Source organism: Mobula hypostoma, chromosome 2, assembly GCF_963921235.1.
Source record: "Mobula hypostoma chromosome 2, sMobHyp1.1, whole genome shotgun sequence".
NCBI lineage: Eukaryota > Metazoa > Chordata > Chondrichthyes > Myliobatiformes > Myliobatidae > Mobula > Mobula hypostoma.
In genome coordinates, this window is record NC_086098.1 from 150,963,746 (window position 1) to 151,035,834 (window position 72,089).

At 42.6% G+C, this 72,089-nt stretch overlaps 1 protein-coding gene across 1 annotated transcript; it reads right to left on the minus strand.

The window, feature by feature from the left end:
- Positions 1 to 17,612: 17,612 nt before the first annotated feature.
- prdm13 (PR domain containing 13) lies at positions 17,613 to 30,694 on the minus strand. The gene is made up of 4 exons (XM_063040875.1): positions 30,527 to 30,694; positions 28,037 to 28,168; positions 27,816 to 27,936; positions 17,613 to 19,078 (listed from the first exon to the last, which is right to left on the minus strand). Exons 1-4 carry the CDS (start codon positions 30,665 to 30,667, stop codon positions 17,613 to 17,615), a joined length of 1,860 nt encoding a protein of 619 aa, XP_062896945.1. The 5' UTR covers positions 30,668 to 30,694.
- Positions 30,695 to 72,089: the final 41,395 nt, after the last annotated feature.

Genomic DNA, 72,089 nt, shown 5'->3' on the forward strand with positions numbered 1-72,089 from the left:
TGCAAGCACATCAGCTTAAGTCTCAATGTAGACAAGAGTAAAGAGTTGATTTTGGACTTTAAAAAGGTGCTGGCTGACCGCTCTTCACTGCACATAAACTGCTTATCTGTGGACAGAACTAGGAGCACTAAGTTTCTGGGAGTGCACGTATCCGACGATCTCACCTGATCCCTCAACACCACCTCTTCAGTCAAGAAAGCACAGCAGGGCCTCCACCTCCTGAGGTGACTGAGGCAAGCAAGGCTCCTCCTCTTTTCACCCCTCCCCACCCACCCCCTATTCTAACCAATTTTTACTGGAGCACCATTGAGTGTATCCATCGCCATCTGGTCCAGGAATTGCAAGGCACCTGACCGCAAGATACAGTACCACAGAGGATTGTAGGGATTGCTGAGAGGATCATCAAGGTCCCGCGCAAGATACTCATCAGGAGCGCTGCATACGCGGGGCCCTTAGCATTGTCGATGATCCCTCCCATCCATAGAAAAGTCTCTTTGATGCCCTACCATCAGGCAGGGGGTATCAGAGCATTAGGACGAGAACTTTTAGAATGGAAAACAACTTCTTCACCAAGATGGTAAGTCTACTGAATTCCCTGCCACCACCCAGGTCTCAGCACATACAAAGCACCAGCAGTGTTATACTCTTTACTTTTTAACCTGTGATGGAAATGCGCCTTATTATTTGTTCGTTTATTTGTGGTAATATAACTTTATATTTTGGGGTTGTGAGTTATATGTACTGTGTTGTGCACCTTGATCCAGAGGAGCATTGTTTTGTATGGCGGTATATGTGTACACAATTGAAATGACAATAAACTTGTACTTGAACTTGGACCTGATAGTTGGCATGGACATGGTGCAGCAAAACTCTGCTTCTGTGTTGTATGACACTGTGGTTCTATGACTCTGACGTCTGTGACGTCTCACATATAATAAACGATATAATATAGTTTACACAGTGAATTTGAATGAATGGCAGAAAGTCGGATCTGTGAAGACAAAGGAACAATGTGGAAATTTAATCAAACACAGCATTCTTTGCGATTGCAGACTGAAAACAATGAGAGATTAATCTGTATGTTTGAAGTAGCAATGAATTCAAATGTAATTCCTATATGTACTTTAGATATTTTACTATTTGCTTCTGAGTTATATTTGTTTGCAACTTTCTCTCAATTAAGTTATAATTGATCGGAACAGCAGTGTAACAGTTAACACAACTACTTTACTGTGCCAACAGTAAGACTGGGGTTCGATTCCCACTGCTGTCCGTAAGGAGTTATTACACTCTCTCTGTGACGGTGTGAGGTTCCCTCCAGGTGTTCCTGTTTCCTCCCATATTCCAAAGACGTGCAGGTTACGGTTTGTAAGCTGTGGCATGCTACGTTGGCGCTGGAAGCATGGCAACACTTGCGAGCTGCTCAGCATCTTCCTCGCTGATTTGATTTGACACACACCATAAGACCGTAAGGCACGGGCAGAATTAAACTTTCACTGTATGTTCCTCTATATAGTTCACATGACAAATAAAGCTAATCTTATCTTGATCTTAATCTTAAATGAATCTCATACCTGTATGTGCTGACATATAAATATTTCGATAATAAAATTACTTTGAACCTTGAACTTTGAAAGTCCACTGACAATCTTCTGCTGGAGGATTGATGATTAGAGGAGTTTAAGGATTTTTATTAACTTTGCCAGCCATTCATGCTGCATACAAATAAGGTTCCTTTGGTGGTGATAGTTATACATCAGATCTGCAGAATTCTGGATGTTGTCTCACAATACAAATTAGAATTAATAGTTTAGCAGTCCTGATGAAGAATCTCAGTCCGAAACATCGACTGTTTATTCCTCTCTAAGGATGCTGCCTGACCTGATGAGTTCCTCCAGCACTTTGTGTGTGTATTGCTCTGGATTTCCAGCATCTGCAGAATCTCTCGAGTTTAGAACTTCCAAGTGACAGTATGTTGATAAAGAATGGAAAGGGGATGACATTTTGTGAGCCACAATTCTAGGGAGACATCAGAATGCATAGAGGGAGAAAGAGTTTTAAAAGAATCAAGCCGGGGAGGGGGTGGGGTTCAATCAGCATATTTGGCATGCCACAGTCCCTGAGGAAACAATGGATTGGGCATAATTTGGCACTTGGCAAGGACCAATGATAAGAAGTTAGGTTTCAGTGGCACAGCCATTGTGGGAGTGGCCATTGTGTGAGTGGGAGAGTGCTAGAGTGGGGAGTTGAGGCTTTGACTCATCGATACTTCACCGAGGAGAGGTGTAGGCCATAGGTAGATTTTCTTTCATTATTTATTCTTTCATTGGTGTTGCGTATTTAGAGCAGAGGGGATGCCAGACGGATAATGGAATGCTCCTCCTACAGGATAAAGGAAGACAGGGAGACCTCCAGTGTCCCTGACAACTACACATGCAAGAAATGCATAAAGCTGCAGCTTCTAACAGACTGCATTAAGGAGCTGGAGCTGGAACTGGATGAACACTGGATCATTTGGGAAGCTGAGGGGTTGATAAGCTGAACATGTATGGAGGCAGTTACACTTAAGGTGCAGGACATAGGTAACTGAGTGACCGTCAGGAGGGGAAAGGGGATAGGCAGCTGTTGCAGAGTACCTCTGTGGCTGTTCCCCTCAACAACAGCTTTGCATACTGTTGAGGGGGGTGGGGGATGACTTGGCAGAGGAAAGCCACAATGGTCAAGTCTCTGGCACTGGCTCAGAAAGGAAGAGGGAAGAAGAGGCAAGTTGTAGTAATAGAGGATCATTGGTTAGGGGGATTCTGTGGATGAGAATGAGATTCCCGGATGGTTTCTTGCCTCCCAGGTGCCGAGGTCAGTTACATCTCGAATCAAGTCCACGGCATTCTTAGTTGGGAGGGTAAGCAGCCAGAGGTCATGGTCCACGTTGGTACGAATGAGACAGGTAGGATGCGTGACATGGTTCTGCAAAGTGAGTTCACGGAGTTAGGTGCTAAGTTAAAGGACAGGACGTCCAGGGTTGTGATCTCAAGATTGTTACCATGCTGCGGGTGAGTGAGACCAGAAGTAGGAAGATCATACAGTTCAACATATGGCTAAGGAGATGGTGCAGGAGGGACAGCTTCAGATTTTTGGATCATCGGGCTATCTTCCAGGGAAGGTGGGAACTGTACAGAAGGGACAGTTTGCACCTGAACTGGAGGGGGACACATATCCCAGCGGGAAGGATTGCAAGTGCTATATGGGGTGGGGGGTGCGGCGGGTTTTATATAGTCTCAGGGGGTGGAAACCAGAGCACCAGAACAGGTAGTGGAGTGGTTGTGGAAAAAGTGGTTAAACTGTGCTGTGTTTATTTCAATGCAAGGTGTTGAAAAAGGAAAAAGATTTCAATGCAAGGCGTATTGTAGGAAAAAAGATGTTAAGTTGTGCTGTGTTTGTTTCAATGCAAGGTGTATTGTAGGAAAGGTTGGTGAACTTCGGGCATGGATCAGCACATGGAATTATGACACTGCAGCCATTTGTGAGAATTCATTGCAGGAGGGGCAGGACTGCCAGCTCAATGTTCTGGGCGTCCAGACGTGAAAGAGCAAGAGTGATCACAGGGTGGCATTACTAGTCTGGGAAAATGTCACAGCAGTAATCAGTTTGAACAGACTTGAGAGCTCGTCTAGTGAGACTTTACGAGCACAGCTGAGAAATAAGAAAAGTATGACGCCATTAACGGGATTATATTATAGACCACCCAACAGTCAAGATTTCCAAGTTCTAAGTAAAATGTATTATCAGAGTACATACACATCACCACATACAACCCTGAGATTCTTTTTCCTGCGGGCAGACTTAGCAAATCTATAGAAGAATAACTCTAAACAGGATCAATGACAACAAATGGTGCAAATGTAAATATAAATATATAGGAATAAATAACGAGTAGGAAATAACAAGATAAGTGAGACCATCGATTGTGGGAACATCAGAAATAGAATGAATGTTGTTATCCCCTTTTGTTCAAGAGCCCGATGGGTGAGGGATGGTAACTGTTCTTGAACCTGGTGGTGGGAGTCCTGAGACACCTGTACCTTCTACCTGATGGCAGCAGTGAGAAAAGAGCATGGCCTGGGTGGTGGGGACCTTTGATGATGGATGCTCCTTTTCTACGGCAATGTTTCATGTAGACGTGCTCAGTAGTTGGGAGGGCTTCACCCGTAATGCACTGGGCTGAATCCACTACCTTTCGCAGGAATTTCTGCTCCAAGGCATTGGTGTTCTCATGCCAGGCAGTAATGTCAGCCAGTCAGTACACTGCATGTCTATCAAAGTTTGCCAGAGTTTCTGATGACATGCCGAAACTCCACAAACTCCTGGGGAAGCAGAGGTGCTATCATAATAATAATTATGAGATGGGTCCAGGACAGGTCCTCTGAGATAGTGACGCCCAGGCATATAAAGTTACTGACCCTCTCCACCTCTGATCCTCCGATGATTACCGGCTCACGGACCTCTGGTTTCCCTCTCCTGAAGTCTACAATCAGTTCCTTGGCCTTGTTGACATTGAGTGAGAGAGTGTTGTTATTACACCACTCAGTCAAATTTTCAATCTCCCTCCTGTATGCTGATTTATCACCACCTTTGATACAGCCCACAACAGTGGTGTCATCAGCAAACTTGTATATAGTGTTGGAGCTGTACTTAGCCACACAGTCACAGGTGTAAAGTGGGTATAGTGGGGGCTAAGCACACATCTCTGTGGTGCTGCTATGCTGATGGAGATGTGGAGGAGAAATTTTTCTGAATCCAAACTGACTGGGGTCTGCAAGTGAGGAAATCCACAGGATTTAGAGGAGCAAATTTGTAGAGAGTTTGCAGACTGTAGCAAGAAATGTAAGGTTGTGATCATAGGTAATTGTAACTTTCCACATACTGATTGGTACTCTTACACTGTAAAAGGGCTGCATGAGATAGAAAACAACAGGAATTCTGCAGATGCTGGAAATTCAAGCAACACACATCAAAGTTGCTGGTGAATGTAGCAGGCCAGGCAGCATCTCTAGGAAGAGAGACAGTCGACGTTTCAGGCCGAGACCCTTCGTCACGACTAACTGAAGGAAGAGTTAGTAAGAGATTTGAAAGTGGGAGGGGGAGGGGGAGATCCAAAATGATAGGAGAAGACAGGAGGGGGAGGGATGGAGCCAAGAGCTGGACAGGTGATTGGCAAAAGGGATATGAGAGGATCATGGGACAGGAGGTCCGGGGAGAAAGACAAAGTGGGGGGGAACTCAGAGGATGGGCAAGGGGTATAGTCAGAGGGACAGAGGGAGAAAAAGGAGAGTGAGAGAAAGAATGTGTGTATAAAAATAAATAACGGATGGGGTACGAGGGGGAGGTGGGGCATTAGCGGAAGTTAGAGAAGTCGATGTTCATGCCATCAGGTTGGAGGCTACCCAGACGGAATATAAGGTGTTGTTCCTCCAACCTGAGTGTGGCTTCATCTTTACAGTAGAGGAGGCCGTGGATAGACATATCAGAATGGGAATGGGATGTGGAATTAAAATGTGTGGCCACTGGGAGATCCTGCTTTCTCTGGCGGACAGAGCGTACGTGTTCAGCAAAGCGGTCTCCCAGTCTGTGTCGGGTCTCGCCAATATATAGAAGGCCACATCAGGAGCACCGGACGCAGTATATCACCCCAACCGACTCACAGGTGAAGTGTCGCCTCACCTGGAAGGACTGTCTGGGGCCCTGAATGGTGGTAAGGGAGGAAGTGTAAGGGCATGTGTAGCACTTGTTCCGCTTACACGGATAAGTGCCAGGAGGGAGATCAGCGGGGAGGGATGGGAGGAACGAATGGACAAGGGAGTCGCGTAGGGAGCGATCCCTGCGGAAAGCAGAGAGACGGGGGGAGGGAAAGATGTGCTTAGTGGTGGGATCCCATTGGAGGTGGCGGAAGTTACGCAGAATAATATGCTGGACCCGGAGGCTGGTGGGGTGGTAGGTGAGGACCAGGGGAACCCTGTTCTTAGTGGGGTGGCGCTCTGTCCGCCAGAGAAAGCAGGATCTCCCAGTGGCCACACATTTTAATTCCACATCCCATTCCCATTCTGGCATGTCTATCCACGGCCTCCTCTACTGTAAAGATGAAGCCACACTCAGGTTGGAGGAACAACACCTTATATTCCGTCTGGGTAGCTTCCAACCTGATGGCATGAACATCGACTTCTCTAACTTCCGCTAATGCCCCACCTCCCCCTCGTACCCCATCCGTTATTTATTTTTATACACACATTCTTTCTCTCACTCTCCTTTTTCTCCCTCTGTCCCTCTGACTATACCCCTTGCCCATCCTCTGAGTTCCCCCCCACTTTGTCTTTCTCCCTGGGCCTCCTGTCCCATGATCCTCTCATATCCCCTTTGCCTATCACCTGTCCAGTTCTTGGCTCCATCCCTCCCCCTCCTGTCTTCTCCTATCATTTTAGATCTCCCCCTCCCCCTCCCACTTTCAAATCTCTTACTAGATCTTCTTTCAGTTAGTCCTGACGAAGGGTCTCGGCTTGAAACGTCGACTGTACCTCTTCCTAGAGATGCTGCCTGGCCTGCTGCGTTCACCAGCAACTTTGATGTGTGTTGCTTGAGATAGAGTTTGTCAAAAGTATTCAGGTAAGTTTCCTAGTCTGATTGTAGATCTTCTGTTAGGAAATGAGTCAAGGCAGGTGACAGAACTTTGTGTAGGGGAACACTTTGCATCTAGTGATCATAATGCCATCAGTTTCAAGGTAAATAAGGAAGAGGATAGGTCTGGTCCTCGGATTGAGATTTTAAACTGGAGAAAGGCCAGTTTTGATGGCATCAGAAAGGATTCAGGACAGGTTGTTTTCCGGGAAAGGTGTATTTGGTAAGTGAGAGACCTTCAAAGGTGAAATCTTGAGAGTACAGAGTTTGTATGTTCCTGTCAGAACTAAAGGCAAGGCAACAGGTTTATGGAACTTCAGTTTTTGAGAGATATTGAGGCTCTAATTAAGAAAAAGAAGGAGGTGTATAGCAGGTATAGGCAGGCAGGAACAAATGAAGTACTTGAGGAGTATAAGAAATGCAAGGGAACACTGAATCAGGACAGTTAAAAGAAGGCATGAGACTGCTCGAGCAGACAAGGTGAAGGAGAATTATAAGGGCTTCTATAGATATATCAGGAGCAAAAGGATAGCGGAGTCAAAACTGGTCCTCTAGGAGATCAGAATGGTCATTTATGTGTGGTGCTGTATGAGATGAGGGAGATCTTAACTGTATTTTCTGCATCTGTATTTACTCTGGAGACAGACTCAGAGTCTATAGAAGTGAGGCAATGCCACAGTGAGGTCCCACAATGGGACCCTATACAGATTACAGAGGAGGAGGTGTTTCCTGTCTTGAAGCAAATTAGGATGGATAAACCCCAGGGCCTGTCAAGATATGCCCTCGGACCCTGTGAGAGGCTAGTGCAGGAGCCCTAGCAGAGATATTCTAAACATCATTAGCCACGGGCGAAGAGCCAGAGGATTAGAGAATGCTCATGTTGTTCCGTTGTTTAAGAAAAGCCCTAAGGATAAATCAGGAAATTATATGTTGGTGAGCCTGATATCAGTAGAGGGAAAGGAATTCTAAGGAACCAGATATGTAAGCACTTGAATAGACATAGACTGATTAGGGACAGTCAACATGGCTTTCTGTGTGGTAAGTCATGTAGAACGAATCTTACAAAGTTTTTTAAGGAAGTTACGAAAAGTTGATGAAGGTAAGGCAATGGATGTTGTCTACACGGACTTCAGCAAAACCTGTGCCAAGGATACTAATGGGAGGTTGGTCAAGAAGGTTCAGTTGCTTAGTATCGAAGATAAGGTAGTAAATTGGATTAGACACTGGCTTTGCAGAAGAAGCCAGAGAGTGGAAGTATATGGTTACCTCTCTGACTGCAGGCCTGTGACTGTTGTTGTGCCACAAGGGACGGTGCTAGGTCCACAGGTCTTTGTCATCTATATCAGTGATCTGGATGATAATGTGGTAAACTGGATCATCAAATTTGCAGATGACACTGAGATTGGGGGTGTAGTAGACAGCAAGGAAGACTATCAATGGTTGCAACGGGACCTGGATCTGATGAAAATATGGGCTGAAAAATGGCAGGTGGAACTTAATATAGTCAGGTGTGAGGTGTTGTACTTTGGGAGGACCAACAAAGTTAGGTCTTATACAGTGAGTGGCAGGGCACTGAAAAGTGTAGAATACAGAGTGATCTGGGAATGCAGATCCATAATTCCTTGAAAGTGGCATCACAGGTAGATAGGGTCATAAAGAAAGCTTTTGGCCCATTGGCCTTCATAATTGGCCTTAATGGGTGTCACTATCTCAGAGGACCTGTTGTGGCCCACTGGCCTTCATGTATTGAGTATAGGAGCAGGGATGTTATGTTGAAATTATATAAGACATTGGAAAGGCCTAATATTGAGTATTGTGTCCAGTTTTGCTCACCTACAAACTACAAGAAAGATGTTAATAAGATTGAAAAAGGGCAGCGAAATTTTACAAGAATGTTACCAGGACTCAGAATACTCCAAGTGAGGCCTCACCAGTGCTCTATAAAGTTTCGACATTATATCCTTGCTTTTATATTCTCATCCTCTTGAAATGAATGCTAACATCACATTTTCCTTTCCTCACCACCGACTCAACCTGCAAATTAACTTTTAGGGAATCCTACACATGGACTCCCAAGTCCCTTTACATGTCAGATTTTTGTATTTTCTCTCCATTTAGGAAATAGTCAATCCTTTTGTTTCTTCTACTATGTGCATGACAATACACTTCCCAACACTGTATTCCATTTATCATTGCCCATTCTCCTAATCTGTCTAAATGCTTGTGTAGCCTCCTTACTTCCTCAAAACTACCTGGCCCTCAACCTATCTTTATATCATCTGCAAACTTTGCAACAAAGCCATCAATTCCATCATCCAAATCATTGACATATAACGTAAAAAGAATCAATCCCAGCACAGACCCCTGTGGAACACCACTAGTTACCAGCAGCTGACCAGAATAAGCTCTCTTTATTCCCACTCTTCGCCTCCTTCCAATCAGCCACTGCTTTATCCATGCTAGAATCTTTCCTGTAATACCACGGGCTCATAGCTTGTTAAGCAACCTCATGTGTGGCAACTTGTCAAAACCCCTTCTGAAAATCCAAGTACACAACATCAACCGATTCTCCTTTGTCTATCCTGCTTGATATTTCTTCAAAGAATTCCAGCAGATTTGCCAGACAAGATTTTCCCTTGAGGAAACCATGCTGACTACAGCCTATTTTATCATGTGCCTCCAAGAACCCTGAATCATCCTTATTAAATGACTGCCACACCTTCCCAGCCACTGAGGTCAGACTAATTGGCCTGGTTTCCTTTCTTCTGCCTCTCTCCCTTCTTGAGGAGTGGAGTGACATTTGCAATTTTCCAGTCTTCCAGGACCATTCTAGAATCCAGTGATTCTTGAAAGATCATTACTAATGTTTCCACAATCTCTTCAGTCACCTCTTTTAGAACTCTGGGGTGTACACCATCTGGTCCTGGTGACATCTACCTTCAAATCTTTCTGTTTCCCAAAACACCTTCCCTCCAGTTATGGCAACTTCATACACTTCGTGCCCCCTGACACCGGGAACTTCCACCATACTGCTAGCGTCTTCTGCAGTGAAGACTGATGCAAAATACTTATTCAGTTCATCCACCATTTTGTTGTCCCTCATTACTCTCTCTCCAGCATTGTTTTCCAGCAGTCTGATATCCACTCTCACCTCTCTTTAATTGAGGTATACAAAATTATGAGGGGTATATATAGGGTGTGTTGGCACGTGGCCAAGTGGCTAAGGCGTTCATCTAGTGATTTGAAGGTCACTAGTTTGACCCTTGGCTGAGGCAGCGTGTTGTGTCCTTGAGCAAGGCACTTAACCACACATTATTCTGCGACGACACCGGTGCCAAGCTGTATGGGTCCTAATGCCCTTCCCTTGGACAACATCGGTGGCATGGAGAGGGGAGATTTGTAGCATAGGCAACTGCTGATCTTCCATACAACCTTGCCCAGGCCTGCACCCTGGAAACCTTCCAAGGCGCAACTCCATGGTCTCATCAGACTAATGGATGCTATATATATATAGGGTAAATGCAAACAGGTGTTTTCCACTGAAGGTGAATGAGATACAACTAGAGGGCATAGGTGAACATGAGCAGCAACTTCCTTACTCAGAGGGTGGTGAGAGTGTGGAATGAGCTGTCAGCACAACTGGTGGATGTGGCATCAATTTCAACAGTTAAGAAAAATTTGGATAGTTACATGGATGAGGGGAGTATGGAGGGCTCTGGTCTGGGTGCCAGTCGATGGGATGGGGCAGATTACTGATTCAGCACAGACTAGATGGGTCAAAGGGTCTGCTTCTTTCCTGTGTAACAATGATCCTTGAGGAACCCCAATGGTGAAAGTCAGTAGCAGGAAGGGTCAAAGCTGCAGGTGGCTTTCAGACAATCATTAGATAATGGAGAATGGAGCCAGTTGAATCAGTATCAGGTTTAATATCGCTAATATACGTCATGAAATTAGTTGTTTTGCATTAGCAATACATAAAATATGCTATAAATTACATTTAGATATCGACAGCATATACACGGATGTATAATAAGTAGTGCAAAAATAGAGAGGTGGTGTTCATGGGTTCTAGGACCACTCAGAAATCCGACTGCAGAGGGAAAAGGTATTCCTAAAATTGTGTGAGTGTGTATCTTCAGGCTCTTGTACCTCCTCTCTGACTGTGGTAATGAGAAGAGAGCAGGTCCTGGAGGGTGGGTTTCCTTAATGGTGGATGCCGCCTTCCTGAGGCATGGCCTTTTGACGATGGGGAGGTCCGTGCCTATGATGCAGCTGGCTGAGTTTGCAGCTTCCTGCAGATGTTTCCAATCCTGTGCAGTCACCCTTTCACACCAGACATCGATGCAACCAGTTAGAACTCTCTCCGTGGTACTTCTGATGAAATCTGCTGGCATCTTTGGTGGCAGACCAAATATCCTCAGACTCTAGAGAAATATAACTAGTGACATGCCTTCTCCATTGTTGCGTTAGCATGTCAGACCCAGGGTAGATGTTGACACCCAAGAACTTAAAGCTGTAAATGCACTTCACTGCCACAGCTACAGATAGATTAAAGATGATTATATGGTTACTAGATGTCAAAGACTACAGAAAATGGCAATGATTGAAGAGGAGTAGATTATCTTTGTTCAGTCACCTGGAATACCAATCAGAACTTTGTCAAGAGGTAAAAATAATTGGTGGCACAGTTGTGTAGTGGTTAGCTTACAGCATCAGTGATCAATCGAAAGATCAGGTTTCAGTTACTGCAGTTGTCTCTGAGGAATTAGTGCGTGCTCAATGTTTCAGTGTGAGTTTCCTCCCACATTGCAAAGCCTTACGGGCTAGGGTTAGTAATGCTGTGGGCATGCGATGTTGGCACTGGAAACTTGGCAACACTTGCACGCTCCCTTCAACACATCCACAGGTTGTTGATTGTTGATGCAAACAATGCATTCCACTGCATGTTTCAATGTGCATGTGACAAATAAAGCTCATCTTTAAAAATACTTGGACTGGGAATTTTACATCTAAGCCACCCCTGTCACGCAAACTGATCCATCCATCAGTTCTTTGTCTAATCTACCAATATATTATTCTATTAATATTCTGTTATACCTAAGGTGCGGATATAAAAAAATGGATAAGACTTTTCCTGATTTATATTCTTTATTTTTAAAAAATACAACATATAAATCTGTTTGCAGATCTGTGTTATTATTAAAACCCCTCCTCCCATTTACAAAATAATGGGATCATATCAGAGCATTTTTTATTCGTGCTTTCTGGGTTTTGAGGTTTTACTAGTGAAAGTCTTCTTTAGGTCCCTGGCATTATTTGCCCCAGTTCCATTTACGTCGGGGGTGGGTTCCACACGAGGCCACAATGTAACACGGCCCTGACTTGTGAATATTCAGATCAAACAACTCACCGGTCCTGATGAAGGGTCCCAAAACATCAACAGTTTATTCCTCTGCATGGATGCTGCCTGACCTGCTGAGTTCCTCCAGCACTTTGTGCGCAACACTCGCCCCTTGTAGCAACATTTTTGGGTTGTTTTAATGAAAATTTTCCTTCAGAACCAGTATGAGGTTTATTAACACTGATAAATGTCGTGTAGTTCATTGTTTTGCGGCAGCAGTGCCGTTATTTACTTACTTACGGCCATCACTCCTACTGGGGCACAGTTTGCTGACAGCGGCTTGCTGGAGTCCTCTGTCTGGGGCCAGTTTTTAAAGCTGCTGTTTCCGTAGCTCTGGTTTTTAACGGGATTGGGGTTGCTAGCCCCATGCCTAAAACTTCTCCTTTCACAGCTAGGCTTGCGTCCGTCCATGGCGGTAATGGTGCTATCAGTACAGTGCCAGACGTAAAATTACTATAAACTACAATGAGAATATTTTTTTTTTAAAAAATGAACTTTAAAAAGAGAGCAGAATAGTGAGGTAGTGTTCATGAGTTCAGAAATCTGATGGCAGAAGGGAAGATAATGTTCCTAAAACATTCGTTATAAATATTGCCAACAGTTGATGGGAAATTTGACATTTTCTACCAATCAATCCAACCTGTGCAGGTTGTAAGACTGTTGTGTTATCGGCTTTTAATACTTCTCAGGAAACCCCCAATCTTTCTGCATCTGAGACTCTGCGTGAACTCTCTTAAAATCGGTTTGTGTGAGGCTTTCAAAATGAAACTCCAAAGCACAATTAATACAACATTAAACTGAATAGGAGTCAAAAGCTTTGCTTTCCACGTAACTCCCCTTGTGACTCTCATGTACTCTCTGACCTTCTTCCTCCTCCCCCGCCCCCCCCCCAAAAGAAGGCTTCTCTGTTCATTAAAGTTATTCCCCTCCCTTGCGAGTTGCCTGCAGACACTTATTTTACTAGGACTGGGTTCTGATATTTATCTTGCGTTGCTTTTTGCTACAAAATGACACTACCCCTCACTGCTTTATCATTTCCTGTCAGTCACCTCGTACAGACGTTCCTGTGCCTAGTGTTACTTTACGGGCATGCAATCAGTCTGTATTCATATTTATTGTTTTTTTTATTATTGTGTTCTTTTTTTGTGCTGCATGGGATACGGGGTAACAATTATGTCGTTCTCCTTTACACTTGTTTACTGGAAATGACAGTAAACATTAAACAAATTACTGACAGCGATTCCACGCGGGCAAGCGGTAAAGATCAAAAGGTAGAAAAACGTCGTGAATGAGGCATAAAACTACAGATGCGGGCGAGGAGAGTTACCACTGGTTTTCGATCATTTGTTCATTGGGCACACTGTCCGAAATCAGGCTCTGAGCAGTAAATAATTCGTCGGTTCCCCGGCGAACCTCGGCTCACCAAACATTCTCCGGCCTTGGCGCGCATTCGGTCGGTGATTAATCGAGCCCTGTTTCAGCGCCTTTTCCCCCTGGATTTATCTCCCTTCACTAAATTATAATAAAGACCCCGTTACTGTACAATGAAAACGATGTAAGTTTTTCCAATCTATCTCACTGCATACCAGGGCAGGGGTCTCATCGTGAGTGACAATCGAAAGCTGCATGGAGAGACCACCTGTCAATCAGACCGGCCATGCCATCCAAAACGCCACACACCCTCACACATTAACAACCTCAGCGTAATGTAAGTAAGACATAAGAGCTAGGAGCAGAATTTGGCCAAAAGGTCCGTCAAGGCTGCTCCGCCATTACGTTATGACTGATTTATTAACCCTCTTAAGCCCATTCTCCTGCCTTCTCGCCGTAGCGCCCTGACTAATCAAGAACCTATCAACCTCCGCATTAACTATACGTTATATCCGAGTATAATATACCACCGCATGACTGACCAGCCCTAATATCGGAAATATCAGAGGACTAACTCTTGCAGAAAGTCTGAAACTATAACAGAAGATGCTGCAAGTACGCCAGTCAAATCTGCCCTCATCTATGGGCCGTTAACAACCTGGAGCGTGGTGTGTAGATTTAGTATGTGTATGCTCAGTGGTCACTTTGTCTTCATGGTTTCTGCTGCTGTAGCCCATCCACTTCAAGGTTCGACATTTTGTGCGTTCAGAAGTGCTTTTCTGCACACCGCTGTAGTAACGCGTGGCTATTTGAGTTACTGTGGCCTTCCCGGCATCTTGAACCAGTCGGGCCATTCTCCTCTGACCTCTCTCATTAACAAGGCCTCTTCGCCCACAGAACTGCCGCTCACTGGATGTGGGTTTTTTATGTTTTAGTTTTTGTTTTTCGCACCATTCTCTGTAAACTCCAGAAACTATTGTACGGGAAAACCCCAGGCGATCAACGGTTTCTGAAACACTCAAACCACCCCGTCTGCCACCAACAATCATTCCACCGTCAAAGTCACTTAGATCACATTTCTTCCCCCTTCTGATGTTTGGTCTGAACAGCAACTGAACTTCTTAACCATGTTTAAATGTTTTTATGCAATGAGTTGCTGCTAAGACAAGAACCCATGGTCACAGGAAAGATATTAGCATGGGTAGAAGCCTAATGACTGGCAGGAGGCAAAGAGTGGAAATAAAGAGAGCCTTTTCTGGTTGGCTGCCGGTGACTAGTGGTGTTCTGCAGGGGTTGGTGTTGGGACAGCTTCTTTTCACGTTATATGTCAATGACTTGGATAACAGAATTGATGGCTTTGTGGCCAGGTTTGTGGGTAATATGAAGATAGGGGGAGGGGCAGGTAGTGTGGAGGAAGGAGGGAATCTGCAGAAGGACTTAGACAGAATAGGAGAATGGCCAGAGATCTGGCAGATGGAATATAGTGCTGGGAAGTGTATGGTCATCATTTGGTGGAGACTATTTTCTAAACAGAGAGAAAATTCAAAAATCAGAGGTGCAAAGGGACTTGGGAGTCATTGTGCAGGATTCCCTAAAGGTTAAATTGCAGGTTGAGTCAGTCAAAAGGAAGGCAAATGTAATAGCAACATTCATTTCAAGAGGATTGGAATATTGAGCAAGGATATAAATGATAAGGCTTCATAAGGCATTGGTCAGACCGCATTTGGAGAATTCTGTGCAATTTTGGGCCCTTATCTAAAAAAGGATGTGCTGGCATTGGAAAGGGTCCAGGGGACATCCACGAGAATTATTTCGGGAATGAAAGGGTTAACGTATGAGGGCTCTGGGCCTGTGCTCGGAGTTTAGATAAATGAGGAGGGATTTCATTGAGACCTATCGAATATTGAAAGGTCTAGATAGAGTGGAAGCCGTGAGTCTTGGACCAGAGGACACAGCCTCAGAATAGAGGGATGCCCATTTACAGCAGAGATGAGGAGGAATTTCTTTAGCCAGAGGGTGGCGAATCTTTGGAATGCATTCTCACAGGTGGCTGTGGAGGCCAGGTCATTGAGCACATTTAACGCGGAGGGTGACAGGTTCTTTACTAGTCAAAGGTTACGGGGAGAAGGCAGGAGAATAGGATTGAGAGGGACAGTAAATCAGCCATAATGAAATGGCGGAGCAGAATCGATGGGTCGAATGGCCTGATTCACATGCGTGATTAAAAATTCGCATTAATCAGCAGGTGTACATGTGTACCTAATAAAGTGCCCACTGCGTGTACTCACCACGCTCTCGTCAGAAACTATTATTCCATCTCAAGCTCTACGGTATTTCCCTCTGCACCAAGCATTTGTCAATTTATGTTTTGAAACGCTTAAGATTTATTATTGAGGTTTTTTTAATGAATTCTTAAATAGTACGTAGAAAAGGAGTTTTAGAATATCAATGAGACAAAAGAGCACAATAATAAAAAAACACAATAAATATAAATATACAAGATAGTTTATGTACATAGATAGATCATGTCTATAAAGTGACACTACAGTGTCTGCGCATATTGACAGCGACAGGGAATGATAAAGTAGTGGTGCTTGGGAGTGTGGAGGGGTGGATTAGTGGTTGGAGGTGTTGATCACCCTTGCTGCTTGGAGAAAGTACTGTCACTGTTTTGGAGTCTGGTGATCCTGGTGTAGATGCTAGGTAGCCTCCTCCCTGATGAGAGTGCGACAGTCTTTTTTCAGACATTTTAGATAGACGGGGGAAATAAGTTGGGGTTGAGTAATTATGTTTACAGTGGAAATGTTCCGTCTAATCAAGACAACTCGATGACAAAATTCTAAAATGCATCACTACCTTTACACAAATCGCTTTTCCCACACCCTGATCCTAATCAGCGGGAGAGTCTCGAATGATTTCCAAGTAATGTTAATTTAAGAAACTAAAACAAAAGGAAAGTTTGGATTTATTTCAAGATGTCCATGAAAGACGGCGTTAATTGACGCACTATTTTAACTTCAGTTGCAAGTTCAAACTCAAAGAACTTATTTTGGAATTAAAAGTTTATTTGCAAATTCGCGCACAATGCATGGTAACGAAAAGGCGATTATCGGGTGCACTGTACATCATTCAATATATAAAAAACAAATTCACAACATGTTTATCGACATCACGAAAAATTATATTCTCTTTAAAATTGTATATAGCATTGCCACGTACTTTCAGATTCATGCTTTTAATACGTCTTCAGAAAACACGTGAACAGAAAAAAATTATCAAAATAATCAGATGCTTTAAAAACTCGTAACCATCAATCTATCAACAACAGTGCCTCTGTAATGTTTCGCGCCCACGTTTAGTGCTTTAATGCCTGACCCTTTAAGGACGCGAGTTTACACCAGATTAAATAATTGCTCCCAGCTCTGCATCATACGTCACTTCTAGCTTTGTCTGCTAGAAAAGTGTTCTGATATTCACACATTTGCCTAAGCGATTGTTATTCATTCTGGTCCTGATGACTTATTAATCAACGGGAAATCACGATGAGGATTCTTCCATTTATTGCAGTGTGTATTAAATTAAAATTAACGCTATGAGAATATTACAACGACAGCTAAAATTGATAGGAAGTATAGAGATTTTTAATAACTTACTGATATTCAATTTGTTATGTTGTCACGGTCGTTTTAAGTTATTTTATTTAGAAATGCATCTTGGAACAAGCCTACCGGCGCAACGAGCCTCGCTGTCCAGCAACCCGCCTATTTAACCCTAGTCTAATCGCAGGACAATTTACAAAGACCAATTAACCCACTAACCGGTACGTCTTTCCGGAGCACCCGCGGGAAACCCACGCGTTCATGGAGAGAAGGTGCAAACTCGTTGCCGTAGTAGTGTCGCGCGAACCGCTACACTAGTGTGGCGCCCTCTATCAATTCCCTATTAAGTTCTCTAATTATTAAACGGCAGAGGCTTGGCATTCAACAATTGCACAGAATGGAAAACGATTCGGATTCTGATTCAGATATTGCTCTTCCCTAATAAATATCCTATACGATACAGTCACCGAAAGGCACAATTCCTATCATCTTATATACAAAATAAACAGGTTTTATTGATGCTTCAAGCATTTGGGGGGGTTTGGCAATTCAGTGTTCACTCGCGTCAGTTCTATTCACTGATCATTGTTCCTTCCTGAATCTTGGTCGCTCTGATCGTCAGTAAAACACACATCCACGTCGCTCTCATTGCTGTGGTCACTTTTCTGCTCGGCTTCGTCCATTTTGCTGTCTGCTTTGTGAATATTTTGCCCTGGGTGTCGAGATTTCACATGCCTCTCCAAATCCCTGCGACGCACTAACACCTTGCCGCAGAATTCGCACCTGTAAGGCGTGTTCCCCTCCGCATGCAAGCGGATGTGTTTGTTGAGGTTGCTAGGGTCTCCAAAAGGTCGAAGACAAACTTTGCACTTCAAAGGCTTGTAGCCTGTATGTGTCCGCATGTGGATTTTAAGGCCGTATTTACGGGAGTAGAGCTTGCCGCAGTATAAGCAGAGGTGCCCCTTTTTGGGTTTGCCGCTGGAAGTGGTGGTGGTCGAAATGGACTCCAGTCGGGACCTGTTCTTTTCCGCAGCGATGCTGGTCAGTTGTTGGGTGTGCATTGCAATTTCTCGGTCTATGTTGGTGATGGAGCCAAGGTCCGGATTCAGTGATGGGGCGCCAAAGTAGGTGACAGTCTCTGGGTACTTGACCAAGTTGCTGAAGTGGAACTTCAGGGGGTAATAGGGGGAGCTGTAGAGGAATTCGCCATTGTACACGGTCAAGGGCATCAGCGGAATGTTACATTCCCCGGGGAAAGGCTTCACGCCTTCAAAGGGAGGAATGGCGAACCTCTCAAAATGGACGCCGCTTGGAATCGTGGCGCAGCGACTGGGAGACAGACTGGTGTGGAGGCCCCTTTCAACGTGTTTGAAGGCCGACGTCTCTTCAAAGTTGCTAAACAAGGGAAAGCCTCTGGTGCTATCACTGCAGGGCAGTGCGGGGGCCGGGGGCTCTATTGAGTGGATGCATTTGGAAGGGTGACTTCCCACCATGGTCTCGCTGGTAGAACGCGGTGGTTTCATGCCGGTGAGCAGTTTATTGAAGGCCATTCCATTTGCCTTGCTGCTACAGTCACCGCTAGGCTCGGAAGATATTAACTTTGATAATCCCGTAGGTTTGAACGCGGATCTAATCCCAGGATGAAAGCCCATCGCATTGACTATTGAAGAAGTCTCACTGAGAGTGGTTAGAGAAGCATGGCTTCGGGCTGAACTAACGCTCATGTCCAAAGCCCGGTCCTGTTCATCCACCGACCCCGCTGACTTCTTAGTCAGGGAGGCTTTGGCCAGGAATGGCGAAACTGATCGTTTACCCTCCTCTGCAGAGACGGGAGAGATTTGATGGCCATTCCTCAGCGTTGCTGAACTGGATATGTCTGCAGTCTTCGGCGATCTGCTGAAAGTTTCCGAGATTCGAGTATGGTCGTTGTTGATAAAACCTCTGCCGTTACTCAGGGTACAGTGGAAGTGTATATGAGCTTTTAGCGTGTTCGGATACTTAAATGCTCTCCAACAGTACCAACAAATATACCGCTCTTCGCCTAAGGAACAGAAAAAAAAACACACTAAGTTTTAGAGTGAAATTGCAAATGTTTTTACTGGAAAGACATACGGCAAAGATAAACGTTAAGCATAAGAGTCATTTAACACGAGTATACATGTGCCTTTAGAACAGAGACGAGGAGGAATTCCTTTAGCTAGAGGGTGGTAAATCCGTGAAACCTATTGCCACGGGTGGCTGTGGAGACCCAGTCTTCGGGCGTATTTAAAAGGGCGGGGGGGGTGATAGATTCCTGATTAGTCAGGGCGACAAATGCTGCAAGGAGAAGGCAGGAGAATGGGGTTGGGAGGGATAATAAATCAACCATGATGGAATGGCAGAGAAGACTAGATGGGCCGAATTGCCTAAAAATTTTCCTACCTTACCTTACACGGCTTTCGAATTCGAACACGGCTCATATTTCAACAGTTATGTGAATAAAGTTCAAAGTAAGTTTCCTATCAATGGATATCAAATGCCATCTCGGGATTCATTTTCTTGCAGGCACCCACAGGAAAACAAAGAAATAGAACAGAATCCACAAAAAAAACTGCACACCCAACAAGACCGAAAGCATCCAATGTGCAGAAGAGTATATTGGTACAAAATGGTACCAATTCTACCAATTGTACAAAATGATACAAAAAAAATTTAAAAAGTAAACAAAAAATATATAGAAGTAGAAATAAGCTGCACGTTGCAAAACAAAAGGTCTGATATTAAGGTAGGCCAAAGAGCAGTTTGCAATTCTTGTTCACACCCTCTGCCTTATTCAAGATTCACAAGATTGTCTAATGGCCGTTCTTTCGCACACAGGTGTAAAGGAGAACAAAATTATTGCAACTCCGGATCCAATGCAGCATAAAGAAACACAATAAATGTAAATATAAAAGTAATCCTATGAGCACAGTACATAAGGTCATGAGGGGTGCGAAGGCGCTGTTGGGGAGGCGTGTCTGATGTGGGTTTACTGGTTATGGGGATGGTGCGGTGGGTCAGTGAGCGGAGTGGTTGCTCAGCCTTACTGCTTGGTGGGAATACGGTACTGTAACTGCTTTTTTAGTCTAGTGATCCTGGCGTGGATGCTGCGTAGCCTCTTTCCTGATGGTGCATGAGCAGAGTGAATGAGATCCTTCATGACACTGCTGGCCTTTATGTCAGACACCTTCCCGTATATATGTCCTTGGTGACGAGTGGGCTGGTGCCGGTGCTCGTTGGGCAATTGTAGCGCCCGTTGTGGAGCTCTCCTGCCCGCCGCCGTGCGTCTGCACAAAGTTGCAAACTTCATCATCAGCACTAGCCTAGCCAGTGAAGATTGAGGATATCCTCAAAAAAGCGGCATCCATCAATAAGGACCCCCATCATTAAGGACCCCCACCACCCAGGACGTGCCCTCTTCTCATTGCTACCATTAACGAAGAGGTACGGGAGCTGAAGTCACACACACTCAACGTTTTCGGAACAGCTTCTTCTCCTCCACCATCGGATTTCTGAATGGACAATGAACTTATGTAGACTACCTATATTTTCCCTTGCCGTACACTAGTTATTTAATTTTATATACTGTACTGTATATCTTATTGTAACTTATATTTTTATTGTACATCGCGCAGTACTGCTGACGCAAAACGACAAGTCTCACGACATATGCCAGTGATATAAAATCTGACTCTGATTCTGATGCGCGTAAGGATGCTCTCCACTGCGCATCTGTAAAAGGTCGAGAGTATTGATGTGCACCAGGCCGAGTTCTGTGACCCAACCCAAAAACTTTACAAATTAAACGGTAGTAAATGTAAAAGGAAGTCAGCGGGACAAACAACTCTGTGGGGTGATGTATATGCATTTCTTAGCCCGGTTATTCATTATTCTCTTCTCTAAGGAGGAAACGTAAGCCTGACCAGGCATACACAATCTAGACAGTTAATGTTTTGGGCTTTACCAGCCTTCGAGGTGATAACAGCTGTTCCTTGAAATCATGGGGCGCTTGAAACAATGCACTAAGCCCATCTGTTGATGCTGAAGAGAGGAGGCGTTTAGCAAGGAGTAGCACAAACTGCCCAAAGAGCAATATATATATCATAAGCTTCTCATTAAAGTGGGAACAATGTCCAGAATATTAACGTGGGCTATTCAAAGACAAACAATTCCTTGAGGTGCCCTCATTTGTAGATACTGCAATGAAAGAATGGCGTCAAACTGTTCATTGTACAATATAAAGCAAGGCTCTCAATCTTTCACCATCAGCTCACTCTTTTATCTTTTTACACAAGAGATTCTGCAGATGCTGGAAATCCCGACTAACACACACACAAAATGCTGGAGGATCTCAGCAGGTCAGGCAGCATCTATGGAAAGGATTAAACGGTCGACGTTTCGATCCTGATGATGAATCTCGGCTCGAAACGTCAACTGTTTAATTCTTTCCATAGATGCTGCCTGACCTGCTGGCTTCCTCCAGCATTTTGTGTGTGTTTATCTTTTAGTTACTTTTCCAAAGTTTCGATTTCACTATAACTATTTCCCCTTTATTCTCTTTAATTTTATTTTACTATATCTGTTCTCGTTATCTATTCCCCTTTAATGTTGTTCCCTTCTCTCATCTTTTTGTTTCTTGGATGCAGTCCCAACATATGTGCCCCGACCTAATGCTTCTTCATAGAAAACTTTGCTTACGGCCTATTCCCACATCTATTAGAGTCCATGTTATTTTGTAACTGACAAGCCTCTATTGCAAGTATACAGTAATTACAATTAATTTGACGCATTGTCGATTTTGATCGTAACAATGTGCACATATTGTGTACAGTTGGAAAAGTTCGATCGATCTTTATTCTGGTGTTTTAAAATTGTAAACATCTGAATATATTCGTCTTCTGGTGCTTTGCTGAAAATTAGCACGAGACAAAATCATTTCGTCTTCCTAACTCGCTGGTATTTTTGTTCTGACTGTCTCACGAAACGAAGACATATCACACAGCAGACATAAGAAATATCAGACTTAAGTATTTCTTACAGAAACAGTCCAAGTGCACGGTTTTAGCTCTTTCAGCGGCAAGCTTGTGATTTTCAATTGTCATCACGTTGAAAGTTTCAATGGCATCGAATAAATATATAATAGCAAGTTTCGGGTCTGTTTCGGTTCAACTTAAATGCTCGCTTTCAAACTCGCACGAGTACATGCATAACAATCGACATATAAATGCACTTTTTTCTAATCAGCTTGCGACAATATATTTTGCAACTCAGTCGTTCACCTTAACTAGGTATGAAAACGTAATCTTCAGTATTTGATTAAAACCACACTTTGGAATCTGTTATCAATAGCTTTTAAAAATAATTCGTATGATGTACTAATTAAGTAAAGATTAATGCTGTATATTACAAAGTTTTGAAACTAGCACTATCTCGGAGAGCACGGCGCCGGGGCCGTCAGGGTAGCGTGGCGATTAGGTGTCGGAGTGCGGAGGATAATTCCGGAGTTCACTGTACGTGCTTCCCGTGAACATGAGGGATTCTTCCAGGTGCTCTGGCTTCCTCCCACAGTTCACTGTTGGTTGTGATTAGACTCGGGTTAAAATGGGCAACTTGCTTGGCAGCGCGACTCGATGGGACGAAAGACCCTGCTCCGCGCTGTGTCTCCGATAAAATAAATGATTAACAGGTTATTTATCGAATGTTTCCTGTATTAAACAAATGGATAGTGGAAAGAAGGGGCGGTGAGATCAGAGGCTCAAAGCTTTATTTTAAAACGGTGTGCAATCGTTAGTTACAAGTTGTAATCTCTATTCTAAGAAAAAAACAGAAACGTTAAATGGTGTAAAAAATGCAAAACAATAAAACGGGTATTCTCAAGTGTATTTTAAATTGTAGAGAAGTCGAATGATAGATATTTTCACTGGTAGCCAACGTTAAGGAGTATAGATACCATCTGCAGCCTAGTTTAAGGATTACGGATACTGTATCGAGTGCACAGTCCAGAGTAGCAAACACAAAGTGCTGGAGGAACTCAGGCCTCGGCTCCGAACCTCGGTTGTTTCTTCATTTCCATTCATGCTGCCCGAACTGCCGAGCTCCTCGAGCATTTTGTCTGCGTTGCTCTGGATTTCCAGCGTCTGCAGAATCGCTGGAGTTTACGAGTGCACAGTTCAGTGGTGTATATGACTAGTTCAGTTGTCTGGGTTCAAAGGGAGCAGTGGTCTCAATGATCGTATCAGTGTTCTGGGGAAATAATTTTATGCGACCTGCAAAAACCCTTTAGAGGAAACAAGTTCTTGGATTTCTACAAACGTACTCTTGGAGAGCATTCCAACTGGTTGCATCATGTCTGGTACGGAGGGGCCACTGCACAGGACCGGAAAAAGCTGCACACTCAGCCAGATCCATCATGGGCACCAGCCTCCTCAGTATCGGAGACACCTTCCAAAGGCGATGCCTTAAAAAGGCGGCATCCATCATTAAGGACCTCATCACCCAGGACATGCCCTCTTCTCATTACCACCATCAAGGAGGAGGTACAGGAGCCTGAAGACACACACACAATGTTTCAGGAACAGCTTTCTCCCCTCCCCAAGAGATTTCTGAACCGGACCTTACCATGTTATATTTTTTATCTTATTCTGCACGACTTATTTAATAATATAGATAATTGTTATTTATAGCTTTTTTAATGTATTGAACTTTACTGCTGCCGCAAAACAACAAATTCCACAACATATGCCAGTGATATTAAATATGATTCTGATTCTGAATTGATGTTTACAATTTCAGTATTACCATATCAATAAATTATTGATTAAAATATCGATTCATTGCACGTTGAAAGGTCGCTTTGGAGTATTTTAACTACACCTGTTTCTTTCAGGTTTATTAGAAGTACAGACATTACACTTTCTAATGGATCGTATCTCCTCAACAGCGTTGAACTGCCTGTTATGGCGTATTTACAGTGTATTACAAAAGAAGGAAACTACACCAGTCGTTTTGCGCCGCTGTGCGCTTGGTCCATTATTATTCAGGGTCCTTCATGCACATCCAATCTACACTGGATTAGAATAGGTGGTCTTTAGCGTTGGGATGGGGCCGTACGTCTCGGAAGAGGTTCGTGCGTTGATTTTTTTTGGCGGGGGGGGGGAGATTCTGTAAAGCTTCTTGTAATAATTGAGGAGTTGTGTTATCAGAATCACAGTCAGGTTTAATATCACTGGCATGTTTTGTGAAATTTGTTGTTTTACGAAAAGTACAATTAAAAGAAACCGATAAATTGCAGCATATCTGTATATATAGATAAATGAATAAATTAAATACGTAGTACAAAAAGAGAGCAAGTAGAGAGCGAAGTGAAAAAAAAATAGAGTGAGGCAGTGTACTTGGGTTCATTGTCCATTCAGGACTCTGATGGTAGAGGGGGAAGAAGCTGTTCCTGAAAGGTTGAACGTTTGTCTTCAGGCTCCTGTACGGTAGCAATGAGAAGATCGTAGCCCAAGCAAGAACTTTAGTAACCCCCATTACCTTACAACTTGTATTAGAGATGACAGAGGTCTGGCCACCCTCACCTCCCCCGTCAAAAATCACTAGCACCCTTTGAAAAGGGAGACTTCAAGCTGAATTCAATATTGGATGTATTATGCGATTGTTCCTTTGAAGAAGACAATATTGCGCCCATCCACAATTTGGAGCCAATTGTGCCTTCTAGTTAATGCACCCGAAGTCCATCCCCACCACACCTCTGCACGCTCGCTGGAACCTGATACAAATAGTCTTTGCCCCATTTTATTTCGCATTGGCCAATTTCGTTACACAATTACATCTATATTTTGTTAATATTATTGTGTTCTTTAATCCTCTGCGGGTTTTTTTTTGGGGGGGGAGCTGCATCGGATCCGGAGTAACAACCATTTCGCTGTTCTTACACTTGCGTACAGGAAATCACATTAAACAAACTCTAGTCTGCTTGCGTCTGTTATTTACAGATGTTGCATGATGTGGAAACATCATTGCTCAGAACGGAAAAGTTCATCGTGGGGCAGTACAGTATATGATGTCACATACGTACTTTAATTAATAATTTTACTTCCAAATTTGAAATGTATAACGATGCAATTACTAAAACATGGATCGCCCTGTATTACTTCTCACAGTTATTGGTTCGCTAAACATTTCTAGAAATGAAGACTGGTCATATATGAAATAACCAGCGTCGAAGGGGTGGGAGAGGGCGAAGGTCAGCCAACAGCTTCACAGATTATTAATTATACTTTTAATCTAATTTTCTTTGAAATTACATAGGTTTCACGTCAGTACGGAAGATCGTAAAAGCTCAGGATCAGTCCGTACTGCCTGATTTATTGCCTCCCTCAGCCCCATTCTCCCTGTAGCTGTGAAAAAGACTGCGGAAGCTGTCAAAACCAGAACGGCAAACGCTGAAGACACTTGGAGGTTCCAGCAATGGCCGCAGCCATACCTGCATTCTCCACGGTAACGACTCGTCCTCTGTAAGGAGTTTGCTCGTACTCCCTGTGGAGTACGTGGGGTTTTCTCCGGGTGCTCCGGTTTCCTCCTATAGCCCAAAGGCGAACCGGTGAGCGGGTTAATTGGAAATTGTCCTTTTAGGGTTAGGATTAAATCTGGAGCTGCTGGGCGGCGCGACTCGGAGGGCCGGGAGGATCTATTCCGCGTTGTATGGCTAAATGGATAAATAAATAAATTCTGCTGATTCCAGTCCGCCGAGTCCTTCAGGGTGCTGCAAAAACGGCAAGCCGCACGGCCAACTCAAGAGCACAGCTCTCAAAGGGCTATAGCAGGCTGCGGATGGTAGTGATCCTAGTCCGGAAAAGAAAAAGTATATTCAATAGAATGGTTAGTAGTTCTGTTAGCTGCCCACGAAATATCGCCGTGTCTCTCCAGCACCATCGTCGCAGCTGGGAACATACGGAAGTCACCGTCACGGACGGCTAAGGCAAGATAGTGGGCACACGTATTTAAAGTGGAGGTTCATGGGTTCTTGATTAGTCCGGGAGGGAAGAAGGCAGGATAATGGGGTTGAAAGGGAAATTCAGTCAGTCATTAATGGAATGGCGGAGCAGAATCGAAGGGCCGAATGGCGGAATTCTGCTCCTACGCCTTATGGATTTACGAGCCAGGCAAGTGCTCAGCCTGATCTGCTGAATGTTGCCCAGATTTTTCTGTTTTCATCACTGAAATCCCAAGTAGTCGCTCCTCCCGAAGATCTCAACAAAGCAGTAAAAATTGCATTCGATTTTAACAAAACCTCAATCAAGATCGTTAAAAATACACCTTTCAAATAGAAAACAGAAGCCAAACTTGTTCGGCCGTATTTATAGGTCCATTTCTCGGCAGATCAGTGGATGGAGTTTCCAATAAACTCGCGTTTACTTTGACCTAAGTACAACGGAGAATTTCCCACTCAGTGTGAGTATTCGGCTGGCCTTTCTCAAGGCCACGCCAGCACCACTACGAGTTGCTGCAGCAGATGACTATCAACAAAAACGCAAGAGATTCCGCAGATGCTGGAAAGCTAGAGTAACACGCACACAAAATGCTGTGGGAACTCAGCAGGCCAGGCAGCATCTATGGACATGAATAAACAGTCGATATTTCCCCCTTTCCAGTCCCGATGAAGAGTCTCGGCCCGAAACGCCGACTGTTCATTCATTGCTGTAGGTACTGCCTGACCTGCCGATTTCCTCCAGCATTCTGTGTGTGTCTTTCTCTACGACTATAAATACCCGTGATTCGCGACGACCCTGATATTCTGGGGCACAGATTAGAAACTCGAGTCTGACCAGCTATACAGAGCGAATAGTTATTTTCAAAGGAAATTCCAATTACTGTAAGTTCAAACCGAACATACTCTTTAATAAATTACCCAGCATAATCGAGTTCAGACTACTTCATTGGACAAAGTGCTGTTGACTCTAACACAGCAATAGAAGTGAAAAGAACAATACCCCTTGCAGTTCCACCATGGGATTAATTTATCTTCTGTGTATATTAACAATCAATGTGAACTTATTCAGAAAATAGATAGAATGTTCTATTGCCGAACAACTTCACATGAGTTGCAGAGACTGCAGTTTTGCCAAATACTACCCTGGTGCCCACATGTTCGGGGGCAGTACGGACATCTCCCCCTCGGTGCGGCGCAATGACGTTACATTGCATCTAAACTGGAAATGGATAACACGGTCTGTTTCCGCCACTTTCCCTTCTACCTCTAACGGACTTTTCGCCGAAAGTGGACCTCAAGGTAATATGTGGTGACACACACGTTAAATTTCATCCAATTATAAAATTTACTTTGGACTTCGAACTTCTCGTCCTTCTTACGAGAATTGCGATTACCCCGCCTCTCCTGAAATTGGGGGGTGAGAGCGTTAAAATAAAAAGAATTTGGCTATCTGTTGTAACCACACTCAAATAGATAGATAAAATACACCCAGTGCTTAATATATATTATATTAAGGTATTATCGAATATAAATATAAACTGCTCTTCCGTCGATTAATACGTAAATGTTAGCGCTGCTCGTAGATATAAAGCAGTCACTTGTAATTTTGCGTTTACGTGTTTATACACACAGAAGATTCGTGCAAGAGAATTGTTTCTTAAACCTGTGTGCGGAAAAACTGCAGAAATACTTTCGAAGCAGTATGCACTTCTAGTGCTGCTCTTTTCTATTACTGTTGTGCAGCGAGGGCTGAGAAGGTTGTCCCTACCTTTTTCATCGTGAGTCGGTGTGGCTGTGGTTGGTATATCGAGCCACTGAGCTAAAGAACTGGAATACCAAGCAGCTAACTCCTCTCCAGGCTGGATTTCCCTCAGTGTTCGGTAAAATATCTGCGGAAAGGAACGGATACCGACTCCTAACGATTAGATGTTACCAAACAGGGTTGATGGAAACTATATCTGTGTCCCAAATACAGCGATGTTGATGTACCTGTCCCCCCGGAAGGTCGGTGATGGCTTCTAAGTTCTGCTCTTGGATATGCCTGGCTGGTCGGATTAACTCTGTCCATTCCGGCACGGAGTCGCCGGCTTCATCAACCAAATCCCCTCTAACAAAACGCACCTGAAACACGTCCACAGCATCGCAATTTAGGACAGAGCATTTTTAGATTCCTGCTTTATCTCTCTAATATTCGTTTCACTTCGTTGGTTATTTGCAATAAACACTCGCATCATAAAATATAGAATCGTGTTCACAACACTTGGCATATAAAAACACCCTATTAAAGCAAAAAAAAATATGGGAGCGCGTCTTTATCTTTAACATGCGGTATTGTTTTAAAATTAGTTAAGCAACAGTGTGTATGCTAGGTGTTTTCGCCAACCGAAAATGTTAGCTTTAATAAGACAATACTAAAGGATATGTGTGACCTGACGAGAACGGATGGTGATGAGACCAAAAACCACCGAGGGTAGTGGTGCGCGTACGTGCGTCTGTTTCCCGGTGTGTGAGTGAGTGTGCGTGAATGTGAGTGTGAGTGTGTATATGTGAGTGGCAGTGCGTGTGTGTGTGTGTGTGTGTGTGTGTGTGTGTGAGAGAGAGAGAGAGAGAGAGAGAGTTGGAGTTTCTGTAATCCTGGGTTGCTTATGTTTCATTAAGCGACACAAACGTTGGAAGATTTGAACCTTACACTCAAACAAACGAACAAACGCCACTTACATTGAAGCGGAATTCAGCTGTTGTTAGATAGTGTTGAAAGCTTTCTCACATGGTCACTGAGCGTTTCCCGGTGTTTTTAATTGTATATTGTTTAAAATTCGAATTACTAGCAGTAAAAGATAAGTAAGCAAATCCGATGTGCTTATCAATCAATAATTATCTTCTTTTGCACATTGGTTGTTTGTTTATGTATAGAGATTCAATAGTATTATAGTCTCTAAAGAGAAATGGACAGAATCAAAGGAGGGAAATTTGCAATGATATAGGGGCAAGGGCGTAAGAGAGCAGGACGATCCGAATTTCATAAACTCTAGTGTATTTCTTTACTTCCTCTAAATGCCTGCAAGAAAATGAATCCCAGTGTAATGTATGGTGACGTGCACGGACTTCGGTAATAAATGGAGTTTAAAAGTTTGAAAATAATTACAGATCCGAACTTCGGAGCCTGAGAACAGTATTCGTGTTAACTTAGTTGAACCCTACAGATACTAAGACTATGGCTTTGCCGTCCGTCAAGTCTTTCCATTGGCCGGCGAGGTAGTGATGACACCTGTTCGTGTTTGACAGCTGACCGATGGAGCGGTCGAAGTTAGCGGCGCACTCAGCGCTTATACTGTACTCTGCCCCTCGAGAGCTCGAACACGCTGTCGGACGAGCAGACATTGAAAATAAGCACCGTTAATCATGCGCCGTGAAGGAGAGATATTAACAAAATATGGGCGGGGCAAATGGTCGCAGGGTGGGGGTGCGGTTATCTATTAATTAGGCAGAGTGGTCCTTCCTCACGGAATAAAATGGAAACAGACGAGAAATAAATAACATTGTTTGTCAGGCCGTTTAAAAAGGATTTAACAAATTAAGAATCTGACCGTGACGACACAGCAGCTACACCTGTTTAACGAAACTCGTGGTTATATGTGGCATAAGACACTGAATAACTTTTCCTCTATATACTCAAATAAATAAATCTTCCTCTGCATATTCCTCGTTTTAATATGCCAGCACGGGGGAGTAGCTTGTATCATTTACGATTGATTGTGTTAAGCCTAACAGTCAAATCATAGACAAATAAATACGGGTTTATACAAGGGGGCTGTGTCCAGCTAGTAGCAACTGTTCCGCTAAATCTCGTCGCTAAATGCATAAACTCAATTTATTCCAATATAATTTAAATCAAGATAAAGGTGGAGAGTATTTCTGTGTTATCAGGGATATGTTTAAAGCTAGCGTGCAACGATTTGGATGGAAAATAAATAAGTATCTTGCAAACAACATTTTCCATTTAGATTACGGATCTCAACAAGACAAAATAAATTAATTGAAATCTGACCGTTCGGTTAATTGTAGACTATAAAATTGAATCCTTCCACCGCACGCAGTTGTAGAAATTAGATACAATTAAAGCAATCTGTCAATAACTTTAACAGAAGTTCACACTGTATGGTAATTTGCAAGGAAAATACAATTAACTAACAATTAGCGACTAAACGATTAGATTGGGATCCATGACAATGGACAACTGAAAACAATACCGGGAGAACTCCAGGGTCAGTAGTTCTTCCTCTAGTGTTTTTTATAGATGAATGAAGGATTTATTTGAAATACTATTTTGCCTGATTTAAGAGTGCGAACAATACATTCTAATTATAATTTGAAGCTGCTGTCCAACTACTCGGAAGTTAGCGTTTTCTCTCCCGCTCTCGAGAAATGAAAAAGGAAAACTATATATTAAATATTTCTGTTCGGCAACAAATGCATTACCTTTTTCTTGTTGCAATGCTCCTTGCGATCGGACATATATTTCCCCAGCTTAAAAATGCCCTGTACGGGACCTAGACGGAGCCCGGCCGGGATGATGCTTCCCGCGGTGACGGTGATCGCCGAACTCCGGGGGGTTTGCATAGCTCCGCGGGAATGCAGAGAGGGGAAAAGAAGGGGCAAAGGGAAGAGGGGTGGGTTGATAGCGAGATGAGACAGATATGTGTGTGTGAGCGGGCGAGAGAGAGACAGATAGAGAGAGAGAGGGAGAGAGAGGGGAGGGAGGGGAGAGAGAGAGAGAGAGAGAGAGAGAGAGAGAGAGAGAGAGAGAGAGAGAGAGAGAGAGAGAGAGAGAGAGAGAGAGAGAGAGAGAGAGGAGATGGACACGCACTGGTCTCCGCCTGTGAAATGACGCGCCGGAGCCCATGCGCTGCGCTTTTTCTATCCAAAGGGGGGACCGTTGCGTTGGAGCGGAGGGCAATGAGTGCCTCAGTTTGGTGAGAGAGTTTTGGTGCGATCACAGCTGCGAGCCGCAGCCCAAGAGGGTCAGAGAGACACACATGGAGACTTTCCCTACCCAACTGAATAATAAAGTGCTCGAAACGGCCAAGAACAATGGCCTTAGCGACCTTCCCGTTCCTAAAATCCAATTTGTCAAGAGAGCAAGAAAGGCGATTGTGAATCAAAGGTCTGGCGGGTCCATTAATCGTCAGCTTGTGTTATTGTCCGGCAGACAGTTACGATATTTTAAGTGACAAATTCACTGTATAATTTCTCCATAAATTTTACCTTCTTTTATTGCGGCCAACAAAACTTTGGGAAAATAAGTGACTAAAGTTAAGTCTACTTGGCTGATTCCTTTCAGGTTAAATACACTTCAAAGATTTTTCTCTCCCTCTTGTTTTTTTTATTTTCTCAGAGGAGTGGATCTCAGTTAAACAAAGAGAGGAGAAATGTTTGGAGGACTTGTTAACTTCTATTGACTCGGCGTGTGCCGCATAGAAACGGGGCAGGTACTTGATGGTAGAACACCAGAAAAGTAGCTATCGTCTCGGGATAACTACCATCTCCATTTGTCCACCTCCTGCGTCAGACTGTTGCCTCTACAGTTCACCGAATTATTTTAACCCAGTCATTCCACATAAGCGTTGCCAATATTGAGCTATTTCGGAAATTAATTGAGTCTATCATTTGGGAGTTCAGATAGGATCACTCTTTAAAACGGTGACTTTGCGCGTTCTGAGCAACTTGTCTGAGGGGAAGGGACTATTTAAACCGCCCTTTTAATTAAACACACAACAAAAGCTTTTCGTATATATTTTTTAGAAATAAATATGTGATATCTTATCTCATATATGAAAAACAAATTAAAGAATTAGTAGTTCTGCCTCGGAGTGATCGCCTCACGCTGTTTATAGATGACCGTTACTACATTCCTTTTGAAAACTGTTTTGGGTGTAGTCGTTTTAACCGTGAATTAAAATTGACAACAGTTTTACATCTGGTTTTCAGGCGAAAGTTAACGAAGATTTCGTTTACGAACAAAAAGATTTCTTCCTTTGGTTGCCACTGCACACAATAAGTTAACTATAAAACACTTCAACTGTTTAATCTGTTATTGAAGTTGATGCGCCTTCTATCCTTTAAGATGTGTGTTAAATATTATACATAATATTTATGTATTAGTTCCCGTCGTTTTATTTGTGAAGCAGTTTCCCCTGTTTTTCACGCTCTTTTTACTATTTCCACTTAAATGTGTTTGGTTATCTTTATCGTCGAGCAAGTTCCCCTGTAGGACATTAAACATCCCAACTTGTTACATCAATTATGGATTTTATTTAAATCGAGGTATTTTGGGGACTAACATTCAATATCGCGTTAAATTAGGTCTACAATTCAATAGTATCATCCCAAAATTCTCCCATTGATCGGAATTGGAAACTGTTGACTACAGCCTTCTGATATGGTGACATATATGTACTTCGGTAATAAATTCACTTTGAACTTTGATTTACTGTACACCTTGCACGTTACACGCCAGCATTGAATGTATTAGATAAAGCAATTAGATAGCGAAATGGCTATTTCACATATCCGGTCGACGCATAAATCTTTGCCGAATGCCCCGTTCGTGATCCCGCGACTGAAATGCACATCAGTAACAAGTTTAAACATTGCCATATTATATATTTAATGTTTCCACGTGTTACCTCGAGGTACGTATATTTTATTGTGAAAATGATAGCAACCCGGTTAAGAGTCCTTTCAAACGCGCTGTGAAATCGTCCGAGAGACCATATACAGCCAATTCGCCATGCTGCAGAAAAAAAACTTTAATGATTAGGGTAGGTTATTTAACAAAGGTTTTTGGTTTTGTTCTTTGCTTGCCATAAAAAGTATATTAACTGACAGCATTCAATAATCACAGTATCAGTACAGATTTCCTTTAACGCTATGTTTATAGCGTTTATATCAACCATCATCAATTCATCAAAAATTATAATGCCGGACGAAATGCCATCTATACTTCAACAGAATTCATCAGTGCTGCAAACAAATTAAAATAGAATCGGAAACATGTGAGATTGCATCTCGGTAAATTTAATCTCTAGATATAACTGATAAATTATTCAATGTATCCGTTGTTATATAACCATAATTTATATGGAATTGGATGCAGCTACTGTTCAGTTTCAAGATTGTTTAATGTCATTTCCAGTACACAAGTGTGAAGGAGAGAGAAATAATTGTTAGTCTAGATCTGATGTAGCTAAAACACACACACACACAATAAGATAAAGAGCACGATAAGTTAAAAAACATAATACGTATAAGTACATAAGATAGCTTATATACATAGATCGATTGTGTGTCCATAAAGTGACGCTAGTCACAGGAGTGTCTGTACATAAGGTGAAATGACAGGAAATGATAAAGTCGTGGAGCAGCCGGATTTATTTTTAAAAAGCAGAGCCTGACCTTCCCGATAACTCTTCGTTGGTGTTTATCTCGATGGCGCAAGTAAAAGGAACAAGAAGTTAGGGGCAATAAATTTAAGCCATGAAGATGCCCCCGGTAACCTCTGGCCTGGCGACTTTAGGATGACACCAATTGGACAAGGAGAGGTAGATGGCTTTGGACTGCAAGGTACCCCACTGCTCTATTTGTGGAGCCTTTCCATACTTTATTTAATGATCTCAAAGCGTGAACGACACGCGAACAATTTTATCAATAGAACCATGTAAAACCTGACTGGGAGGAAAGTTATTTATTAATGTTCGCCAATTGTGACTGGTTCCCAGCCGGGGAAAAAATAAAAGAGCCTCCTCTGAAATCATTCACACCAGCCCGGTATTTTTTTTCCCAACTCGGACTCAAAGATGTACCATCCCGAGTGAAATAAATTGGCCAGAGGAGAGGGAAGGAACACGTTTTCTTTTATATTTTCCCTCCCGAAAAAAGCAAGGGTGAAACCAATCTAATGTGCCCATTGGACCAGGAGCAGAGTGAAAGACGGGGTGTTCAAAGTAACGCAGTGTTCGGAGCAAATGGGATGGAAAATTAAATGAAATTAAATAGCTTGAACGACTGTATTGTGTCTTATAAAAGGACACATTAATTACATGGTTTCAGCTTTATTCCAGGACAATGTTGTGGATGGGGGATAATCAAAACATTCCAGGGCTTGTTGTCACAGAGTCTGAACTGGCGGCAAACCGAGCCTCAACGAAAGATGATAAGGTTTGCCCAGAAATATACTTTGATAAGAGACCCTGCGGCAGCTTGAGCTCTTCTTTTTTGCGCGTGCCGTTGAACTGCCATCGCCATCGAGAAACATTTTTGGCATAATGTTCTTTTTGACTTAACAGGTTGCCGGATAATCTGCCATGAATGTTGAGGAACAACAGACGTCCAGAACCACAGCAGCTTGGGCCAATGCCCCACCAGGGAGCTCCATTCAACACATCAAAATGCTTCTGGCTGGGGAAGGTTCAACATTACATTCAAACCAGCATGAATGCCTGTATATAGAGCCAACTTAATCATTGGCGAACAGCGGAATAAATCTGAAGATCTTGCAAACCCCCTTCTTTAAGGCATTTTTTTCCTTGATTTAACCCTGGTGCAATGTTGCTGCCTCCCAAGATGCTTCCCAACTTCAGCGTTTTTTTTAAATGTCCGTTTTATTAAACGTTAAATGATTTTGATTTCACGGGCTGTTTTGAATGAAGTAAGTTGCTGTAACACATCGAAGGAACTCAACGTGGTAAGATTCGAAAAAGAACATCAACTAGTTAGGAAATCCATCCTCATTATAGTCCGACCTAAAACGTGTATCGAGATAAACGCTAGTTTAGTGATCCAAAACAAAAAAAAATCAAGATTTCGGTGGTTACTCATCATCACAGAAGTTAATTGTCGGGTCATCTTTTTTGAACTACGCTCCAAAAAATGTGGCACTCAATACTTAAAACTATAAGGGATGCGTACTTTAAAACGCCAGCTCAAAACCTATTTATTTAACCTTGCTTTTATCTAAGGTCGTTTTGTCTTTTATTTTCATTCTTGAACTTTATCCCACTGTAAAGCGCTTTGAACTACATCGCCTGGGTGAAAAGTGCTCTATAAATAAGAAATTATTATTATTTATTAAGATTTTGCCAACACATAGGTTAGCTATGAAGCCCGCCACAAGCTACTTGCAATTTAACACTAATTAATCTAAATGTTCACGTCTGTTAAAGGAAACTTTCTCTTCCCATGCAAGACAAGTAGTCTAAAATTAAGATTTAACACCCCTCCCCTACCTAAGTTGGAAGATGTCTTTATGCCGCGATTTCAGTATGCAAGAAGTCAACTGACTTTTTTTTAAACAAATCTCTCTAACTTTTACGTCGTTTTCGGTTGACGTGTCGAGGATAAAAGACCAGAGATTTGCGGCTGAATTGCAATGTTTCGGTGTACCTTATAAATTCATACCTTTTCTCACTCGATCGCATTAGAATGAGTTCTCCACTCAATTCGATTTTCCTTGCTGTTGGGCACATTTAGGACAGACCCTATTTACGAAGTTCATTTCTAGGCAAATGAATTCAGAGCCTGGGCGCAATGAATAGGACCGTGTGTCAGCCGCCCCTAATTGGGATTAAAGCACTCGGGACCATATGCACAGAATGACAGAAATTCTCAGGTTTCATTATATTACAGGACAAGATCAGTAACCAGCCAATTTCCAGCCATCCTGAATAACACAACAGTCTAAGGCTTATTTGTTGCTTTACCTATGCCGTTGTGCAACTTTATGGATTTTGTTATATCATCCCTTCGATAAAATAGACATCGGATTTTCTTGTTCCATTATAGCTCTATTACAGCGCTATTACAGCTCAGCGTCACTTTTACGGACATACAATCAATCTACGTATATAAGCTATCTTACGCATCTGTATTTATTGTGTTCTTTATCTTATTGTGTTTTTGTGCTGCATCGGATCCGGAGGAACAATTATTTCATTCTCCTTTACACTTCTGTACTGTAAATGACATTTAAAAAATCTTATTTGGCCAAAACAGCGCGCGAAATATATCTGAAGATACAGGCTTTGGAAATGCAGCTCCTGTCAAATTATTCCACGTGCACCAAGCCTATCTTTAAAAATAGCATGATAAAGGGTCTGGGCCCGACACCCCGTGGACTGGGTGTTGCTGTGGATTTCCAGTATCTGCAGAATCTCGTCTTTAAAATTTGCATGGCCATTTATTAAATTTACTTGAAATTTGTAGACGAAAGCTTTTTGTTTTGTTCCCCGAAAACATTTTGAAAGGAGAGGGGAGAACGAGATCATTTTATGCCGATCCCAGCTACAAAGTTTGCGGGATCAGCAAAGCCGCTCCGAACGGAACGGGCTGCTTTCAGAACCCTGCTTTGAGAACCACTTGACGAGGCGTCGATCAAAAAGGCGCAGCAGCCTTTTAAATGTCAATGTGCTGTAGACCAATAAAATATGTGATTAAACTAAACAACTTGACTGACACGTAGCTCTATAAAATGGGGCCCGCTTGTTCAGCCAGGAAGCAACTTGGAAAACCTCTGAAGTTGGACTTCGGGTTTTTAACCGGTATTTGCGTTGAAGCGATTTGTACAAATCAGATGTCAACATCAGCACATGAAGTGGTGACGCGGTGAATTAAGTTAGCGCTTATAGTTTGATTATGTGATCAACTTGACAGACTATTCAACCATCTCGCGAGTTCACCAACTATTAAGCAAACTTCTCGCCTACACGATTCGACGCCCCACCTCACCACCGCATTTCGTTACTAGAATCTGAGTACACACACACAAAATGCTGGAGGAACTCAGCAGGTCAGGCATCATCAATAGTAAACAGTTGTCTTTTAGACCCTTCATCAGCTTGTGAATCTCGCAAAACCTACGCTTCATCCCTGAATGACATTCAGGAGCAGCACGGTGGCGTCGCAGTTAGCGCAACGCTATCACAGTGCCAGTGACCCGGGTTCAATTCCCGCCGCCGTCTTTAAGGAGTTTTTACGTTATCGCCCTGACCACGGGAGCTTCCTCTGGGTGCTCCGGTTTCCTCCCACATTCCAAAGATTAATTAGTCATATGGGTGTAAATAAGAGACATTTGGCTCGTTGGTCCAGGAGGGTCTGTTACCGTGTTGTACCTCTAAAAATATTTTTAATGCTCTGTCAGTTATTGATCCAAACACTTGAAAATCACTGGAGCAATCCGATTGACTGGTGTTGGATGAAAAGATGGCAGTGGATGTTGGCTACATGGGACTTTAACTAAGGCATTTGACAAGATCCTGCATGGCAGGTTCGTCAAGAGGGGTTCAGTCGTTCGCCATTCGAGACGAGTCAGAAAATTGGATTAGACGTTAGCTTTCTGCGAGAAGCCAGAGAGTGGTAGTAGATGGTTGCCTCTCTGACTGGAGGCCTGTGACTATTAGAGTGTGCATGGATCAGTGCGGGGTCTGTTGTTGTTTGTCATCTATATCATCAATCTGGATGATAATGTGATAAACCAGATCTGCTAATTTGTGGACATCACCAAGATTGGGGGTGTAGTGGACAGCGAGGAAGACTATCAGGGCTTGCAGCAGGATCTAGACCAGCTGGAAAAATGGGCTGAAAATTGGCAGATGGGACTTAATGCAGCCAAGTGCGAGGTGTTGCACTTTGGTAGGATCAGCCAGGGTAGGTCTTACACAGTGAACGGTAGGGCACTGAGGAGTGTGGTAGAACAGAGGAAACTGGGAATACAGGTACATAATTCAATGTAAGTGGTGTCACGGACTAATATAGTCAGAAAGAAGGATTTTGGTGCATCATAAATCAAAGTACTGAGTTACAAGAGATGGGATGTTATGTTGAAGTTGTATAAGACATTGGTAAGGCCTAATTTGGAGTATTGTGTGCAGTTTTGGTCACCTACATACAGGAAAAGATGCAAATAACATTGAAAGAGTACAGAGAAATTTACAAGGATGTTGCTGGGTCTGGAGGACCTGAGTTATAATGAAAGATTGAATAGGTCAGGACCTTTTTCCTTGAAACCTACTGTAGAAGATTGAGAGGAGATTTGATAGAGGTATACAAAATTATGAGGGCTATGGATAGGGTAAATGCAAGCAAGCTTTTTCCACTGAGGTTGGGTGGGACTACATCTAGAGGTCATGGGTTAAGGGCGAAAGGTGAAAAGTTTAAGGGAACAAGTGGAAGCTTCTTCACTGACAGGGTCATGAGAGTGTGGAACAAGCTGCCAGCACAAGTGATCCATGAAAGCTCAATTTCAATGTTTAAGAGAAGTTTGGATAGGTACATGGATAGTAGGGGTATGGAGCACCATGGTCCCAGTGCAGGCCAATGAAACAAAGCAGCTTAAATGGCTCAGCATGGACTAGATGGGCTGAAGGTCCTGTTTCTGTGCTGTACTTTTCTATGAATCTGCGACTCTAAATATAAATTCATATCGACTGCAAATATAACTTAACCTGTGATAATAAATAAGGCAGAATAAAATTGGAAGGACTTAATGACACATAGTTTTATCAAAAATGTAGTTAGGAATGAAAGAATGTGGGGAGCCAGCATTTGGAGTTTATGTTCATCGGTCTTCTGACCAGTTCCATTCCTGGAAAATACAGATCAAAACAGATTTAACATTAAAGTTATTTCAGACAGAAAAATTATTTGCCGAGATAATTGATAAATTGCGATCATATTGACAGTGAGAAATCTTTCCTGGTCAGAACTGGTCATAGATAAATGAATGGGGACAATCTGAAGATATCAGTTGGTGCTGGAGTAGACAGGAATCAGACTATTCCCCTTATATATTGACTTTTGGGTAATCAATATATTCCCAGAGGGAATCTCATCCAGGAAAATGGAAAACCAGAAACGATTGTCCTGCATTTTTAAATGTGTTTACTAGTCTATCACATGGGATGAGGTGGTTATTCTTAAGTAAATGGATGTAAATGACATGTCCTTTCAGATCAACATATTCAATTGGATATTGGATGCACTTGAATTAAAAGGATAATCTTAAAAGAAGAGATTCTGCAGTCGCTGGAAATCTTGAGCAACATGCTCATAGAAAATGCTGGAGGAACTCAGTAAATCAGGCAGTAATCGATGGAAGGGAATAAACTGTCAACATTTCAGGCTGAGACCGTTCTTCAAGAAGGAGGTAGAAGCCAGAATGAGGAGAGGGGAGGAGGGAGGAAGAGTGCAAGATGGCAGGTGATAGGTGAGACCAAGTGAGAGGGAAGGTGGGTGGCTGGGTGACGGGCATGACGTGAGAAGCTGGAAAGTGATAGGTGGGAAAGGTAAGGGGCTGAAGAGGAGGGAATCTATTGGGATAAAAGGAAGAAGGAAGAGCATTAGGGGGAGGTGATAGGCAGGTGAGGAGAAGGGAATGAGTAAGAATGGAGCCAAAACAGGGAATAGAAAAAGAGAGAAGGGGAAGAGTAGAAATTACCAGGTTAAAGAAATAGATGTTCATGCCTAAATTCTAAACAAGATTTATCAAAAAATTTTCAGGAAAAATATCGGATTTTCTAGATACTGGAATCCTAAGAGAACCCACACAGCCTTTCCCTAAATTATTTGTCCTGGGCTCCAGAATGCCAGAGATTATTTGAAAGGTTCATCTGTACTTGTTCTAACTCACATTTGCAACTTTCATAAAAAGATTTAGACGAGACACCCTTACGGGCTTAAGCCACTGATGAAGTTCCACACTTGCAGTCGTAAAAACTATTGGCAAACTTCCCTTTAGTCAGGATATCAGAATTATCGGCATAAACTTAGGTAAATCTTGACCCTATTTCTCTCTTTGTCGTATGAAAGGTGAGTCAGAGGAACAACATTCTAAAGATAAAAATTAGCTTTATTTGTCACACGTACATTGAAACATACAGTGAAATGTGTTGTTTCAAATCAAATCAGCAAGGATTGTGCTGGGGCAGCCCGCAAGTGTTGCCACTCTTCCAGTGCCAACAGAGCATGCCCACAACTTACTAATGCTAACCCAGAGCACCCGGAAGAAACCCACACGGTCACAGGGAGAACATACAATCTCCTTGTAGGGAACAGTGGGAAATGAGTGCCAATCTTACGGCTGGTGCTGTGAAGTGTTTCGCTAATATGGTGCTACTGGGTATTTCTCCTTTCTCTGTTCTGTTGTCACCGCTGCTGCCAGTCTCAAATCAGGCTTTTATTAAAGATTAGATAAAAGGTCAGAGCAACCTGTATTATTTAGTTTAAAGTTTGTGTGTATCATTAACTTCCTTTTTTTAACCAGTGTATTTTTATGGGAATGACACTGAAACCAATATGTGCTCCACTTGGTGGTGCCCTTTATTTATTTAGTAAATCCAGTTTGCATTCTGGTTTTTTTGTGTATTAAAGTTTTTTTTAAGCTTTAATCCCCTGCTAGGTTAAAACAAACTGACTGGGAATGAGCATAGATTTAGATTTTTTTTAGAGATACAGCACAGAACAGATCCTTTCAGCTCTTTGAGCCGTGCTGGCCAGCGGCCTCCAATTTAAACCTAGCCCAATCACTGGACACTTTACAATGACCAATTAACCTACTAACTGGTACATCTTCGGACTGCAGGAGGAAACAGGAGTAGCCAGAGAATGCCCACATGTTTCACGGGGAGGATGTACAGATGTAGGTTTTCACAAATAAAACGGTGGAGGCAGTTTACGTTTGAGAAAAACCGTAGCAACTCACTTATTGTAGATCCAAACACTGAACACAAAGCGCGGTAGAAGTAATTCACATAATCATGTCATCATCTCAGACCAGCATCTTACAGTGAAACTCCAACTCAATGTCAGTGGTTGTGGATGATGTACATTTCCAGCGATTATGTTACCCTACACAGTCCCCTCCCCCACACCCCGCCCCCCAGAATTCACTAAAACCAGCATTGTGAGCCTGTCCGGGGCATTGGTCCTCTGTTCCATGGGTGGAGGAACAGCAGAAGCCTCTGGCTCATCCTGAGGTGTGTTGACACACCCATGGTCATGGCATGACAGCAGAGGAATCATAGCAGAGTCCTCCAAATCTTGGTTGGCCACTTTAAGATGATCTGCCAAAACACATTCAGGTTTACCTGTCTTATCAATGATAAGAGCCTTTTCTCTCCATTCCAAAATGCAGAGCAGGCCATCGTAAGGGGGCCTAAGGGGATGTGGGTGTTGATCTTGGCAGATGAAAACAAACAAAGTGGAACATAGGTCAAACAAGAACTCAAGAGGGAAAAAAATCAACCAAATGTGGCAAGAAAGATGGGACAGGGAGGGGAAAGGAAGGCATTTATATCAAATACAAAAGAGTGTTGCAGGTACTAGGGTAGGTAATGGATACAGAAGAGAGGGAACTGTGTGGACAAGGTTAAGACTGGGCCACTGTACGTTAAAAAAAACATTGAAAATGATAGGGATAGAGAAACATCAGACAGGATTTTGTGAGGATTGTCAGGAAGATGAGTCAGTAGAACACGTAGTTCTGGTTGCAGGAAGTATGGGATACAGAGAAAGATGATGTGAATTAATCTAAGGGAGTTGGGGGTGCAGGAATTCACAAAAAATTAAAAGGGTTGCTGGGCATGGGTGAGAGAGCACAGGTCAGGGTATTTTTAGCTTTCTTAAGGAGTACAGGGGTTTTTTATAGGATATGACGGATAAGTAGGAATAGGGTGCTAGGATGGCCGAAGACGGGAGGATAAAGTGTGGGTTAGGGTACGTGTGTGTGTGTGTGTGTGTGTGTGTGTGTGTGTGTGTGTGTGTGTGTGAGATTGGGTGAAGGGATTTAGAATGTAAGTCTATTGCACACTCTGGAGCAGAAGCTGGCGGTAATGCACCATTAAGCTGGGTGCCAACCGCCATAAAACAAGACAGAGAAGGAGAAGAAGCACCCAAGAGTACTGTGCTCCATGATGGGAGGTAGGAATAGGTGCAAAGGAATTGAATTTACTGAGGAGGGTAGAACGCTGTTGTGAGGCTGATCAGATGGTTGTGGCATCAGGAATGAAATCACCTGGCACTCATAACAGCTGCCCATATGCCAACTCAGCCGTGGGCGACGGTAGGTCCTCTTTTGGAGATGTTCTGAGCCCCAGCAGGACCCTCGGGTGATGATCATGCCAACACTCATCAGACAGAGAAGCCTTCAAGGAGCAGTGAAACCACTCGCATAGGCCATTGGACTGTGGCTGATATGCCGTGGTGTGATGTAGCCTAACACCAAGGTTCTGGGCCGTTGCAGCCCAGAGGTCTGATATGAATTGGGGATTGCAGTCACAGGAAATATCAGATGGGGTGCCAAACCCAGCAACCCAGGTGCTGATGAACGCCAGAGCCATGTCCACGGCCATTATCAACGTTGGAGGGATGCTCTCCGGCCACCTGGTGGTATGGCCCACCATGGTAAGAAAGTGCGCAAAACCGCCGGGGGGTGGGGGAAGAGAACCAACAAGGTCCACATTGACACGGTCAAGCCGTTGCTCAGGGACCTCAAAAGGTACCAATGACACCTGAACATGACGGTTAATTTTTGCCCGCTGGCACTCCCCACAGGCCGCAGTCCAATCACGCATGTCCTTTCTAAAGCCGCGCCAAACAAACTTCAGTGCAACCAGTTTCTCTGAGGTCTTCCGGCCCGGATGCGAGAGGCCACATATGGAGTCAAAAACAGTCCGACTCCAGCTTGCGGGCATTATGGGGCAAGGGCGACTGTTTCAGACATCACATAGGAGAGAAATCCCAGCTTCCCCAAAATTAATGTCCGCCAACTGCAGACCCATGACTGCTGTTCAGTAAGCCTGGACACAGGGTCAGTAACTGATCAGCAGCCATGCCGGCATAGTCAACCCCTATGTGTATGGTCTCAACGGATGGCCATGAGAGGCAATCAGCCATGGCATTAATTTTCCCCTTGCTATGTTTTATATCAGTTATAAACTCGGATATGTAGGCCAGGTGGTGTTGCTGCCATGCAGATGAAGGGACTGATATTTGGGCCATCACGTGCATGAGGGGTTTGTGGTGAATGAACGCTGTGAAATGGCGACCCTCTAAAAGGACATGAAAATGGTGGACAGCCAGATAGAGACTGAGAAGCTCACTGTCAAACGTGCTGTACTTACTTTCGGAGGGTTGGAGCTGCCGGCTGAAGAATGTGAGCGGCTGCCAAACGCTTCTGACCAACTGTTCGTGCACAGCACCCACAGGGTAGTCTGAGGCGTCAGTAGTAATGTAGTGGGTGCACTGGGGAGCGGGTGCGGCAGTAGAGTCATATTGGAAAGAGCTCGTTTGGCCCTGACCAAGTCCACTGACCAGTCAAGCGCTTGATAGGGGTATTGTCTAAGTGCACTATACAGGAGGAGCATGTTTTCGGCAGCTCATGGAATGAAGCGGTGATAGAAATTCACCATTCCTAAAAAGTCCCATAATTTTTTAGTAATGCAGGGCAGTGGGAAATCCGTAATAATGGCTACTTTTGATAGGTTGGGTTTCGCACTTTCTGCGGAGATGCAATGGCCGAGACGGTCAATGGCTGCCAACCCAAACTGACATTTAGTCGGGTTAATAATCAACCCGTGTTGGCTTAAGCACTTGAAAAGTATGCAGAGATAAGATATGTGTACGGGTTTGGATACATTGGCAACAAGTATGTCATCAAGGAACACAAAAAGAAAATCTAACTCTTTTACTACAGAGTCCATCAGCCGTTGGAAAGTCTGTGCTGCATTTTTCAGCTCAAACAGCATGCACAGAAACTCAAAGAGGCCGAACAGGGTTATCACAGCTATTTTGGGAATGTACTCTGAGCACACAGGCACTTGATGGAAGTCCTTAACTAGATCAACTTTGGAAAAATTTTCCTCCTAGTCAAACTTGCCCAAAGACCTGTATGTGTGGGACCAGGTAACGACCGTGGGTGGCGGCCTCGTTAAGGCATCAGTAACTGGATGGGCAGCAACCACCATCGGACTTAGGGACCATATGGAGGGGCGAAGCCCAGGGGCTATTTGGCCGGCATGCAAATGCCAAATCTTTCCCTGTTGGCAAACTTAGCCTTTGCAGTCGCCAGCTTTTCTGGGTCTAGCCTACACCTGTGGGCATGGACTGGCGGGCAAGTTGGAGAAATGTGGCACTCTACTCCATGTTTTGGGATTGTCGTGGAGAATATGGGCTTGGTGAGGTCTGGGAATTCGCCCAGCAGTCAAGTAAACTCACATGCAGTGGTGCTTGTGCTTGCCAGAGTCGTTGTGGGGAACTTACTGGGCAAGCAGGGTAACGACTCAAAGTCCTTGACATCCACAAGCCAGGAGTTCTTAAGATCAACTAACAGTCTTTGAGTAGACAGGAAATCTGCACTGAGCAAAGGTCTAGCCACTTCAGCCAGGATGAAATCCCATGTGTAACATCGCCCACTGAATCTTGCTCCAATATGCTGATTCGTCATCAGCTTTGATCCAGCCAACATCAGTAATGTCATCAGCAAACTTAAATATGGAATTGGAGCTGTGCTTAGCCTCACAGTCATAAGTATAGAGTGAGTAGAGCAGGGGGGGCTCAGCACACAGACACATGGAGCACCTGTGCTGATGGAGATTATGGAGGAGATGTTGCTGCCAATCTGAACTGCTTGGCTCTGCAAGTGAGGAAATCGGGGATCCAGGATCTATCCAAGTTTCTATCATATTATAATCAACGCCTCACAAAGCTTCCTCTACCTTAAATTCCCTAATCAAATCTGGTTCATTACACAACACCCAATCCAGAATTTCCTTTCTTCTAGTTCGCTCAATCACAATCTGCTTAAAAATCCATAGACATCTCATAGACATTCTAAAAATTCCCTCTCTTGTGATCCAGCATCAACCTGATTTTCTCAATCTACCTGCATATTGAAACCCTCTATGACTATCGTAACACTGTCCTTATTACATGCCTTATCTATTTCCCATTGAAATGAATATCCCACATCCTGGCTACTCTTGGGGAGCCTATATATAACACTTATCAGGGTCTTTTTATAATTGCAGTTTCTTAACTCTACACAGAAGAACTTTACATCCTCTGATCCTATGTCACCTCTTCCTAAGGTTTTGATTTCATTTTTAGGGAGCCATCCCACCCCCTCTGCCTACCTGCTTATCTATCGATACAATGTGTATGCTTGAAAGTGAAGCTCCCAACTATGATCTTCTTTCAGCCACATCTCAGTGATGCCCACAGAGTCATCCCTGCCAATCTCTGATTGCTCTACAAGATCATTTACCTTATTCCATTTGCTACATGTATTCAAATATAACACTGTTTTTCCATACACATTTTGAATTTTCCCCCACGTTACATTTCATATCATCCCACTCACTGCAATTTTGACCTATCGTCTGCCCAACCTTCCTCACAGTCTCATGACACGCTGCACTGACTTGTATACCATTTGCCCCAATGTCAGCCCTACCAATCTGGTTTCCATCCCCCTGCCAAATTAGTTTAAACCCACCTTGACAGCTCCAGCAAACCTGCCTGCAAAAATATTGGGCCCCTTGGGTTGAAGTGTAACCCGTTCTTGTTTGTACATGTTATACAGTACCTTCTCCAGAAGAGATCCCGATGATCCAGGAATCTGAAACCCTGCCCCACGCACCACTTCCTCAGCAATCCATTCATCTGTACTATCAGACTATTCCTGCCCTGACAAGCACGCGATACTGGGAGTAATCCAGCGATTGCTACCTTGGAGGACCTGCTCTTCAGCTTCTTCCTCAACTCTCTATACTCACTGCGCAGGACCTCTTCCCCCTTTCTACCAATGTCATTGGTGCCCATGTGTACCATGACCTCTTGAGAATCTTCTGCATCTGTTCTGGGACATCCAGGACCCTCACACCTGGGAGGCCGCACACCATCCTGGCCTCTCTTTCACAGGCACAGAATCTGCTGTTCATTTCCCCAACTATCAAGTCTCATATCATGACTTTACCCTTGCCTGCTGAGGCTCAAAGTTGGCCACAGTGCCACGAGCCTGGCTGCTGCTGCTGTGCCCTGATGGGTCATTTGTCTCCCCCCACCCCCGCCATCAAAGGGGTATACTTGTAGCTGAGGGGAAAGGCCACAGGGGGAACTCCACACTGACTGCTCACTCTCCTTACTTCTCTTGGTGGTCACTATTCTGCACTTCGGGTGTGGCCACCTGAGTAAAAGACACCTCCATGAAGTTTTCAGCCTCCTGGGTGATCCTCAGTGAATCCGGTTCCAGCTCCAGTTCTTTGACCTTGTCAGTCAGGAGCTGGCTGCACTTCCTGCAGATGTAATTACCTGGGAGAGTGTTAGGTACCCTGAAATCCCGCATCTCACAGGAGGAGATTTCCACGGCCTGAACTACCATCCCGCCTGCACTTGTTCTACCCCTAACATCTCAAACTTAAGTTCTAACCTGTGCCTATTCTTCACCCAAGCCTGTTAACCCAAAGCCTGGTCACTCTAACATTGGCTAGCTCCAACATTGGCCGCTCCACTTAAGCCTCGTTTCTTTTTATTGGCCTTTGCTAATTAACCCTGGTTACTATTAACCCAAGCAATTTCCTGCTAGCCCTATGCCCAACACTCTTCCGTTCGCAATCCTTGTTGGAGATTTAACCACAGCCTGTCTTCTTAGATGTGTTGGAGAATGTGGGGAGCATTCTAACTGACTGCATCACTGTCTGGCATTGAGGGGCCACTGCACAGGGTTGCTGCAGAGGGGTACAAACTCAGCGCTAACCTCCCCTGCATCAAGGACATCCTCAAAAGGTGATGCCTCAAAAAGGCAGCAACCATCATTAAGTACTCTGCCACACAGGACATGCCACCTTCTGACCTCTACCATTGAGGAGGAGGTACAGGAGTCTGAAGACACACACTCAACGTTTCAGGAACAGCTTCTTCCCCTCCACCATCAGATTTCTGAATGGACAATGAACCCATGAAAACTACCTCACTATTTTCTTCCTCCTTTCCTTTTGCTCTCTTTTGTCACTATTTGATTTTATTTTATATATATTTCTTATTGTATTTTATAGTTTTTAAAAATGTATTGCACAAAAACTGCAAATTTCACAACATATGCCGGTGATATTAAACCTAATTCTGATTCTGAAATATTCCATTTTCACTTCTGAAAATTCCCAGTCGGTATTGATCTGCGGCCTGGAACTGGAATCTCTCTGATAATCCACAATTGTAATCCCACTGTACCTGTTCATTTCTCTTCTAATCCGGTGCTGCATTCACACCCTGCTCCTGTTCGATAGATGCAGCATCTAACCTCATGTAAAATTGTTCATGCCCTCTAGTGCCACCAGTTTTGGTCTGCTACATCTGTGTTTGCACTCTTTCTAAACAACGCGGATGAGCTTAGAGCGTGCATCAGTACTTGGAGCTATGATGTTGTGGCCATTACAGAGACTTGGATGGCTCAGGGACAGGAATGGTTACTTAAAGTGCCAGGCTTTAGATGTTTCAGAAAGGACAGGGAGGGAGGCAAAAGAGGTGGGGGCATAGCACTGTTGATCAGGGATAGTGTCACGGCTGCAGAAAAGGAGGAAGTCATGGAGGGATTGTCTACTGAGTCTCTGTGGGTAGAAGTTAGAAACAGGAAGGGGTCAATAACTCTACTGGGTATTTTTATAGGCCACCCAATAGTAACAGGGACAACGAGGAGCAGATAGGGAGCCAGATTCTGGAAAGGTGTAATAATAACAGGGTTGTTGTGGTGGGAGATATTAATTTCCCAAATATTAATTGGCATCTCCGTAGAGCAAGGTATTTAGATGCGGTGGAGTTTGTTAGATGTGTTCAGGAAGGTTTCTTGACACAATATGTAGATAAGCCTACAAGAGGAGAGGCTGTACTTGATCTGGTATTGGGAAATGAACCTGGTCAAGTGTCATATCTCTCAGTGGGAGAGCATTTTGGAGATAGTGATCACAGTTCCATCTCCTTTACCATAGCTTTGGAGAGGGATAGGAACAGACAATTTAGGGAAGCATTTAATTGGAGTAAGGGGAAATATGAAGCTATCAGGTAGGAACTTAGAAGCATAAATTGGGAACAGGTGTTCTAAGGGAAATGTACAGCAGAAATGTGGCAAATGTTCAGGGGATATTTGCGTGGAGTTCTGCATAGGTACGCTCCAATGAGACAGGGAAAGGATGGTAGGGTACGGGAACTGTGGTGTACAAAGGCTGTTGAAAATCTAGTCAAGAAAAGAAAAGCTTACAAAAGGTTCAAAAAACTAGGTAATGATAGAGATGTAGAAGATTATAAGGCAAGCGGGAAGGAGCTTAAGAATGAAATAAGGAGAGCCAGAAGGGGCCATGAGAAGGCCTTGGCGGACAGGATTAAGGAAAACCCCAAGGCATTCTACAAGTGTGTGAAGAGTAAGAGAATAAGACCTGAGAGAATAGGACCAATCAAGTGTAACAGTGGAAAAGTGTGTACAGAACCGGAGGAGATAGCAGAGATACTTAATAAATATTTTGCTTCAGTATTCACTACGGAAAAGGATCTTGGCAATTGTGGGAATGATCTACAGCAGATTGAAAAGCTTGAGCATATAGACATTAGGAAAGAGGATGTGCTGGAGCTTTTGGAAAGAATCAAGTTGGATTAGTCTCCAGGACCAGATCAGATGTACCACAGGCGACTGTGGGAGGCAAGGGAGGAGATTGCTGAGCCTCTGGCAATGATCTTTGCATCACCAATGGAGACAGGAGAAGTTCCAGAGCATTGGAAGGTTGCAAATGTTGTTCCCTTATTCAAGAAAGAGAGTAGAGATAGCCCAGGAAATTATAGACCAGTGCATCTTACTTCAGTGGTTGATAAGTTGATGGAAAAGATCCTGGGAGGCAGGATTTATGAACACTTGGAGAGACATAATATGATTAGGAATAGTCAGCATGGTTTTGTCAAAGGCAGGTCATACCTTATGAGCCTGATTGAATTTTTTGAGGATGTGACTAAACACATTGATGAAGGTAAAGCAGTAGATGTAGTGAATATTGATTTCAGCAAGGCATTTGATAAGGTGCGCCATGCAAGGCTTATTGAGAAAGTAAGGAGGCATGGGGTCCAAGGGGACCTTGCTTTGTGAATCCAGAATTTGTTTGCCCACGGTAGGCTAAGAGTGGTTGTAGATGGGTCATATTCTGCATGGAGGTCTGTCACCAGCGGTGTGCCTCAGGCATTTGTTCTGGGACTCCTACTCTTTGTGATTTTTATAAATGACGTGGATGAGGAAATGGAAGGATGGATTAGTAAATTTGCTGATGACACAAAGGTTGGGCGTATTGTGGACAGTGTGGGGGGGGGTTGTCTGAGGTTGCAGCGGAACATCGATAGGTTGCAAAACTGGGCTGGGAGTGGCAGGTGAAGTTCAACCCAGATAAGTGTGAGGTGGTTGATTTTGGTAGGTTAAATATGATGGCAGAATATAGTATTAATGGTAAGACTCTTGGCAGTGTGAAGGATCAGAGGGATCTTGGGGTCCGAGTCCATAGGACGCTCAAAGCTGCTGTGCAAGTTGACTCTGTGGTTAAGAAGGCATACAGTGCATTGGCCTTCATCAACCTTGGGACTGAGTTTAAGAGTCAAGAGGTAATGTTACAGCTGTATAGGACCCTAGTCAGACCCTACTTGGAGTACTGTGCTCAGTTCTGGCCACCTCACTACAGGAAGGATGTGGAAGCTATAGAAAGGGTGCAGAGGAGATTTACAAGGATGTTGCCTGGATTGGGGAGCATGTCTTATGAGAGTAGGTTGAGTGAACTCGGCCTTTTCTCCTTGGAGCAGCGGAGGATGAGAGGTGACCTGACAGAGGTGTATAAGACGATGAGAGGTATTGATCTTGTGAATAGTTAGCGGCTTTTTCCCAGGGCTGAAATGGCTAGCATGAGACGGCATACTTTTAAGGTCCTTGGAAGTAGGTACAGAGGAGATGTCAGGGGTAAGTTTTTTTACGCAGAGAGTGGTGAATGCGTGGAATGGGCTGCCAGTGATGGTGGTGGAGGCGGATACGATAGGGTCTTTTAAGAGACTCCTGGATAGGTACATGGAGCTTAGAAAAATAGAGGGCTACGGGTAACCCTAGGTAACTTCTGAAGTACGTACATGTTCAGCACAGCATTGTGTGCTGAAGGACCTGTATTGTGCTGTTGGTTTTCTCTGTTTCTATGTTTAAACAGAAAACCAGCAACAAGTTACATGAATCCCGATGGAAGGTCTCGGCCAGAGATGGCAACTGTTTATGCCTCTCCATAGATGCTGAGTTCCTGCGGCATTTTGCATGTGGTACTCTACAGGGTCTCATGTGTTTGTAAGTCGAAGCCCTCATTGTACCTTCCTTTAATTTAGGACATTAGTGTCTCAGCCACCGTTATCCCTTTCCCAAACTATGTTGAAACTTACAGAGTGACAGTTATGATCTCCAATGTGTCCCGCTGACACTTTAACCATCTGCCTGGCTCCATTCCCTCAGATTACGTCCAGTACTTTCCCTTCTGAGAGTGTTACTGAGAACAGCTCAACCATCTAGTTAATATATATAACAAAAAAAATCATGTTGCAAAAGAAGTATTTCTTATTTGTTATGGCTTATGCACATATTTGTGAATGAATGTTCAGAACAACTTCCATAATAATGATCATAAAGTGGTTTTAAAAACACCCTTGTTTACATAGCAGACATGATAACTCCCAACATGTGACTTAATGTTGGTAATATTGTACTGGGTGGGCACAGGGGTACATTCAGCCAGAGACTCATTCCAATGAGATGCAGCACAGAGCGTCATAGGAAGTCATTCCTGCCTGTGGCCATCAAACTTTACAACTCCTCCCTTGGAGGGTCAGACACCCTGAGCCAACAGGCTGGTCCTGGACTTATTTCCTGGCATAATTTACATACTACTATTTAACTATTTATGGTTCTATTACTATTTATTATTTATGGTGCAACTGTAACGAAAACCAATTTCCCCTGGGATCAATAAAGTACGACTATGACTATGTAATTTTATTTAAAGAAGAAACACCACAGATGATAGTCATTACATTTTACTTTCATTACATTGATCAGTAAGGGCATCAAAGCTTACAAGGAGAAGGCAGCACAATGGGGTTGAGAGGTTAATAATTTAGCCTTGATGGAATGTCAGAGCAGATTTGCTGAATGGCCTAATTTTGCTCATATGTCGTATGTTCTATTACTCAAGACCATGTCATTGAAATTCTATACTTTTGAATTTAAAGGAACATACATTAAGGAATTCAAACCATTATAAAAAATGCTGGAATTATATTGAATGGTATAATAGCATATTTACTAAGGAACCCAACGTATTATAGCAAATGCTGCTTTATGATAAAAAGGAAAATCATAACATTAGCAATCTCACAAGTTTGTCTTCTCTATACCTTACATCAGCTAATCTAACAGTTCGAATGCAAGAACAGGAAAATAACCTGCCTTTTGATCAGGGGTTCACAAACTTTTTATGCCAAGGACCCCTACCATTAACTGCGGGGTCCGTGGACCCCAAGTTGGGAACCCCATTCTGGAGTATAAAAGTGCAAGTATAATAAAGAAATCTGTGTTTATATAGTTCATTAGTCACTGATCTTAGTATTAATTATACCAGTCTAGATTTTTACTATGCCAGATAGAAATACAGATCACAAACAAGAGAAAATCTGCAGATGCTTGAAACCCAAGCAACACACACATGTTGCTGGAGGAACTCAGCAGGCCAGGCAGCATCTATGGAAAAGAGTACAGTCGACATTTCAGGCTGGGACGCTTCATCAGGACTGGAGAAAGAGATAAGGAGTCGGTGTAAGAAAGGGTGGGGTGGGGGGAGGAAGAATCACAAGGTGATAGGGGAAACCAGGAAGTGGGGGGGGGGTTGGAGTAGTGAAGTAAAGAGCTGGGAAGTTGAAAAAGATACAGGGTTGGAGAAGGGGAAATCTGATAGGAAGGGACAGAAGGCCATGGAAAAAAGAAAAGGGGGAGGAGAACCAGAAGGAAGTGATAGGCAGGTAAGGAGTTAAGGTGAGACAGGGAATGGGAATAGGGAATGTTGAAGTGGGTGGGGCATTACCAGAAGTTCGAGAAATCGATGTTCATGCCATCTGATGTCTTTATTAGTGAATGGAAAAAAAGAGAAAGAAACTTAACTTCAAGCTCGCAGAATGAAGAACTAATTAAACTTAGCTGTTTGTCCTTTGTGCATCTTCAATACAGCAACATGGTAGCATAAGACATAGGAAAACAACTAGGTTATTCGACTCATCGAGTCTGCTCCGCCATTTCATCATGGCTGATTTATTATCCCTCTCAACCCAATTCCTCCGCCTTCCCCCATAAGCTTTGACACCCTGACTATTCACTTCCATCTTTAAATATTCCCAGTGCCTGGCCTCCACTGCCACCTGTGGCATTGAATTCCACAGACTCACCACCCTCTGGCTCGGGGTTCACAAACTTTCTTTATGCCATGGACCCCTCCCATTGACTGAGGGGTCCGTGGACCCCAGATTGGTAACCCCTGCTCTCGCTAAAGAAATTCTTCCTCAAAACAACAAATTTTGCAACATAAGCCAATGATAATAAACCTGATTGTGATTCCTTGATGTTAATATTGCATTAGACTTGTCGGCCTTACACTAATATGCGGACTTGAAGCCTCGATAATTTATCCTCACTGGAAGCTCGTACATTCCAGTTGTACCTTTACAACACCAGTGATTGGCGTCCAGTTCCCATCGCTGCCTGTAAGGGGTTTCTGCATTCTCCCTGTGTCCACGTTCGGTTTCCTCCAGGTGCTCCTGTTTCCGCCCGCAAGCAGAAAGGAAGGAACTATTTTTGTTTAATATTCTGATATAATTTTATGATTTTGTTATCCTAATGCAGGCTTTGCTACCAGGAACCGCATAGAAAATGGCGGACAGCATGCACCTAGATTTCCCAAACATTGGCTTTGGCAGTGAGGCACCGTATGAGTAGCACAAACACAGTCAAGTATCTCATCCGTGCTTGTTCAATAAGCTGTTATTTCAAATGGAAGCAGACACGATAGAACCAACTGTTTATTGTCCAGATTCACTCATTCAGGTTTATACTATGATTGATATTACCATTATTTTTATTTTATTTATTTTATTCGCGATACAGCACAGTAACAGGTCCTTCCAAGCTCACACTGCCCAGTTACATGCATGTGACCAATCACACTGCCCAGTTACATCCATGTGACCAATTACATGTGACCAATCACACCACCTAGTTACATCCATGTGATCAATTAACCTATGAAATCGTACGTCTTTGGACTGTGGGAGGAAACCGAAGCACCCGGAGGAAACCTGCGGGGAGAGCAAACAGACTCCTTACCGTCAGTGTCAGGAATTGAACCTGGGTTACTGGTGCTGTAACAGTGTTTCACGAGCCGCTACACTACCGTATAATTAGTATCTGATGAAGTCCGTGAAAATGAAGTGAAACATAGTGCATCATTTTTAACATTGTTTTACACCTTGCCCTGATTTCTTCTCCTCTGTCAGGAGAGGAAGATGAGATTTAGTTCTTCAATCTCAAACAGACATTTTAAAATCTGTTTATAAATATGTTATTTAACTAAAAGACAGAAAACATTCTTCAGCCTTTTACATTTCCTGAGCTTCTCACTTCATCCCTCTTCCCCAACCCACCCAACTTATTATTTTGGATTCTCCTCCCTTCCTTTCTAGGCCTGATTGAAGGGCCACTGGCCAAAACATTGACTGTTTATTCCTCTCCATAGATGCTGCCTGACCTCCTGAGTTCCTCCAGCATTTAGTGTGCGTTACTTTGGATTTCTTAAAGTTGTCATAGCTGGGGTGGGTGGGGGGGTGTGGTACTGGGGATAAGCTCCTACCCTACCTATAAAATGCTCCCAGTGGCATGCATCCCAAATAGCTTCTGACATCCAAGTCCAGCTCCTGGCCTTCACAGATACTAGGCTCAGCAGAACCATTCCTACTCTCAGGAGAAGGGGCAAATGCGGATTGCTAGCACCCTAAGGCAATCCTACATTGAGCTCAACACTGACCGGTGCCAAACTATATTGGTCTCTGCCGTTCCTTTGGATTCATGCATCAGCTGTGCGGAGATCTGAGCAGCTTGCTCTCCATATCGTTCTGCATTGACATGCAAATCGAAACATGGACAACTCAGACACAACATCCATGCTTGACCTCAATCAGTGGAGGGCCCCAACTCTAGATTCCAGCATCTGCAGAATTTCTTCTGTTTATAAATATTTGATTAATTACTTTATGTTTCTCCTCCTTGCTTATCACAAAACATAAAGAAAAATTTAATTTCTAATTTGTTCCATGTTATTTGATTTTTCGATTACTTGATATGTATGTTTTTTCTTTCAATCACCTGCAACTCTGCTTCTTACAAGCACTCTCAGTGACACTGAAGTGTCCTTGTTTCAACACATAAAATTTACTTATCACCGCTGACAGGCAAGAATCCACTACTTCGATTAGTTTCCTGTGAGAATAGTTAGAAAAAGTGACGTAACTGTGTGCCCACTTGAAGGAAGACAGTCCCTAACAAATATCTTTGAAACTGTACACTAAAGTTCAGTGAAATGATTGAAGGACATAGAACACAGACTGAGTGGCCACTCTATTTGGTACCTCTTGTAGATAATAAAGTGGCCACTGAGTGTATGTTCGAAGTCTTCTGCTGATGTAGCCCATCCACTTCAAGGTTTGATGTGTTGTGCATTCAGAGATGCCCTTCTGCACACTACTGTGGTAATGTGTGGTCATCTGAGTTACTGTCGCCTTCCTGTCCTCTTGAACCAGTCTAGCCATTCTCCTCTGACCTCTCTCATTTAAAGGCATTTTTACCCACAGAACTGCCGTTTACTGGATATTCTTTGGCGCTCACAACATTCTCTGTAAGCTCTAGAGACTCTTGTGCGTACAAATCCCAGGAGTACAGCAATTTCTGAGATACTCAAACCACCCTTCTGGCACCAACAATCATCCCACAGTTGAAGTCACTTAGATCACATTTCCTCCCCATTCTGATGTTTGGTTTGAACAACAATTGAACCTCATGACCATGTCTGCATGCTTTTATGCATTGAGTTGCTGCCTCATGTTTGGCTGAGTAAATATTTGCATTAACAAGCAGGTTAATAAAGTGGCCACTCCACGTATAGCTATACAGCACAGGAACAGGCCATAATGTCTGTGCTGACCATGATGCCAACTTAAACTAATACCATCTGCGCATATCAATATTGCCCCCCCAATCTCCCGCTTCTACATCTGCCCCTCTAAATGCCCCTTAAACATTGCCATTCTACCTGTTTCTACCATCTCCCCGGCAATGTGTTTCAGGTGTCTGTCTCTCTTTTCAAGAAAAAAATATGCCCCACAAATCTCCTTTAAACTTTTCACCTCTCACTTCAAATTTGCACACGAGTAATTGACATAAGACCATAAGATATCGGAGCGAATTAGGCCATTCTGCCCATCGTGTCTGTTTCTCCATTCTATCATGGCTGATTTATTATCCTTCTCCACCCCATTCTCCTGCCTTATCCCCGTAACTGTTGACGTAAACACCTCTGTTTTAATTACATCGAATGACTTGGACAGCCATCTGTGGTAATGGATTCCACAGATTCATCACCCCCTGGCTAAAGAAATTGTGGCTCATATCTGTTCTAAGGGAATGTTCTTGTATTCTGAGGTTGTGCCTTCTGGTCCGAGACTCCCTCACTATTGGGAACATTTTCTCTATGTTTACCCTATCTAAGCTCCTCAATATTCAATAGGTTTCCATGGGATTCCCCTCATTCTAAACTCCAGTTAGTACAGGCCCAGGGCCATCAGACGCTCTTCATACATTAACCCTTTCATTCCTTTCTTTCTTTTTAAATCTTTTTATTGAATAAGTATACAAAAAGGTAAGCCATATAGACACTAATACACTGTTAGAATATAATAAAATTACAGAAGATATTAATACAAAAAAAAACTACAAACAATGTAATTTAAACATAACGTACCAAGGTAACATAATAGTATACTAATTTTTATATATATATCAATAGAGAAAAGGAAAAAAAAAACCCCCAAAAAAACCCACCGTGCAACTAACTAAAAGCAAAGCAAAGCAATGGGCTAACTTGAAACCAAACAGAGTTAAACTTAAAATCACGTCCTCAATCCCGACCTCCATTAAAAACAGTAAAAAAAACAAGAAGGGTATATATTACATTAAATGAAAATATTGAATAAAAGATCTCCAGGTCTGTTCAAATTTAAATGAGGAGTCATAAAGATTGCTTCTAATTTTCTCCAAATTCAAGCATAATATCGTCTGAGAAAACCAAAAAAAGGTAGATGGAGCATTAAGCTCTTTCCAATGTTGTAAGATACATCTTTTCGCCATTAAAGTAAGAAATGCAATCATTCTACGGGCTGAAGGGGAAAGATTACTGGAAATTTTAGGTAGTCCAAAGATAGCAGTAATAGGGTGAGGAGAGATATCTATATTCAATACCTTGGAGATAATATTAAAAATGTCTCTCCAAAAAGTTTCCAGAGTAGGGCAAGACCAAAACATATGAGTTAAAGAGGCTATCTGCCCCGGACATCTATCACAAGAAGGATTAATATGAGAATGAAAGCGCGCTAATTTATCTTTGGACATATGTGCTCTATGAACAACTTTAAATTGAATTAGGGAATGTTTAGCACAGATAGAGGAAGTATTGACTAATTGTAAAATCTACCCCCAGTCATCCACGGAAATGGTAAACCCCAATTCCTGTTCCCAATCTACCCTAATCTTATCAAATGGAGCTTTCCTAAGTTTCATAATAATATTATAAATCATAGCCGATGCACCTTTCTGACATGGATTAAGGTTAATTATAGTATCTAAAATATATGTAGGAGGAAGCATTGGAAAAGAAGGAAGTATAGTACTTAGGAAATTTCTAACTTGTAGACATCTAAAAAAATGTATTCTTGATAAGTTATATTTATTAGATAATTGTTCAAAAGACATAAGGGAACCATCTAAAAATAAATCCAAAAACCGTGAAATACCCTTAGTCTTCCAAATTTGAAAAGCACGATCCGTAAAAGAGGGAGGAAAAAATATGTTACCTAAAATAGGAATCGCTAACCCAAATTGATTAAGATCAAAAAATTTTCTGAATTGAAACCAAGTACGTAAGGTATATTTAACTATCGGGTTAGAGACCTGTTTGAAGCGTTTCAAATCAAAAGGAAGAGAGGAACCTAAAATAGAGCCAAGTGTAAAACCCTGAACAGATTGTAATTCCAATGCTACCCATTTAGGAATGGATAGTATATCCTGGTCAAGTAACCAGAATTTCATATGTCGAATATTAATTGCCCAATAATAAAATCTAAAGTTAGGTAATGCTAAGCCTCCATCTCTCTTAGCTTTCTGTAAATGTATTTTACCCAGTCTCGGGTTTTTATTCTGCCAAATAAATGAAGAAATTTTAGAGTCAACTTTGTCAAAAAAAGATTTTGGAACAAAGATTGGTAATGCCTGAAATATATATAAAAATTTTGGCAAAAAAAACATCTTAACTGCATTAATACGACCAATCAAAGTTAAATATAAAGGAAACCATTTAGATGAAAGTTGAATAATATGGTCTATTAATGGTAAAACGTTAGTCTTAAATAAATCTTTGTATTTACAAGTAATTTTAATCCCAAGATATGAAAAATAATTATTAATCAATTTAAATGGAAATTTATAATATAAGGGAAGTTGTTTATTAATCGGAAAGAGTTCACTCTTACTAAGATTTAATTTATAACCTGAAAAAAGACCAAATTGTGCTAATAGCTCTAAAACAGCCGGGATGGATGTTTGAGGATTAGAAATATATAAAAGTAAATCATCAGCATAGAGTGATATTTTATGGGACTTTAAGCCCCGAGTTATCCCAGTAATATTTGGAGATTCTCGAATGGCAATTGCAAGAGGTTCTAATGCAATATCAAATAATAAGGGACTAAGAGGACAACCTTGTCGAGTACCTCGAAAAAGAGGGAAAAAAGGTGAACTTAAAGAGTTAGTACGGACCAAGGCCACAGGAGAATGATATAACAGTTTAATCCAGGATATAAATTTCAAGCTAAAATTAAACATTTCAAGCACCTTAAATAAATAAGGCCATTCTACTCTATCAAAAGCTTTCTCAGCATCTAAAGAGATAACACACTCAGGAACATTTTGTGAGGGAGTATAAACGATATTTAACAGTGTGCGAATATTATAAAAAGAGTAACGACCTTTAATAAAACCCGTTTGGTCTTCCGAAATAATAGGAGGAAGTACTTTTTCTAATCTATTTGCTAATAACTTAGAAAAAACTTTAGAATCAACATTTAATAAAGATATTGGTCTATAAGATGCACATTGAGCAGGATCTTTATCCTTCTTTAATATTAGAAAAATTGACGCTCTATTGAAAGATTCAGGAAGTTTACCAAGTTTTAATGAAGCCTCAAAAACCCTACAGAGCCAAGGGATTAATGAAGGAGCAAAAATTTATAAAATCCCTTTCATTCCTGAGATCATTCTCATAAAGCTCCTCTGGACTTATTTCAACGGCAGCACATTTTTTCCCAATAAAGGGCCCAAAACTGCAGTCTGACTTATAAAGCCATATTCAACCATGAGGTTCACCTTCTTGTAGGCATACACAGTAAATCCAAGAAACACTATAGAATCAGTGAAAGACCACACCCAAGGAAGGCTGAACGACCAACAAACTATGCAAATACAAAAGTCAAAAATAATAATAACAATAAAATAAGCAATAAACATTGAGAACATAAGATGAAGAGTCCTTGAAAGTGAGTCCACAGATTGTGGGAACAGTTCAGTAAGTGAAGTTGAGTGAAGATATTCCTTTTGGTTCAAGATCCTGATGGTTGAGGAGTAATAACTGTTCCTGAACCCGGTGGTGTGGGTTCTGAGGCTCCTGTATCTTCTTCCTGACAGCAGCAGTGAGAAGAGAGCATGGTCTGGATGCTGGAGTGTCTGATGATGGATGCTCACAGGTAACTGTAACCTACCTCTCAAACCCCAGTGGAAGTACAAACATATAATTTCTCCTTCTATGTACTATTGAATTATCTGCATATTTCCAACATTTATGTTGTAGTTCCTGTGTCTATTGGAAATCCCTTACCTGTATGTTGTAAATTCTCTATCAAGAGCCATCTTAATGTTGAGTAGGTCTTGATAGTCACGTAAATGCAGGACAATCTTTCTTTGATTGCACCCAACTCTTGTTGTAAACTCTTAGCTTTATTCTGCAGGTGTAATATATAAAATCACTTTGGTATTGACTAACAAATGTTCACAATAATTTACTAAAATATAATTGTATTCAAATCTACCATTACTCTCTGCTACTCAAAGTGTAGGCTGTTCCAAGGATTCTTTCTCACAATAGAACAGCATGATTGCAAAATTATTCACTACAAATATCTATGCAAATATCAGGACCTATTGGTATTATCATCACCCAGGACATGCCCTGTTCTCATTGCTGCCATCAGAAAGGGGCGTAGGAACCTGAAGGCACACACAATGTTTTAGGAACAGCTTCTTCCCTCCACGAACTGTACATCACTAATTTTGCTTTCTTTTTGCACTACTTATTTATATTTATATACTGTATGTTTCTCATTATAATTTATAATATAGTTTACAATTTTGCAAGACTGCGGCTACAAATAAAAACAAATTTCATGACCTATGTCAGTGTAATAAACCTTAGATTCTGATTCTAGTACCGAACAATTCAGTGGGAAACATACAGTGTCCTGTTGTGTCTGCTTTTTAAATGTATACAGATAAGTATGAAAATCCTGAAATTGCTGTCTAATTCTCTTTAAGATTCGCTGATAAATTTCAGCATTGAAGGATATGACATAGTGTCAAATATCCGACACTTGCCTTTTAAACAGAGCAGATAAAATTACAGACAGTTCTCATGGATGTAATGTAAATTAATTTCAACAGTTAATTAGTCAAACAACCTGTAAAAACTGAATTTTACAGGTGTAATTGTTTGGAATATAATTATGATTGGAAATTAAACAAAGAGTTTACAATGAGGTAGATTTTCTAATTTATATTTTCCAGATTTAGATTTTTTAATCAAAGAATTCACCACTTCTCGGTATAGTTAGCTATGTCAACATGTTCTACTCCATCTTTGAAGTTCACTCCATTTACTTCAAAATTTGGGGAGCAACTCAAGAGCCATGAGGTAATGTTGCAGCTCTATAAAACACTTGCTAGACCACACTTGGAATATTGAGTTCGGTTCTGATTGCCTCACTATAGGAAGGATGTAGAAGCTTTAGGAAGGGTGCAGAGAAGATTTACCAGGATACTTTTTTAGTTAAAGAACATGTTTTATGAAGATGGTTGAACAAGCTAGGGCTTTTCTCATTGGAGCAAGTGAAAATGAGAGGTGACTTAATAGAGTGAACAAGATGATAAAAGCCACAAATCAAGAAGATAGCCAGGAACCTTTTCCCAGAGCAGAAATGGCTAATACAAGGGGGCATAACTTTAAGGTGTTTAGAGGAAAGTACATGGGGATGTCAGAGATAAGGTTTTTTTTTAACACAGGGAGTTTTGTGTACGTAGAATGCCTTGGTAGAGCTGGTGGTCAAAGCAGATACATTAGGAACATTTAAGAAACTCTTAGATAGGCACATGGATGATAGAAAAATGGAGGGCTATGTAGGAGTGACGGATTCAGAGTAAAAGAGAGGCAAGAGTAGGTATCAGACCACTGCACCCCAGGATGCTGAAAGAGGTAGCTGAAGAGATCGTGGAGGCATTAGTAATGGCCTTCCAAGAATCTCTAGATTCTGGCATGGTTCTGGAGGATTGGAAAATTACAAATGTCACTCCACTCTTCAGGAAAGGAGGGAGGCAGGAGAAAGGAAATTATAAGATAGTCAGCTTGACCTCAGTGTTTGGGAAAATGTTTCAGTTTATTATTAAGGATGAAGTTTCAGAGTACTTGGAGGCACATAATAAAACAGGCCAAGGTCAGCATGATTTCCTTAAGGGAAAACCTTGCCTGACAAATCTGTCGGAATTCTTTGAAGAAATTACAAGCAGAATAGACAAAAGAGAATCAGTGGACGTTGTATAATTGGATTTTCAGAAGGACTTTGACAAGGTGAGAATAAAGAGAGCCTTTTCTGGTTGGTTGCCAGTGACTGGTGGCGTTCCACAGGGGTCAGTGTTGGGACTGCTTCTTTTCACATTATACATCAATGATTTGGATGACAGAATTGATGGCTTTGTAGCCAAGTTTGCAGATGATACAAAGATAGGTAGAGAAGCAGGTAGTTTTGAGGAAGTAGAGAAGCCATAGAAGAACTTAGACAGATTAAGAGGATAGGCAAAGAAGTGGCCGATGGAATACAGTGTCAGGAAGTGTATGGTCATGCACTTTGGAAGAAGAAACAAAAACATAGACTGTTGTCTAAACGGAGAGAAATTTCAAAATCTAAGGTGCAAAGAGACTTGGGAGTCCTCATGCAGGATTCCATAAAGGTTAACCATCAGGTGAAATCAGGCAAATACAATGTTAGCGTTAATTTTGAGAAGACAAGAATCTGAAAGTAAGGATGTAATGCTGAGGCATTATATGGCACTGGTGAGGCCTCACTTGGAATATTGTGAGTAGTTTTGGGCCCCTTATCTAAGAAATGATGTGCTGACATTGGAGAGGGTTCAGAGGAGGCCCAGAAATCCAAGGGTTAACATATAAGAAGCGTTTGATGTCTCTGAACCTGTACTCACTGGAATTTAGAATGTGGCCAAATCTCTTTGAAATTTATCAAAAGTTGAAATGCGTAGAGAGAGTGGATGTTTCCTACAGTCAGAGAGTCTAGGACCAGAATAGAGAGACATCCATTTAGAACTGAGATGAGGAGGAATTTCCTTAGCCAGAGGGTGGTGAATCTGTGGAATTCATTGCTACAGGTGGCTGTGGAGATGATTCATTGGCTGAATTTAAGGTGACAGTTGATGGGTTTTTGATTAGTCAGTGCCTGCAAGGTTATGGGGAGAAGGCAGGAGAATGGCATTGGAAGGGAAAATGGATCAGTCATGATGAAACGGTGGAGCAGACTCAATGGGCTGAATGGCCTAATCCTGCTCCAATCTCTTACGGCCTTATGATTAGATTGATTTTAGTGTAGGTTAAGAAGTTGGCACAACACCACAGTCTGAAGGGCCTGTACTGTGCTATAGTGTTCTAGGTTCTGTGTTCCAAAATGCCAACCTGACTGTTCAGAATCAGAATCAGGTTTAATATCACTGACATAAGCCATGAAATGTTGTGCCACCTGACCTGCTCCTGCATTTTGTGTGTGTTACCCTGGATTTCCAGCATCTGCAGATCCTCTTGTGACATGAAATTTTTGTTTTGCTGCAGCAATACATAAAAAATACTACAAATGACAATAAGATACATATATATAAAACAATAAATTAAAAGAGAGAGCAAAAATAGAGAAGTAGTGTTCATGGACTTCTTTATGGATAATTCAAAAATCTGACGGCGGTGGAAAAGAGGTTGTTCCTGAAACAGAGTGTGCGTCTTCTGGCTCCTGCCCCTGCTCCCTGATGGTGGTAATGAGAAGAGGGCATGTGCTGGATGGTGAGGGTCCTCAATGACACATGCCGCCTTTTTCAGGTATCGTCTTTTGAAGATGTCTTCAGTGCATCATTCCGAAATTCAAAGTAGATTTATTACCAAAGAGCTCATATATGTCACCATGCACAACCCTGAGATTCATTTTCAGGCAGGCATATTCAATAAGTCCAATAACCATAATAAAACCAATGAAATACCACACCACAGGGCGGACAACCAGTGTGCAAATTGTGCAGATACAGAAAAGAAACAATAATAGTAGTAATCATAATAAATGAATAAGCAATAAATATTGAGAGTGTGAGATGAAGAGTCCGTGAAAGTGAGTCCATAGGTTATAGGAACAGTTCAGTGATGGGACAAGTGAAGATGAGTGAAGTTAATCTCCTTTGGTTCAAGAATCTGATGGATGAGGAGAAACTGCTGGTTTGAGTTCTGAGGTTCCTGTACCTTCTTCTTGATGGCGGCAGCAAGAACAGAGCATGACCTGAGTGGTGGGTGTCACTGGACATGACCTGAGTGGTGGGGGTCACTGGACACGACCTGAGTGGTGGGGGTCACTGAAGATGACCTGAGTGGTGGGGGTCACTGGACATGACCTGAGTGGTGGGGGTCACTGACGATGACCTGAGTGGTGGGGGTCACTGCTGATGGATACAGCTTTCCTGCCACAACTCTCTGTTCAGATGCGCTCAGTGGTGGGGAGGGACTTACCCATGATGGACTGTGCCATATCCACAACTTTTTGTAGCATTTTTCATTCAAAGGGATTGGTGTTTCTATACCAGGCTGTAATGTAGCCAGTCAATATACTCAGTGCCAGACATCTATAGAAATTTGTCAAAGTTTTAGATGTGATGCTGAATCTTCGCACACTTCTAAGGAAGCAGACACTGCCGTGCTTTCTTCATAATTGCACTTATGTGCTGGGATCAGGACAGATCCTCTGAAATGGATACACCGAAGAATTTAAAGTTGCTGACTCTCTCCACCTCTGATCCCCTGATGAGAACTGACTGATGGACCTCCAACCTCCTCCTCCTGAAATCAATAATCAGCTCCTTGATCTTGCTGGCACTGAGCAAAGAGGTTGTTGTTATGGCCTGATTCAGCCAGATTTTCTGTCTCCTTCCCATATGCTGATTCATCACCACCTTTGGTTTGGCCAACGACAGTGGTGTCATCAGCAAACTTGAGTACGGCATTGGAGCTGTGTTTAGCCACACAGTCTTAAGTGTAAAGTGAATAGAGCAGAGCGCTAAGCACACAGCCTTGTGGTGCATCTGTGCTGATGGAGATTGTGGAGGAGATGTTGTTGCCAATCAAAACGGACTCGGGTCTGCTAGTGAAGAAATTGAGGATCCAGTTGCACAAGGAGGTATGTTGATAGGGAATATGGGTAGCAGAGACTGGAAAAGAAATGGGAAAGTTGAAGTCAAAGTAAGAGCAAATTTATTACCAAAGTATGTATGTTATCTGTCACCATATACTACCATGAGATTTATTCTTTTGCAGACATTCACAGGAAAACAAGTACTGTAGAATTTATGAAAAATTATACAAATGTAAAAACTGACAAACAATGTGCAAAAGAAAACAATATGTGCAAATAAAAAATACATAACTCAGTGGCTAATTTATTAGGTACTCCTGCTCGTTAATGCAAATATCTAATCAACCAATCATATGGCAACAACTCAATGCATAAAAGCACGCAAACATGGTCAAGAGGTTCAGTTGTTGTTCAGATCAAACATCAGAGCAGAGTAGAGATGTGATCTACCTGACTTTGACTGTGGATTTATTGTTGGTGCCAGATGGAGTGGTTTGAGTATCTCAGAAACTGTTGTTCTCTTGGGATTTTCATGCACATCAACCTCCAGGGTTTACAGAAAACAGTGTGAAAAACAAAAAGCACCCAGCAAGGAGCACTTCTGTGGGCAATCAACACCTTGTTAATGAGAGAGGTCAGAGTAGAATGGCCAGATTGGTTCAGGCTGACAGTAACTCAAATAACCATGTTACAACAGTGGTGTGCAAGAGCATCTCTGAACTTTGAAGTGGATGGGCTTCAGCAGCAGAATATGCACTCAATGGCCTCTTTATTAGGCACAGGAGGTACTTAATAAAGTGGCCACTGAGTAGTCCCCATAGTTATATGATAATACATGATATACATGTATCTATTTCTGAGAACGTAAGTTGCAGAGATCTTGAAAGTGAGTCTGTAGATTGTGGAACTAGTTCAGAGTTGAAGTGAGTTAAGTTATCCGTGCTGGTTCATGGGCTTGATGATAGTAACTTAATAATGTTTCCTGAACCTGGTGGTGTGGGATCTAAGGAGTTTGTACATTCTCCCCTTGACTAGGTGGGTTTCCTCGGGATAATCCAGTTTCCTCTGACATTACATAGACATACAGGTTACAGTTAATGAATTGTGGGAGTGTTATATTAGCGCCAGAAGCATGGCAACTCTTACAAACATTACTGATTTGATTTGACACTAATGGCACGTTTCACTATATGTTTCAATGTAGACATGACAGATACAGCTAATCTTTAAATCTTTCAAAGTTCAGAGTAAGTTCAGTATCAAAGGACTTATATGCCACCATATACTGTCCTGAGATTTGTTTTCTTGTTGCATTTACAGGAAAATAAGCAAATACAATAGAATTTATGAAAATCTTTACAAAGACTGACCAACAACCAATATGCAAAAGAAGACAAAAAGTGCAAATAAAAGAATCCATTGAGATATACTATCATACGAGCTCAAGATGTACTTTGCAAACATGAAGAAAGTCTTTTAAATTTGTCAGCAACATGAAGGACTGTTGCAATAATGCCTACTTATTTTTTTAATTCAGCAAACCGTTCTCTTGTACTTTGCATGTTTTCAATGTGTTTGGCAGAATTCTGATTCAGATCAAGAAAATTGCTTTTATGCCATTCATCCATTTCCTCGGAGAAATTAAGACTAAGGACAATTAGTAACTGAAGATAAACATACAATTACAATTAACTCTGAATACAATAACACTGCGCTTTCTTTCATCAGTTCTTGTTAATATTTGTGGCTATGTTTTGTGGTATTTTGCGGTCAGGAGTAAGAAAATAGGTTGATAGCAATCACAATGCGACTGCGAAGCAATGAGCAGGCTGAGAGCATGGCCATTTCTTCAAAAAGATATTCCTTTGCTGTTTTATTTGAAAAAAAATGTTTTCACAATTTTATTTCATACTTTTCATTTCTTACCCTCAGTTTTTCAGCAGACACAATAGCATGACACACCACCTAGAAAGACCTTGAGCACGCATTGAACAAACGTAATACAAAGGTATATTGAAAGTCTATATGAATAGCCTGACAAGTAACTGTATTTGCCTGAATAGAACCAGATGGTTTATTGTGTTGTTCAAGGTCAGGAATGATAGTGCTGCAGAATGGAACATTCATTACTTCAACACCTCCTGATGCTATAACACAACATCCTCATCTCAGGTTAGGGTAAGGGCTCAAGTCCAAGTGTAAGCTCTTCTCAGATTGCTCCGGGAGCATTTCTTCAAACGGTGCAAATCATTGTCTTGGATGTTTTTATTGTGATCGCGAGACCCTGCTGGGCATTGGTAATGTAGAGCACTGCCCTACCAGTCATTCTGCCCAGCGTCCCCAGACAGCCTCCATTTGACTAGTAACTAGTAGAGTGGTTAGGGGAGAACCAGTGGATGTGGTATATTTGGATTTTCAAAAGGTTTTTGACAAGGTCCCACACAGGAGATTAGTGTGCAAACTTAAAGCACACGGTATTGGGGGTATGGTATTGATGTGGATAGAGAATTGGTTGGCAGACAGGAAGCAAAGAGTGGGAATAAACGGGACTTTTTCAGAATGGCAGGCAGTGACTAGTGGGGTACCGCAAGGCTCAGTGCTGGGACCCCAGTTGTTTACAATATATATTAATGACTTGGATGAGGGAATTAAATGCAGCATCTCCAAGTTTGCGGATGACACGAAGCTGGGTGGCAGTGTTAGCTGTGAGGAGGATGCTAAGAGGATGCAGGGTGACTTGGATAGGTTGGGTGAGTGGGCAAATTCATTGCAGATGCAATTTAATGTGGATAAATGTGAAGTTATCCACTTTGGTGGCAAAAACAGGAAAACAGATTATTATCTGAATGGTGGCCGATTAGGAAAAGGGGAGGTGCAACGAGACCTGGGTGTCATTATACACCAGTCATTGAAAGTGGGCATGCAGGTACAGCAGGCGGTGAAAAAGGCGAATGGTATGCTGGCATTTATAGCGAGAGGATTCGAGTACAGGAGCAGGGAGGTACTACTGCAGTTGTACAAGGCCTTGGTGAGACCACACCTGGAGTATTGTGTGCAGTTTTGGTCCCCTAATCTGAGGAAAGACATCCTTGCCATAGAGGGAGTACAAAGAAAGTTCACCAGATTGATTCCTGGGATGGCAGGACTTTCATATGATGAAAGACTGGATGAACTAGGCTTATACTCGTTGGAATTTAGAAGATTGAGGGGGGATCTGATTGAAACGTATAAAATCCTAAAGGGATTGGACAGGCTAGATGCAGGAAGATGGTTCCCGATATTGGGGAAGTCCAGAACGAGGGGTCACGGTTTGAGGATAAAGGGGAAGCCTTTTAGGACCGAGATTAGGAAAAACTTCTTCACACATAGAGTGGTGAATCTGTGGAATTCTCTGCCACAGGAAACAGTTGAGGCCAGTTCATTGTCTATATTTAAGAGAGAGTTAGATATGGCCCTTGTGGCTAAAGGGATCAGGGGGTATGGAGGGAAGGCAGGCACAGGGCTCTGAGTTGGATGATCAGCCAAGATCGTACTGAATGGCGGTGCAGGCTCGAAGGGCCAAATGGCCTACTCCTGCACCTATTTTCTATGTTTCTATGTTTCTATGACTCTAATCTAATCACGGGATAACTTACAATGACCAGTTAGACTTTGGACTCTGGGAGGAAACCCGGAGAACCCGGCAAAAACCTGCAGATTCCGAGGGGAGGATGCCAGGATTAAACTCTGAACGCCGACACTCTGAACTGTAATGGTGTTGCTCCAACTGCAGCACCCCAACCGTTCACTGGGTCAATGGAGAAACTGATCTTTCCTCCTCGCACTTAATAGGTTTCACTCATAACATTACTTTTTTGTTGTCTTTCAGTAACTGATATGTAAGTAAATATAATTTGTGAGGAGAGCCACTTCCAATGGCAGTCCGTTCCACACTTGCTCAACCCCCTGAGTGAAGAAGTTGCCCTCATTTCCCTTAAACTTTTCACCTTTCACCCTTAACCCATGACCTCTGGTTGTAGTCCCACCCAACTTGAGTGGAAAAAGCCTGTTAGCATTTACCCTAGCTATACCCTTCACAATATTGTATACCTCTATCAGACCCTCAGTGTTCTACATTCCAAGGAATAAAGTCCTAATCTATTCAATTCTACCGTGCTATTCCACGCCCTCACTTCAGGAAGTCTGATCACCTGGCTGTACTTCTACTCCCTGAGTATAGGCAGAGACTGAAGACTGCAGCATCAGTAGTGAGGACCAAGGAGGTTTGGACAAGGGAAGCACAGGACTGCTTTGAATTGGTGGACTGGACTGTATTCAGGGATTCATCTTTGAATCTGGATGAGTATGCTGCAGTTGTTACTGACTTCATTAAAACCTGTGTGGATGAGTGTGTGCCCACAAAGACTTACTGTACATTCCCAAACCAAAAGCTGTGAATGAATCAGGAGGCACAGCGTCTGCTGGGCTAGGTCTGTGGCATTCAAGTCTGACAACCCAGGCCTGTAACAGAAAACCAGGTATGATTTGCAGAGGGCTATTTCAAGGGTGAAGAGACAATTTTGAACGAGGTTGGAGGCGATATCAGATGCATGGCAACTCTGGTAGGGTTTGCAAGACATTACTTCCGACAAAGCGAAATCCAATAGCATGAATGGCAGCGATGCTTCATTACCAGATGGACTCAATGCCTTTTATGCCCACTTTGAACAGGAGAACACAACTACAGCTGTGAAGATCCCTGCTGCACTTGATGACCCTGTGATCTCCGTCTCTTAGGCTGTCTTTAAAGAGAGTGAACCATCGCGAGGTGGAAAGTCCCAATGGAGTACCTGGTAAGACTCTGAAAACCTGTGCCAACCAGCTAGTAGGAGTATTCAAGGACATTTTCAACCCCTCACTGCTAGGGGCAGAAGTTCCCACTTGCTTCAAAAAGGCAACAATTATAGAAATGCCTAAGAAGAATAACGTGGGCTACCTTAATGACTATCACCCGGTAGCACTCACATCGACAATGATGAAATGCTTTGAGAGGTTGGTTATGACTAGACTGAACTCCTGCCTCAGCAAAGACTTGGACCCATTGCAATTTGTCTATTGCCACAATAGGTCAACGGCAGACACAATCTCAATGGCTCTCCACATGGCTTTAGACCACCTGGACAACACAAACACCTACGTCAGGATGCTGTTCATCGACAATAGCTCAGCATTTAATGCCATCATTCCCACAATCCTGATAGAAAAGTTGCAGAACCTGAGCCTCTGTACCTCCCCCTGAAATTGGATCCTTCACTTCCCAACCAGAAGACCACAGTCTACACAGACTGATGATAACATATCCTCCTCACTGATGATCAACATTGATGCACCTCAAGGGTGTGCGCTTAGCCCACTGCTCTACTCTCTATATACACATGACTGTGTGGCTAGGCATAGCTTAAATACCATCTACAAACTTGCTGACAATACAACTATTGTTGGTAGAATCTCAGATGGAGATGATAAGGCATACAGGAGTGAGATATGCCAACTAGTGGAGTGGTGTCGCAGCAACAACCTGACACTCAACGTCAGTAAGATGAAAGAGCTGATTGTGGACGTCAGGAAGGGTAAGATGAAGGAACACATACCGATCCTCAGAGAGGGATCAGGAGTGGAGAGAGTGAACAGCTTCAAGTTCCTCGGTGTCAAGATCTCTGAGAATTTAACCGGGTCCCAACATATCGATGGAGTCATAAAGAAGGCAAGACAGCAGCTATACTTTATTAAGAGTTTGAAGAGATTTGGTATGTCAACAAATACACTCAAAAACTTCTACAGTTGTACCATGGAAAGCATTCTGGCAGGCTGCATTACTATCTGGTATGGTGGGGTTACTGCACAGGACCGAAAGAAGCTGCAGAAGGTTGTAGATCTAGTCAGCTCCATCTTGGGTACTAGCCTACAAGGTACCCAGGACATCTTTAGGGAGCGGTGTCTCAGAAAGGCAGCGTCCATTATCGAGGACCTCCAGCACCCAGGGCATGCCCTTTTCTCACTGTTACCATCAGGTAGGATGTACAGAAGCCTGAAGGCACACACTCAGCGATTCAGGAACAGCTTCTTCCCCTCTGTCATCCAATTCCTAAATGGACATTGAAGCTTTGGACACTAACTAACCTTTTATTAACATACGGTATTTCTGTTTTAGCACATTTTTAAAAAATCTATTCAACACATGTAAGTGATTTACTTGTTTATTTATTATGTTTTATTTTATTTATTATTATTTTTTTCTCTGTCTGCTAGATTATGTATTGCATTGAACTGCTGCTGCTAAGTTAACAAAAATTTCACGTCACTTTCTGGTGATAATAAATGTAATTCTGATTATAACTCAGGTCCTCCAGACCCAGCAACATCCTTGTAAATTTTCTCTGTATTCTTTCAACCTTGTTTACATCTTTCCTGCAGGTTGGTGAGCAAAACTGCACAGAATATTCCAAATCAGGCCTTACCAATGTCTGATACAACTTCAACATAACAACCCGCCTCCTGTACTCAATACTTTGATTTATGTTGGTTAATGTGTCAAAAATTTTCTTTATGTCCCTTTCTACCCGTGACAGCACTTTCAAAGAATTATGGATCCTGACCCGAATCCCTTTGTTCTACCACACTCCTCGGTGCCCTACCTTTCACTGTGTAAGACCGACTCTGGTTGGTCCTACCAAAGAGCAACAACTCCCACTCGTCTGCATGAAATTCCATCTGCCATTTTCAGGCGATTTTTTCATCTGGTCCAGAGCCTGCTGCAAGCTTCCTCACGTCACCCCCAGTCTTGGTGTCATCCGCAGATTTGCCGATCCATTTAAGCAAGCAGCATCTAAGGAAAGGAATAGACAGTTGATATTTCAGGCCGAGACTCCTCATCAGGACTGTAAAGGGGTAGGGGCAGAAGCCAGAATAGGATGGTTTTGAGATCTTGAGCCTTCTCTGATTGCTCCCCCTCCGTGGTCCCTGCTGCTTTCTCACTCTTCGACCACGTACTCATCCAGAATTGCAATTTCCATCTTACTCTGGCTTTTGCCTTTTTCTTTCCAGTCCTGATGAAAGGTCTTAGCCTGAAACATCAACTGTTTATTCCTCCATAGACACTGCCTGACCTGCTGAGTTCCTCTAGCATTGTGTGTGTGTGTGTGTGTAACTCTGGATCTCTGGATTTCCTGCATCTCCAGATCCTCCCGTGCTTCCGCTCACTTATTTAAACTTATTTTAAATGATTACAAAAGGAGAAATGAAAGTATCCAAATCATACTTTCTAAGTTTTGATGTAAGGTTGAAAGAGTACAGAAAAAATTTGCAGTGATGTTGCCAGGACTTGAGGACCTGAGTTGTAGGGAGAGGTTGAATAGGTTAGGAATTTATCCCCTGGACCGCAGGAGAATAAGATAAGATTTAATAGAGGTAGTATACAAAATTATGAGATGTATTAATAGGGCGGATTTTTTTCACTAAGGTTGGGTGAAACTAGAGCTTGAGGTCATGCGAGTTGGATTTCAACATTTAAGAGAAGTTTGGATCGGTACGTGGATAGCGGTGGTTTGGGTACAGGTCGATGGTAGTAGGCAGTTTAAATAGTTTGGTACAGACTAGATGGGCCACTGTTTCTGTGCTGTACTTTTCTATGACTCTATGATTTTCATGCTCATGAACTCCTGCTGTCGTGGTGACCAGATCCAGAGGAAACCCGACCCCTGTGGACATGTACATTGCCCTTCTGCTGTGATGATAGAAAGTTCAGGTTGGTAATAAAATTCAGATTGCACCTTGCAGACAAGAGGTCCAAGCAGACCTCTTTAACACTGAATGTATTGTCCAACAT

Excerpts from the sequence above, each read along its gene's own strand:
- prdm13 (XM_063040875.1), bottom strand. The coding sequence starts at position 30,667 with ATGCAAACCCCCCGGAGTTCGGCGATCACCGTCACCGCGGGAAGCATC. Across the intron at positions 28,169-30,526 it reads AGCATTGCAACAAGAAAAAG|GTGCGTTTTGTTAGAGGGGA; the intron begins GTAATGCATTTG and ends GACGTGTTTCAG. Across the intron at positions 27,937-28,036 it reads CCGACCTTCCGGGGGGACAG|ATATTTTACCGAACACTGAG; the intron begins GTACATCAACAT and ends TCCTTTCCGCAG.